Source organism: Carassius gibelio, chromosome B21 (assembly GCF_023724105.1).
Source record: "Carassius gibelio isolate Cgi1373 ecotype wild population from Czech Republic chromosome B21, carGib1.2-hapl.c, whole genome shotgun sequence".
In the NCBI taxonomy this organism is placed as follows: domain Eukaryota; kingdom Metazoa; phylum Chordata; class Actinopteri; order Cypriniformes; family Cyprinidae; genus Carassius; species Carassius gibelio.
This window is the reverse complement of record NC_068416.1, coordinates 5,319,709-5,391,797: the sequence shown is the minus strand read 5'-3', so window position 1 is coordinate 5,391,797 and position 72,089 is coordinate 5,319,709. Positions and strand designations below refer to the sequence as shown.

Genomic DNA, 72,089 nt, shown 5'->3' with positions numbered 1-72,089 from the left:
TGAGCAACCTACAGTGTTTCTCAGTTCTGTCTCAGTTCTAAGGTGAAAGTGTTATTCCTGTGAAAAGAGATGTGAAAGAGAACTTAATATAGTGTAAAAAAAAAATGCAGTGAGAGTTCTAACAAATGACTTGCTTTAGAGAGTAGAACTGAATAGACAGAGCCACTCACTGTCCATATTCATTGTGGTTGTTTCTTCCACTAAAAGCTGAAATAACCCAGAGCATCAGGTTCAGAGATGGAACTGACTGAGGTTAATTTGGACGAACCTTTTGCCCTTAAAAGCATGTTTTTACCCCTAGGAGTTGTGTTTACTTTATACATTTCCATTCATGCTCAGGATCTGTAAACATGTTCTCTTGTAAATAGGATCTGTCTACAAACCCAAATCCAAAAAAGTTGGGACACTTTACAAATTGTGAATAAAAACAGAATGCAATGATATGGAAGTTTAAAATTTCAATAATTTCTTTTTCAGAATACAACATAAATGACATATCAAATGTTTAAACTGAGAAAATGTATAATTTTAAGGGAAAAATAAGTTGATTTTAAATTTCATGGCATCAACACATCTCAAAAAAGTTGGGACAAGGCCATGTTTACCACTGTGTGGCATCCCCTCTTCTTTTTATAACAGTCTGCAAACGTCTGGGGACTGAGGAGACAAGCTGCTCAAGTTTAGGAATAGGAATGTTGTCCCATTCTTGTCTAATACAGGCGTCTAGATGCTCCTAGCTCCTAGTTCTCTTTAGTCCGGATGACATGGCATCCCAGTTTTCCAAAAAAAACCTTCAAATTTGATTAATCTGACCACAGAACAGTTTTCCACTTTGCCATAGTCCATTTTAAATGAGCCTTGGCCCAGAGAAAACGCCAGCTCTTCTGAATCATGTTTAGATGTGGCTTCTTTTTTGACCTATAGAGATTTAGCCAGCAATGGCGAATGGAACGGTTGATTGTGTTCACCGACAGTGTTTTCTGGAAGTATTCCTGAGCCCATGCTGTGATTTCCATTACAGTATCATTCCTGTATGTGTTGCAGTGCCGTCTAAGGGCTCAAGATCACAGGCATACAGTATGGTTTGGAACAGAAATTGTTCCAGATTCTCTGAATGATGACATTATGCACTGTAGATGATGATTACTTCAAACTATTTGCACATTTTCTCTGAGAAACTCCTTTCTGATATTGCTCCACTATTTTTCGCAACAGCATTGGTGGAAATTGGTGATCCTCTGCCCATCTTGACTTCTGAGAGACACTGCCACTCTGAGAGGCTCTTTTTATACCCAAGCATGTTGCCAATTCACCTAATAAGTTGTAAATTGGTCCTCCAACTGTTCCTTATATGTACATTTAACTTTTCTGGCCTCTTATTGCTACCTGTCCCAACTTTTTTGGAATGTGTAGCTCTCATGAAATCTAAAATGAGCCAATATTTGGCATGCCATTTCAAAATGTCTCAGTTTCAACATTTGATATCTTATCTATATTCTATTGTGAATAAAATATAATTTTATGATATTTGTAAATTATACAGTGTCCAAACTTTTTTGGAATCGGGTTTGTAGGTATTAACATTTGATTTAAAGCTGAAGTTGAATATTCAGTGATTTTTTTTTGTAATTAGATTGTGGAGATGAAAACTCAAGTTATATTTATCTGTGAAAGACATCAATTTGAGGTTGAAAAGAGTGAATGAGCTATGCAGATATTTATATGAGTGTCAGTTATGAGATTAGAGTCAGTCCATTGACCTATTCAAGAGCATTTTAGACATAAAAATGTTTTTATGTCGCATCTGTAAGGAATTATACTTTCCTGCATTTCCCAAAAGCATTGCATTGTCATTGGTGCAGGTTTTTTTTTTTTTTTTTTTTTTTTTTTTTTTTTTCGATCTGCTTAGGCTAATGATGCTTTTGGGAATCACAGCTCTGTGTTTTGGACATCAATCAGATTCTACTGAACACCTGAGAAAAGAGCTGTTCGAAAAAGATAGTTCAGAATAATATAACAGGACAATTTATCTGTATGAAAAGAGTAATAATGATCTGGTTCAATTCATTTGACCATATTTATATACCATGGTATTGTGGCATTGCATAAAAGTACTTTTACTCAAGCCTTTATATTCCAAGTCTTCAGCAGTCTTATGGTCACTCTAAGGAAATAGCAATTCTCTAATGTTTTAATTCAATGATGACGATGAGGCTGAGAACATCATCATGCTCCCAAAAAAAGGTGATCTCTCCAAGTGTGATAACTGGTGGGGTATTCTCTCGGTACCAGGAAAGGTATTTTCTATTGTCCTTATAAATTGCCTCCAACAAGCTGTCAATGCCTGCCTTAGAGATCAACAAGCAGGCTTCTGAAGGGGCATATCCTGCATAGAGCAGATTTTTGCTCTACAAGAAGTGATCAAACAATCGCTGGAATACCAACAACAAATCTCACTGAACTTTATCGAATTTGTCAAGGACTTTGACTCAGTGCAAACTGAGAAATGCTTTGTAAGATAGCCAAGGCTTATGGATTTCCATTTCCTTTCGCAACTTTACCAAGTCTTTTGATGTTGTGTACGGATGGAAGAAGGAATAACATATTGAAATTGCAATTGAAACTGGCATACGACAAGGGTATGTGCTATCACCGATGCTCCTTGTCATCGACTTCGTCACCCGCCACTCCATTGACCGCCTACACATCGGCATACCCTGGAGTGTTGGTAATCTCTTGCTTGCAGGTCTTGACTTGATGATTTTGTCATTCTCAGCCTTACTCAAACAGCCCTGAGAGACCTCACTTCTGCCCTAGAAAATTAAGCAGCCAGCACTGGACTCTGAATTAATGGACTGAAGACTAAACTCTTTTGCATCGGTTATGTATACTTGAGAGTACCAATTACAATTGATGGGAAAAAAGTAGAGGAAGTTCCAAACATCACTTATTTTGGCAGTGTGGCTTAATGGCTAGAGAGACAGACTTGTGACCTGAAGGTTGTGGGATCAAGTCTCAGGTCAGCGCTCTCTTCCACCTTCACTACCACAACTGAAGTGAGGCCCTTGAGTAAGGCACTGCTCCCCGGGCTCTGCATGACTGGCTGCCCACTGCTCTGGGTGTGTGTTCATGGTGTGTGTGTGTTCACTACTGTATGTGTGCACTTGGATTGGTTAAATGCAGAGCACAAATTCCAAGTATGGGTATATACTTGGTAACATGTCACTTCACTTTCAATGTTGTCTCCTCAAATGGAGATGCAGAACGAGATGTCATCTGCTGCTTCTGCGATGTATTTGCCGTGTTCCAGCGACTTCGTCCAATCTGGAACTTGCCTACCCTCTCTCTGCAGATTAAACTTTGACTCCTGGCTATGATTGTTGTGTCGATGGCAACCTATGCGTGTGAGACGTGGAAGATGACTGAAACCATTGCTCGAAAGTTGGATGTTTTCCACCTCCGTTAAATGCAATGCATCCTTAAGATCACTTACCAGGACCATGTCACAAACATGGAAGTATACAGTCGTGCCTTCACACAGCCCCTCTCTGTGACAGTCACGAACACTGTTTTCAATTCTCCGGACACTTCTTATGCCTTCCTGACCATCAGATAGTCAAGGTGGCAAGATACTGGTGGCCTGGAAAAGGGACGCCCAAAAATCACCTCGAAAATAACTTTTATGGAAGATCTGTGATCATTGAAAATTACTATGGAGAATACTTGTTGTCCTATGCACCAAACAGTGATGAGATCTATGGCAAAGGAAATGATTATCAGTGCCACTGTGACATGTTATAATGTAACACATTGTCTTTCCCTCACAAAAAGCTTTTGTATGGCATCAAAAGTGCCAAAAGAGTTTGTGCTCTATGAACCATTATTCTTTTATAGCACTGTAACAAAGTTCAGTCTTATAAAGAGGAAGGAGACCGGGGTTGGCGTACGGGGCTCGTGGGATACTTTATTTAGCACAAATAAAACAAATAAAGAATCGCGCTGGATGTGCATGCACTTCACGGTCTGTTTCTACATTGCACTACTACAGTCTTCGTGTCTCTGGGTCGGTAGCTCTCCAGCTCCTTACTCCCACGAGTCCCCAGCTCTCTCACTCCTCGTCGGTCTGCGCTCCATTTCTTAATGAGGTTGAGGTGGTAGATTTGCCGTGAGTCACCTCTATCTGTTCGTACTACCTCACAATTGAGATCCCCTATCCGCCGTGTGACCTCAAAGGGTCCTTGCCACTTTGCCAGTAATTTGGAGCTAGAGGTTGGCAGTAATACGAGCACTTTATGGACCCACTTTATATTAAGTGGCCTTAACTACTATATTATTACATTTTAATTAATAATTTAGTACAATGTACTTATTCTGTACATACATGTTTTTACATTGTAATTATATTAAAAAAATCTACATGTAATTAGATCTGTATTTAATTTCTGTAATTATATTTATAATTACACTGTTGACCCATACTTTACAACTTAGCCATACCTCCAACCCTCTCCCTAACCTTACCCCTATCCCACCTCAATAGCAGCAAAAGTGTTTTACAATATAATATGAACACAATAAGTACATTGTACTTATTTTTTATGTAAGTACATAGTAGTTAATGCCACCTAATATAAAGTGGGACCCACTTTATCTCCCGGTGCAAATTCTCCTAGCTTAGCCCCCCGGTTATACAGCTGGCTTTGTCTGTCCTGGGCCTGAAGCAAATTCTCCATAGAGAGCCGCCCCAGTGTATGGAGTTTAGCTCTCAGGTCCAGGACATATTGAATTTCATTCTTGCTATCCGAGCGTCCGTCCTCCCAAGTTTCTTTTAGGACGTCTAACACCCCCTGGGGCTGGCATCCATAAGGAAGCTCGAAGGGGGAAAACCCCATGGAGGCTTGGGGGACCTGGCGCACAGCGAATAAGAGGGGTTCTAGCCAACGGTCCCAATTTTTCTTGTCTTCTTGTATGAATTTTCGCTGGCCAATTAGTTCCCAAGATTAGCGGATGCCGGAGGCGCAGACTAACGGCCACCTCCACATTATGCTTTTGGCCACTAAATTTGATGGCTATGGCTTTTACGGGGTATTCCACTATATCCCCATGCACACACCTCACCTTAACCATGCGGACTGTATCCAATGCCCCAGATTGTATCAGGCTTTGATGGATGGAGGTCTGATTACAACCTGAATCCACCAAAGCCTGATAGGTACCCCCCTTAATACTCTTGAGTATTTGGTAACAATTTGGCCAGTTGGATGGTCAGATCCAGCGACACCGGGAGGTTGCACTGGACCCACTGGGTGCTCCTCTGTGGAGGATGAATTGCTCCAGTACCACCGTGTTGATGATGGTCTCGGCGTCGCTTCCTCTGGCCAACAGCCATTTGCGGCACGAGTCCTGGAGCTGCTGCGCCAAGAGAAAGTGTTGTCGTCAGTTCCAGTGACCGGAAGCGCTGACGGTGTTGCTCAGGACTGAGGCTGACCCTCTGGAGGATGGCTCTTCTTAGGTTGGCAGAGACCAGGAGGTTCGGGACGGGCAGTTGTTCCCCAGCTCTCTAACTCCTCGTCGGTCCTCTGCCGGCTTAAATACCGGTTCCCCACGCCAATCACTGTAACGAGACCCAGATGTTAATCGTCTTTCACTTGATCCACTTACCAGCGCTCGTCTCCTCACTCTCCCTACTGTTGCAGACCTCGCTGAACCACGCCTCCCCCGCCACAGGCACCTTTTGTCAATTAGAGCTTGACAACTGTTGTTCATCATTCAGACAGTCACACAGGTTTGGAATACATGAAAGTTAATAAATGATGATTACTCTGAAATATTCCTTTAGGGCATAGTGTTTATTTAGGTTTATTTAGCTCTGTCTATAGTGAATTGTATTACTGTGTGATACAAACAAACCTGATCCCTGACAGCTCAGCTTCCCATAATGTCCATTTATAATGGACTCCTGTTGTGTCTCTATAGGGCTCAGTTATCTAGAATCAAGCTTTGTGCTTGCCATAAAATGTTGATGTCTCTATTAAGGCCCAAACATGTTTCATCATTACTGTCCTCTTGGCAGATACTCTCTCTCTCTTGAATGTAGTATCTTCTTGGGTGAGAAAATGTATCTAATATCTGCTCGACCCATTGACCATAAGCTGCCCTATAGATCACCCACAGCAGGACAACGTGAACACAGTAGGCCAGTCCTGATGTGGAGAGCTCGGCAGATTAGATCAGCAACACCTTTGCCCTTAAAGTAACAGGTTTTGAGAAGGTGATGCAGAAAGGGTGTAAAACACAAGAGATACCAGATTTGTTTTACTTGTGTGTGTGTGTGTGTGTGTGTGTGTGTATATATATATATATATATATATATATATATATATATATATATATATATATATATATATATATATATAAATTAAAGTGACAGCATATGACTTGCTATGTCATAGAGTTTGCTCTCAACAGAATATAATGGGAGCAGGAACCCAGGCCATTTTTGTCTTCTAATCGTACCCAAATATCAGGTCATTTTGGTGTTTGTACTCCTTTGAGTTAGCTAAACAGCAGTCATTTTGTACATCAGGCTTCACATCTCATGGAAATTTTTTCTTGCCCATCTGATATAGAATTCCAGTTTACTTGAAATTGGAAGGCTTTTCTGAAAGGCAATGATTTAAATCAATGAATGAATGAATATTCTTTGGAATGTATGTTTTATCTCATGAATAATGATTATGTATTATCCAGAAGCCCTTGTGGTACTTAACTAATTTATTAATTAATTGCAATGAAATGAATGGCATTGAAAGAAATCAGTAATATAGACAGCTATCACATGATACATTTTGATGTGTTACATAATGACAATAAAGTACTTGACTTGACTATGAGGATGCAATGTGAAATCACATTATATTTTTTATTATTGGTTTTGTATGTATAATTTGTATACATACACCATTATAATGCAAATTGTATACATTTATTTATGTGGGCGCATTCCAACTGAATTAAATATAAAAAAGCCATTCTTATCTCATAAAATAAAAACCCCTTGCCTTTGGATGACTATTCTATACATCTATGTTATTAGATGAATCAACACTTGACAAAAAGCTGTGTTGCTTTAGATGTAAAATAAATGATCACAAAGCTAATTTAATAATGTTTTCTGATATATTTTTGGGAAAATCCCTTTGAATCTCAAAGGCTTTTAAGCCCTTACCATACTAATGCCTAATATTTATCCTGAAGCTATTCCACGAGAGTTCATGCAGAGCTTTGAGTAAATGACCTATTCAATAGAGCCAAGATGCACCAGCAGCCCATCGGTCTCTATGATCCATTATAAAATGACTGTAATGACATCCACAACAAGAGTACAGAAAAGAGGCCAACCAAGAGACAGAACTGAGTCTACCAACATGACATCCATATATGAACAAGGCCAGAGCAGAAATACAAGAAACACAAAACACAATACAAATTGGGGTAATAGATTAATATAGAACATGTGCAAACCATCAGGGGAAAAAAATAAACAGATAGCAAAACTACAAATTAAGAGTACAAAGACACAGAACCACAACACGTCTCTTGTTGGACTTGAGATGTAATACAGCATCTAGAAAGATATAGGTTTCAAACTGTTTCATCTATTTTATAGCCCTGCATTTTCTTTTTATTATTTATTTATTTATTTATCCAGTTATTTTCATTATCATTATATTGTATCTAGATTCTGTGTTTTAGATTTCTATTATCTTGAACCCTATTGGGGTGGCATAGGTTTGGGTTGGTTTTTAGGTTTGTATAAATACAAATTTTAAATATATAAAACATATTTAAAAATGTTAAATAAGAATTCATCATCATTCAAAAGGCTTTTATCCATTTTGGGTGTCAGTTGTGAATAATAACAATAACAGAATTTTCATTGTGTTGAACTGAGGTAAAGTTTAACCTAATCCACTGAGAAGTGAACAGAATTTTTTTACCAAGACTTTCTAAAATCAGTCAAGCTAACTGGATTTTGTGTTCATGTGTCCCTGACAGGCATCACCACAGTACTAACCATGACCACGCTGAGCATTAGCGCCCGTCACTCGTTACCCAAGGTCTCCTATGCAACCGCCATGGACTGGTTCATCGCCGTCTGCTTCGCATTTGTCTTCTCAGCCCTTATCGAGTTCGCCGCTGTCAACTATTTCTCCACTTTGCAGGCCAATAAGGAGCTCCGGCGGGCAAGCATGGCTTGTGCTGCAGTCAGAAGTGATGGAGAACTTGTTACGGTAATTCTTTGTACCTCCATTCACTCCAGCCTCTCTTCTCTCTCCCTTTCATGGTTCGCTCTCATTTTAGCTGATAACAGGCACACTAGACGAAAGGAGACAGCCAGTGGCCTCCCTAGCCATTTTACTGCTGCAGATTATATAATCAGTTCAATGTAACAAAACATCCAAGCAAAAGCATGCCAGGCTCAAAGCGAGGAGATCTATCCTCTGTGTCTCTCATGATTGCTGGAGGCGGTAGACGCAATGCCATCGTACACTTGCCCGGAGCGAGTAAATTACTGTGTGAAGTCACAGTTCCATCATGTGTAAAGTCGCAGGCATAATGACAGAGACTGTGGCTCGGATTTGTTCAGAATTTTAGGAGTTTGGAAGTGGTTTGCTCAGCTCAACCTTGACTTCATTAAGACTTCCACTGGCTTCTTGGTGGTGTAAAAACAAATCTACAGTAATTGGCTCATGACATGATCGTCCCATAGTGCTTTGTACACCAGTGTTATTTGCACTATTACCAGATAATACATTTTCCTGCAGGTTTCCTGAATACTCCACTATTAATAGGACAAACCAATAGGCTTGTCCCAAACTCACCCCACTGGTTGAGAAATGTTGTATTGGCTGGGATCCTTAAATGTTTTGAGTGGCATTTTACATTCATTTGCGCTCAGCATTTAATTTGGGTATCAATTGTCACTATTAACCGACTATTAACCCCAGCTTTTGTTTCAGTAAGCTCTTAATTTGCTCCGTATTAATAGTCAGTAAGATAGTTGTTAAAGGGTTAGTTCACCCAAAAATGAAAATTAGCTTGTGTTTTACTCGCCCTCAAAGCATCTTAGGTGTATATATATTTTTTGACTTTCTTCTTTCAGACAAATCCAATCAGAGTTATATTGAAAATGATCCTGGCTATTCCAAGCTATATCGCTGTAGTCACTGGGTAATGCAGTGGAACAGTCCACATTCATCAAATGAAGCTCACACATTCATAATAAAACGTGCCTCAGTTGGCCCCCTGTAGCGAATCCATGTGTTTTTGTAAGAAAAATATCCATATTTCAAAATAATAAATACTTTTCTCTCACTTCTGTTATCTGTCCATTCTGGTTGATGATGTAGTAAATAATATGTGCAGCGTGCAAACCTCTGAGGTATGCTTGTCTCGCGAGTTTCTTTATAGGAGCAAAATAAGCAAATCTTCCTTACTTTAGCAATGGAAAACCATTTTTTTTGCTCATGTTAATTTATTTAATCCCAGGTGTTTCCTATGTGTTTCATTGATCCCAGGTGTGTCTAGTCTGTCTATAAATAGTGTTTCCTGCTTTGAGTTTGCTGTCGGCTGTTAAACGTCTTCTTAAATGTCTTCTTGGGATCCTGTGTTTCCCCACCGTGATTATATAAAAAGTATTGTTGAAGAAATCTCCAGCATCTCCTGCGTCTCCTTGCTCCTCGATCCCCATATAACTTCACAGGACAACCGACCTATAAAGTAAGCAACACCTTTTTTTGTGTTTTTTTTTTTTTGTTTTAAAAGTCTTATGTTATTCTTTTTGCGTCATAAAAGTGGATGAACGAGCGATGCTTATCGCCGTGGCTCAACAAAGCCCCGACCTGATCTGTTATGCAAGGGCAAAAGTTTGTGCCGCTCACTCTTGCCAGCTCCCTCGAGGGGGAAACCCTGGTGACGCTTTTCCAGATTGGGATGACATACCATTGCCCCGCGGAGCTCCCAGACACCACCAACTTCGGCTGGAAGGAGGCAACCATCCCTTGTCTAGAGAGCCTCTGATCCCAATCCGGGACCCATCTGACAGCATTTTACTAGTCTAGTCAGCCTGCAGTTCCTGTGTCAAGCCCACCGTCCACGGCCCACCCAACGGACATTAATATGGCAAGCCCAACGAACATAAATGCGCCAAGCCAGCCATTCCCAAAGCTCACTCTAGAGTCCGCTCCTCGAAAGCACCTTCAAGAGCACCCTCAAGTGTCCTTAAGTGCCCGATCCTCCAATGCTCCCTCCAGTGTCTGCTCCAGCCCCAAAACTCACTCCAGTGCCCGCTCCTCATAAAATCCTTTCAAAGTGCCCTCCAGTGCCCGCTCCTTGAAAGCGCCTTCCAGAGCACCTTCAAGTGCCCACTCCTCCAAGGCTCGCTCCAGTGTCTGCTCCAACCATATAACTCACTCTAGTGCCCACTCCTCATAAGCACCTTCCAAAGCACCCTCCAGTGCCCTCTCCTTGATATCGCCTTCCAGAGCGTCCTCCAGTGTCCACTCCTCGTAAGCACCTTCCAGAGCGTCCTCCAGTGGCCTGCTCCCCGTATGCACCTTCCAGAGTGCCCTCAAGTGCCCACACCTCCAAGGCTCGCTCCAGCATCTGCTCCAACCCCAAAACTCACTCCAGTGCCCACTCCTCATAAGCAGCTTCCAGAGCGTCCTCCAGTGCCCTCTCCTTGATATCGCCTTCCAGAGCGTCCTCCAGTGTCCACTCCTCGTAAGCACCTTCCAGAGCGTCCTCCAGTGGCCTGCTCCCCGTATGCACCTTCCAGAGTGCCCTCAAGTGCCCACACCTCCAAGGCTCGCTCCAGCATCTGCTCCAACCCCAAAACTCACTCCAGTGCCCACTCCTCATAAGCAGCTTCCAGAGCGTCCTCCAGTGCCTGCTCCTCGAAAGCGCTTTCCAGAGCACCCTCCAATGCCCACTCCTCCAGAGCTAGCTCCAGTGTTGTCCCCAGAGCTCACTCCAATGTCTGCCCAGGCCAGTGTTGGCCCAGACCATGCCTTTTCCCCCCGATCCAGAAAAGAAAACTAGGGGTGAGGAGAAGGGTGTCTGTCCAGGCCCCAGAGTTTTCTCCTGTGACGGCCCAGTCCCAGAGCATAGCCCATGATGGGCTCCTGTTCCTGTGTTAAGCCCAGGATGGCCACTGTTCCAGAGTTAGTATTAGGATGGGGTCCTTTTCCCGAGTTTAGCCCAGGATGCACTCCTGTTCCCAAGTTAAGCCCAGGGAAGGCTCCTGATTCCCCATCAACCACAGGGAGGACTCATAATTCCCAGGCCCTGAGTACAGTGCTGTAAATTTCCACAAGTATTTTGGGTGGCGGGGGGGGGTGTTAAGGCTCCAGCTGTAGAGGCCGAGGTGTGGGCTGTGGCTGTGGCCTTGACGGCTGTTCCGCCATGGCCTCCCAAGTCCCCTGCTCTGCCATGGCCCCCCGAATGTGTAATGCTCTGGAGGCCCACTGTCCGTGTCTGTCCTGAAGGACAAGTCAGACTCTGTCTCGTGTTTTGTGTGTGTTTTTGCTTATGCTAACTGATTTCATCCCAGGTGTTTCCTATGTGTTTCATTGATCCCAGGTGTGTCTAGTCTGTTCTCCCATTTGTCTGTGTATAAATAATGTTTCCTGCTTTGAGTTCGTAGTCAGCTGTTAAAAGTCTTCTTAAATGTCTTCTTGAGATCCTGTGTTTCCCCATCTTTATTATATTACAATCTAATTAAATCTCCAGCGTCTCCTGCATCTCCTTACTACTCGATTCCCGTGTAACATGACAAAATCGAAATCCTCCACATTTTTCTTTACAAATCCTTGGTTTGTAAAATTTACATTTAGCAGATGCTTTTATCCAAAACAACTTAAAGTGCATTCAGGCTATACATTTTTTTTTAACAGTATGTGGGTTCCCTGGGAATTGAACCCACAACCTTTTGCACTGCTAAAGCAATGATCTACCACTGAGTCACAGGAATACTTCTACTTCTTTTATACTTCTAATTTGTGATTGCCATTTTGTTTTGTTCTCACATTCTTTATTTGTCAAAAATAACCTTATGAAAGGTTTTGTGGTCCAGGGTCACATATGATGGCTCTTTCTGAGAACAGTGCAATGGTGCACATTGATCCCAGAGATGGGGAAACAAGTGTTTGAACATCCCATTGCCTTGGGTATTTAGTCTGAGTTAGGTGCTGCCTGTTGCAGTGTCAAAAATAGCTGTGTGCGTATGGCAGCGTGAACCAGGTGCTCCCTGGGTTACACAGTGATCTGCAGCTGACACTCACAGCTTGGAAACCTGCTCAATGATGGAACCGAGTCAAAGCTGCTGCTCCATGCCAAAACTTTCCTCAGCCGGAAAAGGGCTGAGGCGCTGTGAATGAAATCCATAAATAGCCTTGTTCACTTAGAGAGAAAAACTAATTTAAAGTTCATTTCACAGATCTTGTTGCCCAAATGCTCTGAATATCATGTTTTGCGGTTATGACCTCTTAATAATAAAAAAATAAAATAATAATTGCTTTGTTGCATACAACAGTTCAGTAACACTTTGGTTTAGGGACTAATTCTCACTGTTAACTAGTTGTTTATTAGCATGCATATTACACACATGTTAGATGTTTATTAGCACTTATAAAGCACAAATGAATGCCTTATTCTGCATGAGAATATTTTGGATCCCATATTCTACGCCATACCTAAACTTTACAACTATCTTACTAACTAATAATAAGCAGCGAATAAGGAGTTTATTGAGACAAAAGTCATAGAAAATAGTTTGTTAATAGTGAGCTTTGGAACTTAATATAAAGTGAGACCAACAATTATTTACAGAGACATGAACTGGTCGTACTGTAGATGTTGAGTTAGCCTCCAGGATAACATAACATAACATCATAAAATAAAATAAGCTTTAGATCACGGTGTTAGAAGATACATCGGATCCTTGAAATAAATAAATATGTGTCCAAGTAATAGCAAGGTGCATCAATTAACAATGTATATACAATTGGAAAATGCATATTTTAATGGATCCCTTTTTTTTATTATCAAGTTTGCTTTAATGCAGCAGTTTAAATCAACACTAGTACATATTGCTAATACATCACAAAATAACTCTCCCTAGTGTCTTTAAAGTGTTTTACAACAAATTTATCTTTGCAACAAAATCAAAAGAAATGCTATCAGGGTGAATATTATTATTTTGGTGTTGTATTCGTTTGTTTGTGTCACTGGAACAAAAAGGATCACTGTAAAAACATTTTCTGTGGTCTGTCATTAAACCAGCTGCACTGTTTCCTTTCTAGTCTGTGTTCCAGGCTTAAATGTGAAAAGTGTCACTTTGATAACTGTTTGCTTGTCCTCACAAATGAATCTGTCTGTGTGTAGAATCCTCTGGACCCTGGAGGTGTGCTGAAGAAAAGGCTGAACTCTCAAAGAGATGCTCCTGAGAGGTTCTCCAGAGCTCCACAGCCTGATCTCCATCAGCAAGGCTCCACTGTCCCTGCCATCAACACGCTCACAACTAGTATTATTGACAAGTACTCTCGCATACTTTTCCCGCTGTCCTTCGGGGCCTTCAACCTGGTCTACTGGATTGTCTATCTCACCAAAGACACTATGGAATCCAGGTAGGAATCTGCTCTGTTGGTTCAGTAGAGCTTGATTTTCATTCTTTTTAAGAATGTGTGGGTCAAAAATATTTTTTTTGTTTTTCTTTTGACATGGATGCTCTATGCTTAAAAACTGGCTGTGTACCACTTGTATTAATCAGAGTAAAATTGCAGTGGATGTGTATCTGCACACACTCACATCCCGAACGTTCTTATCTAGTTACTTATTAAAAACATACATTTTCAAAAATGAACATAACTGCTTCAAATGTATTTCTTTTTTGGTTATCAATGTGTGTAATTCACATTGTAGAACAAAACGTTGAAGTATCGTCAAGTTATGTTTACCACAGACTTTATTTTACTCATAAATAAAAACATTGTACAGTAGTTTAAATATCTCAAATATGCTAATAAACTGAAATGATTAAGCGTTGCTGTACTAAAACATTCTTGACAACTGAGTCATTGTTTTCGTAATATTCCAGACATAGATAGTGCAATAGTCCAATTTGGACAAAGACTTTTGTTCCAAGAAGTTCATTTACATTTATCTTTTCATTCACAAAATGAACGTGGGTCAGATTTTCTCTGTCCTCATGTCACCTTTCTCTTCTCAAATCCAGAGGGAAAAAGAATGAAAGAAAAAGGCCTCCAAGCCTCCACAAAAGTGCTGTCACAGGACAAAGGGAACATATAAGATATCTCCTCTCTCTCAGTTCGTCTGACACAGAAAGTGAAGTGGGCACTGCCAGCCTGCCGGTGGCTGTTTAATGAATAGTTCATTCAGGAGCAGACATTAAGGCAGGCTGGTGTGTACGCACACATACTGTATGCAGCAGTTTCACAGAAGCTACCTGCGGGTGATAAGCTCTTCGCTTCAGTGGAGGGCCTGACGCTTTTCTCATAAATCAAAGGCAATAAATGTCAGCGCAGCCCAAAATCCCCCATTTTCCCATCTTTACGCAGGCCTTTGCCATAACTTTGGTGTAATGATCATTCAATTACTGCCCATCTATGATATGTCAGGAAATGTTGGATGTGAGAACCAGAGATGCAGATTTATCGTATCTCTATGGGTCCTCACTCACATAGCACAGTCTGAGGTACTGTAATAGAGGTTTATATGTTTCTGAATACAGTTATTACATATGTCTTTCCAGGTCAACCAATTATTTGATTGATTTACTGATCGATCGTATATACTGATATAATTTAAGTTCTGTGGGTACCTACTCTTGTATTTGTTTATTGATTTATTCATTTTCAGCGCCATTCTAACATTATTTACCTGTAATAAAGAATTGATTATGCCATGGCTGGATCTTTCATTAGGACAATGATACAAACAAAGCATCAACATAGATATATATATTTTTATTTATTTATTTTGATATAGATGATGACATACCTTTAATTACAAAGGTCAAAAGAAAATGCCACTGTGAATCAATTTGAGTCAAATATGACCTCATATTAGGAAGGCAATTTTTTTTTTTTTTTTTATCAGAATTGTTTCATAATTGTCCAGCAGGTGGAAAGAAACATTTCCAGTCCAAATATATATATATATATATATTTTTTTTTTTTTTTTTTTTTTGCTTTAACCCCTGGGAGAAGCACCAACATGCACCTTCGAATGATCTGGAAAATTTGGTCTCCGATATCTTGTTAGGTGTTCTCCAACCTCATTATAGGAGAAGACTCAGAGTTGTTATCTTGGCAAATGGCGGTTGCCAAAAAGTATTGAATAAACATGTATTGGAAAAAAATATCAGGTCTGTCCATGCTGGTGTCCCTCAGCATTTGATTTTGGGTTTGTTACTTTTTTGTATTTACATATACGTATCTATAAGTGCAACTTTTTAATAAATTAACAAGATAAAGACACCAAACAACATAGTAAAAATACAATCCCAATTAAACAACATCTTAACATAGATAAATCAAGATCTATCCATCCATTCATCCACCCAGAATTCTCCCATTTTCACTCTGACTGCAAAAACCAGGCCTGCTGCAAATCGAATAGAGTCTGTATCCAAAACCTGTCAACGCAAATAAGCAAATCTATGGCTGTATTGGAACATAAAAAAGAAACATTCTCAGTCATTTGTACTGGATAGGCCTTTTGCTTTGTTGATGAACTCTAAACAGTGTGATGTAAAATCAATATTATGTGGCGAATACAAGCTGACATTCAGTTACATTTGCTAATAGCGGTCAACACAGTCGTCTTCAAGCCATGTCAAATGTGGTTAAAAACTGTTTTAAACTGTTAAACCTGTTATCTGAGTTAAAATGTTATGTTTATGCATCTATGATGTGTTATTTGTTACCCATAGCTTCATACAAGTGAATCTTTTTTCTTTACACTTGGTGCTTAAGGTCCCTTCCTTTTCCCCTTTTTTCTTATCTTCTCTCTCTCTCTCTCTCTCTCTCTCTCTCTCTCTCTCTCTCTCTCTCTCAGGGAAGTGTGAGCCCTGTTAGAAATCACGGAGAAGGGGGACTGAAGACATGGCCATCTATTAAACTGGCGAATGCATAGATGAATGGATGGATGAGAGACACATCCAGGATCTGCTGCTGAAGATATAACTGTGATTGTGCTGAGAGGGGACAGTGTTGACTCTTCTTCACCTTTGCCCCCTTCCTCTCTTCCAGCCCGATAGCATGTATTGACCTCTCATCGCATGAAACTCTCCGACTGCAGAATGATTTTCCTCCTCCCCAAAGACAGTCAAGGTGCAATGGCAGTTATGGCACACTTGTTTTGACACTGTCACACGATTAAAAAAAAAAAAAAAAAAAGATTTCTGCAGACACTCACAATAATGTGCCGGTGAGGCTTTCTGGCAAATGCAAGCTTTACAGCAGCCATAGGGGCATTCGCAATGGAGCAACCTTCTCATAGTTCCTATTGGTGGAAGTAGTGTTGTCACACAGTGCGTGAACACAATGACCAATCAGCACTGTCTAAGAATCTGCTCAACAGCTCAACATTTCATTACTTTTGACAACACTAGGTGGAAGTTCCCACTTTTCCTATTTTAGAGTAGGGTTTAAAACAGTTCTATAGGGACTATCAATGACATTAGTATACGCTGATTGGCCAAACGCATACAAAACACTGGCTACCTGCCATTTTTTAAAAGCCATGTAAAGATATTTACCTCACGAACATGTAAACCAGCAATAACGAAGTTTACCTGTTGTTGGCAGTATTGTGTTCTTTTCTCTGTCTCAGTTATATGCAGCACTGCAAGAGATTTAGTCATCTTTTAATTCTCTTTCAATCGCATAAATTGTGCATTTACATTCCATTTCCATTATAACGAAACCCACGACACACAACAAAAACAGCTCCGATCACGGCGTCCTCCATTCACCGGTTGTTGATGTTTGTAAATGCAGCTCTTAAAGACATCGCAGTCGGCCGCAAATGCAACCAGGAAAATGGCCAAAGTGGGAAATTGGTTCTCTAGTAAGATATCATAGAACTGAGTTCCTTGAACTATGCGGTGCGAAAGCCCCTAATATTACTTTAACCCTGAAAAGAAGCACCAAGCAATGCAAAACTGTATTAAGGCCAGTCTTTGCTATAACAACTCTAGTTGATTTGTCATAAGTAACAGGGACAGTGTAACATTCTACAATTACAAAAAAATAAAATAAAATAAAAATGTATCTGTTGGATAAGAATTCAATGACAAGTGATTTAATTGATGCATTGTTATCAATGAAACATGGATGCATTGCATTATTATTATTATTATTATTATTATTATTATTATTATTATTATTATTATTATTATTATTATTATTATTATTTTCATAAGTATCACCTATGGTGGTGCAGGTCTTGTAAATGGCTCATATTCTTTGGCTCTTGTGACTCTGCAGACAATCATTAAACAGTGTTTGGCCAAACCATTACAGCTCCTCCAGTGTGCTGAGACATGTATGATGGTTATAAGGTACACAATGGATTTTAGTTTCCAACATGGTACTTTTTGGAATTTAGCCACTACTCGGGCAGCTGTCCATTTTGTCCATCCGTGCCTAGGGGAATTTTCATTTGCACTATATTTTAAAGTACATGCACTTAGTGTAAAATTTACTTACACAGAAAAGTAGTGAATAAAATAAGGTTACCATAAGTTTAGGTTTAGTTTACAGTTGGTACCTAGTTATTACATGGTTATTAAAATCACTATAATAATTGGGTCACACTTTGTTTTAAGGTGTCCTTGAAAACTCAGTGAATACTCAACAAAGAGACATGAGAGAGATATCTATAGAAAGCTTGACATGTCTATTTTTACACTAAGCAAATGCTACCAAAAACGACCTTTCATGTCTTCTGTTATTATATCTAATTTGACCACTCCCCGCGCTGAACGCACTTTTGAGATTATAATGTTCCACGTGAAGTGTGCGGCATGTAAACACTGTACCACAGAAACAAAGCAGCGAGACTGTTCAGAGTTTTTATTTTATTTATTTTTATTTTTTTACTGTTTGCTTCGAGCTGAGAGGAATAAGACACAATTCACCCCAAGAAGATGTGATGAGGATTACCTCAGGATTTGAGTTTTGGATTTCCTCAATAAAAAGAATGAAGCACTTGATCCAGCAGAGATCATTAACATGAGTAAGTCTTATATATATTTATAATATATGACTTGTATTAGGTTTCACATAACGTGTACATATTTTACTAGTTAGACTTTTTCCAAACTATAATTCCTGACTAAATGTATAATCAAGTGAAACATTATGAAGTTTAATTCACATCATCTAAATCTTCTACTGTACTACTATTATCAGTGACCATCACAATAATGATAATAATGTAGGGTTAGGTACAGAGGAATATTAATTAACTACATGTGCTTACTATGTGGTCATGTGATTACAGTTTGACTTAGGGTTACTTGCATTATGCATAATTTAACTTTATTATAATAGTATGTGTATGTACATGCATAACAGGACTGTAAAATAAATGCTGTATTTTCCTCTTGGCACATTGAATAATTGTGCACCTGCAATTTGTTTACGCAGACAATTATCTTGATTGTTTACAAATCCTGCTAATTGAGAGTCAACCTGATGTGATTTATCTTTGTACACGGACATATATAGTTGTGGTTTATTTTCAGAGATAAGATGCTTTATTTATTGTGGCGATTCCTTTATTTGGTCCACTTCCTCCACACAACTGCAAACCGTTCTAGTCTTCCCAGACACTGGAGTCCACCTGGGGCAAAGAATGCGTGCTATCTTCAGACAGTAGCTGTTTTCTTGAATCATTTTGTTCCGCTCTTTTCGCTTCATTGAACTGATGGGGGTCTTTCAGGAGAGAGTTATTTTAGAACTCTCTCCCTTTTTGGACAAAAGCAGCCCTCCTGGGGAAAACTGAGTATGTACAGTATGCACTGACTTATTTACACACAGACACACTCTCTGTCCTACAGATATGCCCTTTCCAAGAGTGCATCAGCAGATTCAGTGCTACTGTGCTCTTTGCCATTGATTAATTGTTCTTTTTATATAAGGTGCTATTATAATTGAAGATGATGTATTTGTTGGGCTCGGTTAAAGTATATTATAAAATGCATATTTAAATACTTCACCATCCAAGCCTCTTTTGGTTGAAAACCTTCCTGGCAACAGTCCACCTGCTGTGAAACATGTTAAAGTATGTTGCATTTTGATTTTGATTTAGAAATGGGCTTGAAAAGATGCTTATTATCAGGTATATTGACCGCTTTCTTTGCAATTTAATACTTAAGTACAGTACATTATCACTTAATAATAAAGAACAAACAAATCCAGTTCACAAACAGTTATGAAATGTCCAGTATAGTCAATGCAAAAATATGAAGGCTTATCATCTGGGGGTAACTGGGTCGTGCGACAACGAGGATCCACCCATTAAAACTGTCTCTGGCCAAATGCATGCAATTTAATGTGCTAAACATACATGTGCACCTATGAGTTATTTATAATCCGTTATTTATAATAATATACTGTTTGATTGTTTTCTGTTTTAGTTTTCCTCTCATGCACACATACTGTACACTTATTGACAGGTTCTGTGACCTGCTAATCTTCGACATTATGCAGTTTTATCAGAAAAGTGTGTGTGTGTGTGTGTGTGTGTGTGTGTGTGTGTGTGTGTGTGTGTGAGAGAGAGAGAGAGCAGCATGAAGCAGATTCAGAGATAATGTCAAAAGCACAATATCATATATACACTAATATCTCCATAACATATAATGACACAAATGTCTCCATATGATGTTTGACTTTTATGTCAGTTATTATTGATTTGTATGCCCTTTAATGTTTAATATGATTTTTTTTTTCTACTTTTCGAAGTGTCATTGTAAAGTTTTTTTTCTTTTTCTTTTTTTGTTGTTGTTGTTGTTTTGTTGTTTTTTGGGGAGGGGGTGCTCACAATAAAATAAATGTTTGTATGTCTATGTAACGTTGTCAAATGTGAATTATATTAAAGACTGTAGACTGTTTCTGTATATGCTGCTGCAGTGTATAAAGATTGAAAAAAAATTCCATAATATAGTTTTTTTTTTTTTTTTTTTTTTTTATAACTTACTTGCAATTATATTATATTAAGCAATTTACATTACATAATAAAGCAAAGTTGTCTTTAAAGATACTGTTGTAATTTATGATTGTGTCTTCTTTTTAAGGCCATTTTATTGATATTGAAATTGTAACATTAATTTCTGAAGTTTAAATGCACACTCAAAACTATACGTGCAATATGTGCGTTTTCTGAAAGTTGTCTGATAATCATCGGGGTCGTGTCTCAGAATGAATGACTCATGTACTGACATGGAGTAAGTAGATATTGGAGATTTCTGTCTTACATGAGATTATGCTCATAAACATCAACCATCCAATTACAGCTCCACACACAGCCCACACTGGGTTTTTTTCAAGGCTTGCCTGTGTGAATAAACAGCACAAGTGTGCCAGAATCCATCCAGTCCCTCCACCCTCCCCATGCCAAAATGCTCAAGGTTGCCCTTTCTAGTCAAAAAGGGTAGAGTGCCACCTATTGGTACACAGTTTGGAACCTGCCCTGTGCACTTACTCCTCCCGTCCACCTCCACCCGTCTAGTGCCAGACTCATGATTATACACTCACAAGCAGGCACACAACTAACTTTTGTCCCATGCTCAGTTTGTGGTGTTTGGGATGGCGAGCAGTGTGTTTGGTTGAAGAGTTGCAGAACTGGTTTGATTCAGAAGCTTCTGCGTTTAAAACACTGCATTACCATAAAAACAGAACATTGTTCTCTGTTCTTCAAGAACCCCTATTGTGGCTTTCATAATCAACCTAATCAAGTCAGTACCACATCAGACTCCTCGCATATGCTTTATGATTTAGAGAGTTAGCCTTTTTTCTTCTTCTCCTTCTTGTGATGACAACCAGGATATTTTTTATTTATTTATTTTTTTCAAAACAATGCCAAAATTAGCTCAGCCCTGCTCCAACAGCAGACTGTCACATGCCATGTGATTCACTCTGCGTTCTGACGTCGCAAAAGCAGAGAAAATGACTAGAGGGAGAGAGAGAGAGAGAAAGGGGTGAATAAATAGAAAATCACACATGCAGAATCACGGCAGCCTCAAATGCCAAGTTATCGTTCAATAAACATGTCAGTGGAATCCAGCTCAGACTAGATTCACGCTAGACTACAGCTAAACATACTCATCCATTAGCCTCCAACAATCTGCCATGGTTCAATCAGATTGTGAAAGCATGTGTGTGTATTCATGTGGACATATGTGCGTCGATGGGAAATTATTGCAAGTGCATTGAAATATTAACCAGACTAGGGCTACATGCACCTCAAGGGGATATTATTTCCCATTCCAGGGATACTTGGAAATTTTGCATTTTTTTTGTTGAAAATACATGTTTTCGTTGCCTGTAAGACTGCAAAATCTCAGGTGTCTCATTAAAGAGAGATTTGTTTTACAGTTCATTTTTAACCACATTATTATATTAAAGCCCTTTTGATAATATTGATGATCCTTCATCCATTCGAATGTGTTTAGTTTGTATTGATTAAAGGGGCACTCACCACCATCAGTGTGAAAATGGTCTGGAATAACCAATCTAGACAAATCTAGGACAGTCTTATGAAAATGTTTCACCGTTGAAGGCTTCTCATTTGATGTGCCATCATGCATATTGATTTTGAAGATGATATGCAGAATCAATTCAATACATGGCTTAGCCAAACTGTGCCCATCAACACTGTGAATGCTCATGGATACAATTCTTTCCAATCTGCCTTAAGCTTCTTATGACAATCTTCCATTTCTAGGCATCAAAGGAGTAACACACAATGTGATCGCGAGCTGTGAGCAGCCACACAGCCTCATGTGTCCTGCTGACCTATATTGAAGATGCATGACTGAACTGTCGTAGTCAGCACCATACAATGGCCATACACTAGCCCTCCATACATTTTCAAAAACTGCTTTATTCCAGTGTCTCGGACCACAGACAGAAGTTACATTGAAAGTAGGGCCAGGTGTCTATACACCATTAATGTATTATATATATATATATATATATATATATATATATATATATATATATATATATATATATATATATATATATATATATATATATATATATATATATATATATATAGTGTAGTTTGATTTCAATCATCTGTGAAATCTAATTTTGAGATATCAAGCATTAAAGTGTATTTTCGTTCATTTCACTATGATTTGCTCTGGGTGTGTGCTCACAGTGTGTGTGTGTTCACTGCTCTGTGTGTGTGCACTTTGGGTGGGTTAAATGCAGAGCACGAATTCTTAGTATGGGTCACCATACTTGGCTGAATGTCACGTCACTAATTTCACTAGGATTTCAATCTTTGAGATGGCCTTACTCAGTCAATAAAAAGAAAATAAATAAATAAATAAATAAATAAATAAATAAATAAATAAATAAAATTGAATATAAATAAAACCTTAAATGAGAAAACGTGTATTATTTGTAAACGGAACTTGGGGAAAAAAATCAATGGAAAGATTAGTAAATGAAAACAGAATATTCCTTTATTTTTTATTACATTAAAAAACAACCTCCCTTGTAGTTAAAATATAAATTATAATAATATTCTGGTTCTGGTTTTGATTTATTTTGTTATTTTATAAATTTATTAATATATTTATTTATTTATTTTTAATTTTATTTTATTATATTTTATTATTTTTCGCCTAAATTAATACATGTATTTGCCTTTTTTATAAATAAATCACTGCTTTCTAATATAAAGTAACTACCCACCTCTATGTCTTTACATTCTCATTTGATTCATTTTAGATGGAAAGCCATGTTCTAGTTAAAATCCTCTTGAGTTCCAGCTAAAAATATTACTAAGATCACTTAAAAATGACCTTGTTTGATTGGCGTTCTCATTTTAGCTTCACTGTTTTAAACTGCAGATCTCTCTCTCTCTCTCTCTCTCTCTCTCTCTCTCTATATATATATATATATATATATTGGTTGTTCATTTGTTAGGTCTGTCTGTCTATCTATCTATCTATCAATCTATCTATCTATCTATCTATCTATCTATCTATCTATCTATCTATCTATCTATCTATCTATCTATCTATCTATCTATCTATCTATCTATCTATCTATCTATCTGTCTGTCTGTCTGTGTGTCTGATTAGAATTGTGGCACACAGACATCATAATTCCAATATACAGTCATGGCCAAAAATATTGGCACCCTTGGTAAATAGAATCAAAGAAGGCTTTGAAAATTAGTCTGCATTGTTAATCTTTTTTTTTTTTTTTTTTTTTTTTATGAATTAACAAAACAAAACAAAAAATCACAAAAATCTTAAATCTTAAATAATAATTTAAAATGGGGAGAAATATTATTATTAAATAAATGTTTTTCTCTAATACGCTTTGGCCAAAATTAACGGGACCCTTTTATTCAGTACTTTTTGAAACCTTCATTTGACAGTTTAATATCCAATGGAAGTGTAGATTTTTGTAATTGCTTTCTTTTTTTTTTTCAAATAAAAGATTAACAATGCAGATTAATTTTCACAGCCTCCTTTGACCATATTTACCAAAGGTGCTGATATTTGTGGCCATGACTGTAAGGTATGTACAAAATTATAACACCATTAGCAACAAATGAATCAGGAAATGTAATGGGATCTCCATACAAGACGATGCAATGCACAGCCGTGTCTATAAAGGTGAAAGTATGGCATCATCCATTCAGAATTTTCTGTCTTCGGGGTGGTGTGTACTACAGCCTGCTCTGCAAACTGTAAAAGGGTATTCTTTCACAAACTCATAAAAGATTGGTTTATACCTGCACACTTTCTCCAGAGTGATCAGTTACCTCCCTGCTTGTGAGATGGTGGGCTTGATCATCATATCCATGCTGTGAGATCTTGAATACATGGACATATCACTCCACTGTGGCGTTTTTCAATCCCAAACCCAGTGTGAGATTGTGGAAGCTCACTTGTGCCTCAAATCCTCACATGTATGGGCCATTACTTCCCTCTAAGGCTTGGAGGATGACAACAACAACAAAAAAAGAATAGATCAGACCTCATGTCCGTCCATCTGAGAGGTTTTATCTGTAGACCCTGAATAACACATACTTTCAAATACAAATAACGCCTTGTGACAGACTTTTCTGAGGCTTGCCTGCTTTGAGGGCTACATCTATTGGTTAAAGGTCCTACTCTCTGTCTTTGTCTCCACTTTCACCAAGTCTACTCATTCTGCAATGGCTCTGGTGAAGGCTACTGGTGTTTGCATACTCAGCCGAAAAAGAGAGACAAATTAAGTTGGTTTATAACATGGGTGCTTCGTTGATTAAGGTAGTCCATTATTACCCAAAAGCTGGCATTTGTTAGCCAACTATGGTCACAACTTCCAACTTGTTACCAACATAGTTCAATGAATCTGTTTTGTGTAAACATACTTTAAACAAACATTCCCAAACAGCATCGCAGACTCACGCTATTGGAACTACAGCTCCTGACCTGTGTTTAAAACCATAGGGTCTTGTTATTAAGACGTGGACTTAAACTACTGTATGTCTTTAAGCACAATAACCAAGCTAGCATGCAGTATTTCCTATATCTTCCATTCCATTCAAATATATATCCATTTCAATCTATATATTTTAGCGTGGCCTCAGTAAATGGCATTTTTGTAGAGTGCACATGTGAAGAAATGCGTAAGGGAATCCTGGAGTATGACGTAAGATGCAACCCATGATGAATAATCAACGATGAATACATCAAAAAAAGCAAAATTACAAAAAATGAAGTAGTCCTCAGCTGCCATGGATGTTACTGCAGCATCTTGGAAATCCCGAATCAATGAATTATAAGTTATTAGTCCACCACCTGTGTGTGACATTATTAATCACGTCCTATACTGTTGATCCAACATTGCTCTAAACAAAGCTGATTTGACCATGTTCCTGAAAACAGTCGTGACTAGTTAGTAAGTTTCTACAGCAATGCAATGCATTAAGCAGTGAGTTACATCATTGTACGAGAAACACATCCCTGTTTGACAAAGCTGTCACTGGGGGGAACAGATAGTTGCAGTTTATACTTGTGAGGTAATAATCAGGCATTTCCTTAAGTAGGGTCTTTATACATACATGTACTTCTCTTCTTCTCGCCCCCTGCAGACTGGCGAACAGATGAAGTTGTCCACACAGGACTTGCTATGGCAGGTGATCTTGAGGCATCCTGATAGAATGCCCAAGCCAGCCCAGACATCGATTATTAAATGTGGCCTCCATGCTCCATGTTTGTTCTAGAAAATACTTGGGAATGGGGTACATGATCATTCCATGCGATCCCAGGGATTTCACTGCAAGCATCTTATATGAATGCATTATATGGAGCTTGCCAAAGCCTTTATAAGTCATAGGTGTTATCTGGTTATGGATTTCATGAATGAAATTGCAGTCTTGTGACAGGATGGTTTATAATAAAAAAATAAGTAATGCAAGTGATTAATTTTCTAGTGGGTAGGAGACTGTACCTCCATTGGCATCTCATTTCAGTAGAGTTGACTGACAGGCCTAGTTTGTTGCAGGCCTTCACAGCAGCAAAGATGGTTTGCAACTTTAGGACCTGCACTGTTGAGACATAAGTTGTTACCTGAAGAAAATAAAACAGTTCCTTGGAATGCACTTTCGATTTAAATTTTCGAAGACACTTTTTGTTTCTAAAGGGCATATGCGAGTATGCATGATTGACCATGAATATTAGTGTGATTTACACCTGAGAAGACAAAGGCCCAAATAATGAGCTGAATAACAAGTCTTTCAGTCAGGTTTGTGACTGAGAAGGTTGGTAAATAGTAAAAATATTGAACAATATTACAGCTTTAGCAAACTGTTATTGACTGGTATTGTGTCATGTTGAAATTTATAAATGAACGTCACATAACTAGCATTTCCAAAGTGTATATTGTTCATGTGCTCTCAAATAAACTAAATGATAAGTTTATTTATATAAAAGACTTATGTTTATGGTCTCTGCTGGATTAAGTGCTTCATTATTTTTTCAGAGGTAATCCTCGGCGCATCTTCTGGGGGTGAATTATGTCTTATTCCTCTCAAAGCGAATGAAACAGTAAAATAAAATAAAATAACTTGATGTACAGTCAGGCTGTGTTGTCTTCTGTTGTTTGGGTGTATTCAAGCCGCGTGCTTCAGTGAAACATTAGAATCTGAATAGAGCGTTCAGCGCGGGGATGTGGTCATATTAGAAGATAATGAAGGGAGACGTGAAAAACGGACATTGCATTGTTTCCATATGGATTACTTTATCACAGAATATCTGTTTTTGGCAGCACTTGTTTAGTTTACATACTTAGACATGTCAGGCTTTCTATAGATATCTCTCTCATGTCTCTTCGTTGAGTATTCACGGAGTTACAGTTCATTTTAATGACGTGTTTGTAAATGAAGATCGCCGCAGACAAAGGCTACAGACAGCACACCTTGTTTGTTATCTTTATTTTATAAATGCACAAAGTTTTGTTGTTATTATGTGTGGATACAAATAAAAGCAGACCCTTTACAGATTTGATTGATGTATTGCTCTTATCTGTACGATCAAAACTGAAAGTGTAATTTAAGTTATTGTTTCGGGGTTTTCAGGAGAAAATGCCTCATAATGCGTATCCGCGTTAATCGACTCCAGAGGGTTAATGACAAAATGTTCATTTTAGGGTTGGAGCACCCCTTTAATACCAGCTTTGAGTATTCAGTTTGTAGCAACCCTGTTTGTTCTTAATGTGAAGTGAAAACTTTCAAGCTTATTTTTGAAAACAGATAGTGGTCATTCCCTTGCCATGTTTGTCTTTCCTATAAGTAATAATGTTTTGTGACTGTCTCTCATTTAATGATGCAGTCCATCTAGTCAGTCTAGCCATGATGAGAAGCACTAGACGATGCACTGGCTATGGTAGATTAGTGCTTGGGGCCGGTGTTCACACAGCACAAATTGCACTGCACTAAATTAACTCTTCAGTTTCTGGACCCAGCCGCTTTGGTCACTATGCTCCCTTCCTTCTAGTCGTCCGGCTTCTCAGTAGACCCTAAGGACCAGATTTACTAACAGTTTGCACAAACCCTCTTTTTGCTTTACTGAAGACATGCAGTGAAAAATTTTCTATGGAAGGGCATGAACACAGTCTTTTTTTGCAGCTGACATTATTGCATATGCATTTGGAGAATATTTAAATGAATAGCACTACACAATTTAATAAGGTTTGCAGTTTTTTTGGTATTTGCACCATTATTTACTGCCCAAAAGCATAGCATGTTTAACCCATTTTGTGTTTGACATTGTTACGGTTGTTGCTGCAAGGAGGAGACACCACAGTGAACAAAGCAAGCATAGTTGACCGGAGATCATTTTTCCCACTCTTATCAATTTATTTGTACTGCCAGAGGAAGACATTATCCAAACATATCCTTATGGTAGATTGCAGTGATCATTATGGAAATAAGTTGTTGCATCTGTGATCTGTGTTCTTTAAGTTGAACATTGTCAGTACATCACCTGCAGAACTTTCCACTTTCCCATTGACACTTTTCTGGAATTGCATTTTTGTGCTTATTTGTCCTATTTAGTAAATCTGGACTTAACTATATTAAAACCTGACCTGACATGTCATCATTCTATCAAAACACTAGCAAGTTTTCTATTAAATGGGAACATATTCTAACAAAAATACTAGCAGTTGATGGTATTACAAAAACGGCATTAATTGTCATGTTTCAATTCTACCTGCATACAACAGACCAAATAAAAATTTTGTTTTGTTTTGCTTCATGTCTTTTCATTCTATACTATAAACCAGCCTCCTTTTTTTCTTTCTTTTTTTTCATGACATGATTGCTGCAGTAAAAGCTTTATTTCCTCTACCTTGCACAATTTTCTCAGGGTATTTATTTATAAAAAAAAAAAAAAAAAATTCTATCCTCACCCTTATTGAGGAATCTTGTGTTTGATCACTGGCCACATGACCAATTGTTCCTCCTAGATGCAATGGATGGCAGCTGCAGAGAATCTCTTCTGAAGAGTAGGATAAGGCCTGCTGAGTGTTTCTGACAAATAAATACATTTATTTATTTATTTATTTATTTATGTATTTATTTATTTATTTATGTGTTTATGTGTTTATGTGTTTATATTTGTGTGTGTGTGTGCATTTATTTATCATTTTGTCACAAACATAGCAAAGGGACACCCTAATAACTGACTAATTAATGTAGCAAGGACATTCTAATGATCTCTGATGGTGAAGAAAAGACTCTTATTTACCAGCTGGGTCAGAGTCTATAGAGACTTGAGCCTGTCTGGACGAGCATGTGATCGCTGGAGTGACAGCAGTTAGCATCGACACCTCTTGCCTGTGTGTGGGAGGTGACTGTAAATACACAGTGGGAGAAGTTTCCAATAATCATGCTAGGATGTCTGCACAGGAACGACTACCTGCTTATTCTACTGGTCTTGATTGGGGGGGGGGGGGGGGGGGGGGCTATCCTTGGGTATCTGGCAGAGAAACTGTTTGCAGATGTGTGGGTGTCCTAACAAACGCAGCTCAGCTAATGGGCTGAACTGAGCTCGTGGATCCAGAGGCAGATAATGGGTTCAGCACATGGGCTGCTGGGATTGTTAGTTGGGGAAAGTCGAAACTGAGAGGAAACAGTCAAAATCTTCAATTATCGGAGGTCTTGACCTTCAGACAAGGTTGTATTGGCAGGAGGCCATGTGTTAATCTAGAATGTGTAGGACCTGAAAGAGACTTTTAAACAAAAAAGCTTGGAAAGCAAATCATTTAATTAGAAGCATTCATAGAATTCAAATAGAAATTAACAAAATGTGTTTTGTTGAGGATTGATGTCTGGGTCATAACAGATTGCTCTCATAGAAATGTAACTGAAAATTTGATCCACACACAGTTATATTTATTCAAATTTAATTTCACAAATCTTCTTCTTAAAGACATTCTTTTAATTCAAGACAATTACTAATATTTACTTAATTGTTTTGTTTCAAAACTAAAATGAACTCCCCTGGTGTAAAAAAAAAAAAAGGTTTTGGGGTTGGTTGGCATGATATGATAATATTTCGATTTATATTTATGCATTTGGCAAATGCATTCTTCTGAAGCCAAAAACTTTTTTAAAGGTTTTAAAATGTGACCTTTATCAGACATTGGTCTGAACAGCCAGTGCCGTTAAACTAACCAGCATCATTGCATCATACTTAAAGAATTTAACATTATACGTATAGTTTATGACATTTGTAGTGGTTTTGCACTTTAAAGGGACAGTTCACCCACAGTGATTTGCGGCATAGTATCATGTTGAATATTTAATGGATTTTTTAAAGAAAAAATCTAAACAGAAAAAAAAAAAATGCTTTGGGTAATATGCCTTAAACAGAATAAATCCAGGGCTGCACACAACCAAAATACCTTGTATTTCTTTGCCAAAACAGCAAGGGAAGAAGGATTTTATAACATAAGCACAGCAGTTATAGTAGATCTCGAGTATCTCTTATCTCTGCATATCTGTCTAAAGTGATGGATAAAATGGACATAATAAAGAATTGCACTTTTTGACTATGCCAAATGGTTTAAGATTTAACACTGACAGCAAACACTTTGCTGTTATAATCTGGAGGAGCATTACATTATTTATGTATCTTGGAATAGCCATGGCTCAAAGGGAGCCCCTGCCTCCGATGCTGCTTATTTTCCCTCTACATAACACTTGCATATTTCTGAGCGATGATTGAAGGCACCTTGAGTTCGCTGGACAGAAGCTATGCTAATGTAGATGAAAATGCCCTTGGGTTATTTGTGTAAGTGTGACACATTTAGCTCAAGTGTGTGAGTGTGAGTGCGATTTGTATGTGTTGAGAGGGAAATGAGAAATGCTACACGAAAATAAGGTTAACTTCACATTACCATGGAAACACAGTGGTGCCGAGCTGGTTCCATCTGCTCAAATAACTTTCTGTAAAACTTCTAGCGGCTGTCAGCAGCTGTTATCTTTCCATGAACCTATGCGAGTAGAGCCACAGGGAAAATGAGGTATGGTCAAATGTTTATTAGTGTAGTGCTCTTGTTTAATTAATTTAAGCATTAGTGCATGTATCATGGAATGTGGAATGCTTATTATGCAAAATCCGAGTCTTGACACAGCATCCAGTCGTTTGCTATAATGCTGATGATGCTAATGACCTAGATAAATAATCCCGTGGCTGATTGTCAATTGGCAGAAGAAACTTTAATTAATTAAATAAAATCCTTATATTTGTGAAACCATAATAGGGTATAATTAAATAATTAAATGTTCGCATTGCATCTTCTCCGTTTTTACACAACTTGGAGAGTTGACTGTATTCTTCATATCCAACCATGGTTTCTTTCATTTGTGGGAATACACTCTAATCCATCAATTAAAGGTGTCATATGATGTTTTTTTTTAAGATCTTTATTTGGTGTATTTGGTGTAACAGAATATGTTGACATGATTTAATGTTCAAAAACACATTATTTTTCAAATACTGTTCATTATTGTAGGTCCTCTCTGCCCCGCCTCTCTCAAACATGTCGAAAATGAAAATGTAACACCCCTTTCCATAATAGTAAGGTGCTTCTTATAAAATAAATGTAAATACAGTTAATAATGTCCTTAGTTTTACCATCAGTTCAAGCCTGAAAGAGTTACAGACTCAGTGATGAAGCTCGTATGTGTTTGCAGTACACAAGCCACAGATGGTTAAGACAGCTGACTCCACACGACGCGCAAAACTATGCATTTGAACAGTCAATAGGAAATAAACTAATAATAAAACATACTTCCAGAAGCTGATTCAGAAGTGCCAGATTGTCGTAGCAAAGTCAGAATCACCTCCTCTCCTTGGTTCACGAAACGGTCATCCATAAAATGCATTGCTGTTCTGTCAGAAGTAATCTTAAAGACTTCTAAATGCATCTACATTCAGAAGGCCAAATAAAGTGTTTTTGCTTTCTCCTAGATACACACACATCTCCCTGACATGACTGCTTCAACACTAACTGTGTTACTGAAACCACGCCTTCTTTCTTTGTGTGAACTAGAGTGGTGTGGATTACTTGTGGATTATTGTGATGTTTTTATTAGCAGTTTGGACTTTCATTCTGATGGCACCCATTCACTGCAGTGCATCCATTGCTCAGACAGTAATGAAATGACACATTTCTCCAAATCTGATTAAGAAACAAACTCATCTTAATCTTGGATGGCCTAAGGGTGAGCACATTTTCAGAAAATGTTCATTTTTGGGTGAGCTACTCCTATAAAGTTTGAATAGTTTTAGGCCCTATTATATACCTGTGAAAAGTGCTTATGATGCTATCATCTTACGGTAGAGTTTGGTCAATTAGTGATTATAGGTTTAGGAAATGATGCTCTAATGCTTTAACAGTCTCTTTGGATGATGACTTTGGGCTCCTTACGAGTAACGCAGTATGAATAAGCCTTTGTCTTACCCCATAAACTCTTGACCTTCATTTGTTTCCTCACTCTGAAGATTTACCATCGTGACAGAGGAGGCTTAAACGTGATTACAGTTCCTGTGTGAGAGGGTAGTAATTACTGTCTTTAAAGCATCTTTTCCACTAGAAAGCAGGAATGTTTATTTTCCCTTTCCTCCATTGTGTTCTTATATTAATGCTATTTTGTTTTTATTTTTAATATCTTCACCAGTGACATCTCTTTGTATTTATAAATCTCTATTATAAATCTAAAAGTGACTCATGACATAATGCAAAAATATCCAATAAATTAAATAAGCTCAAGTGTAGCTTTAAATATATTTATATAGCCCATGACTCTTTTATTAAGTCAAAACAATTTAATGTTTAAACCGACCAGCTATGTAAACAGTTTTGACCATAACTTGCACCAAATTGAGCCAAGCTCTAATCTCTGACAGGCTGGTATTTAATGCACACTAGGGGGCATTTCACCCTGTGCCATTTAAGTGTGGAGAAAATGCAATGAGAAATTTAGAAAAGGAAATGCCTCACCAGAAGAAAATATAATTATTCTATGTTCCCATGTTAAACTGGTTATATTTGGGATGAGCAATGTTCAGTGCTTTCACCTAGAGATAAATAATACAAAAATATATAAAAAAAATAAATTTTTGAGCTGATTGCAATGCTTTGCTGAGAAGGCAAAATATGTGCAAATGGAAGCAGTTCATAAGTTTAATGTGAAAAAATGTCTATATATATTGTTAAAATCCTAATTTATGACAGGACATGACGAACATATGTTTCCTTCTTTGTTATCTACTGCATGATAGCTGTCTTTAAGCCTGACCTGACAGTGGCCAGCCCTCAGACTAGACTGAAATAGCTCTCAAATTGTCTGTCTCTTGTACAAGCTTGGCTTTGCAGTGCAATGACGTGTGTAGAGGTACTCTCCGAGCTGCTGGAGGTTGATGAGACAGGCCCATGCTGAGATGAGCCAGTCTAGTGTGACAGCTCGCTGTAGACCCTGTCATCCTCTGAACCAACAGAAAGCGACAGTCATACGGTTGAGGACAGCGTATACAGTCCTCAGCATTCAGGACCACGGAGAGCTCCACACCACCATTTATCTTTGAAGTAAAGATTGCAAAATATTTCAGCACTGAAATTCCTCACATTTTCCACCATTTCTTTAGAGAATATCCGTAATAATGGTTATAGGGTTTCATCACAATTATAGAATCACTTTCAGTGCCAAATATATATATATTTTTTTTTATATATAATTTTTTATATTTGTATATATGTATATTTCAAACCTTCTAAACAATAGATATGGACAATGAAATTAAACTGAAAGGCTGACAGGCCCTATATGACACGGTCAAACCAAGCGCTTACATTGTCAGGGGGTCAGGGGGTAAAGTGTCTGCTAAATGTAAACTTCATAATGACACTAATACACACTCTCTCTTCACTCTCAGAGATGGATGTTTCCAAACGTATCCTTTCCAATCATCCTACTACTTCTCCACTTGATCCTATCCCCACTCACCTCCTTCAGATCATTTATTCTTCAGTCATAACTTCACTTACTCACATTATCAACACCTTTCTTCACACTGGTACATTTTCATCAGCATTTAAGCGGGCTCGGGTAAGCCCACTGCTTAAGAAACCATCTCTAAATCTAGCACTTTAGGAAAACTACAGACTGGTGTCACTTCTTCCATTCATTGCATAGACACTTGAGCGAGTTGTGTTCAACCCTCTGTTTCTTGTACAGAACAACCTCCTGGATAGCAACAAATCTGGCTTCAAATGTGGCCACTCAACTACAATACAAATCATTACAAAGCAACTTTACAGAAAATTATGTTTCTACAATATTTAGTAGTAGCTTTCTCTTGTGGTTTAAGTCCTACCTCTCAGGTAGATCATTCAGGGTGTCTTGGAGGGGTGAGGTTACTAAGTCACAATTTCTTGCTTCTGGGGTTCCTCAAGGCTCAGTACTCGGACCACTTCTCTTCTCCATATACATGATGTCATTAGGATCTGTCATTCAGAAGCATGGCTTTTCTTATCACTACTACGCTGATGACACCCAACTCTTCTCATTTTTTACCTAACACGTTCCCTGGTAATCAAACCCACAACCTTTTGCATTGTTAATGCATGCTTTACCACTGAGCCACAGGAACACTATGGGAACACTATAGGAACACACTAGTTATCATCAGTCTGGTAGTTCACTATATGAAGAATTTTTCATTACAATGTCACAGTTCATTTTATTTAGCTATTTTGAAAAAATGAATTATAGTGTCCAGCACCCACTAGTAAAATAATAATAATAATAATAAAAATAAAAATACAAAATAATAATAATAATATATGAGGTTTGACTGTGTCATATAGGGGCTGTCAGCCTTTCATTTTAATTTCATTGTCCATATCTATTGTTTAGAAGGTTTGAAATATACATACTCTAATGCAGTAAATATTCTATATTTTATCATCTTTCTCGGTCTCATCTCTGAATGAATTGCATGTGTTTGTGTCCTTACTGATGACATTCACACCTGGTTCAGCAGGCAAATCTTATGAGCACCTGTTGACGCTTTCCTACCCATCATGTGATTAACCGTGCACCTGTATCTCGTGCTTCAGAAACCTGGAAGCCTGGTTGCTGCTTCTCCCAAAATAGTGACAGATCTGGCAGTCTTGAACGGTTGAAGCACATAGGTGTTGATTATATCACCAGTTTCTTCCAGGAAATCTGAGATTCGTCCTTCTCTACCTATTTCATGCGTGGGCTGACAGTTTCTGTCATAACCTCAGGCCAATACTTGTGACACATTCATAACTCAGAATTTCAGAATTTGAAATTTACTTTTCTATTGAACAAGCTGAAATATCTCGAGGCTTTGTCATACAGAGATATCTCTGAGAAAGTTTACTTTCGGCTATATAGTCAGTTGTTAAGTTTACCTACTGTATATACACAAACACTGAATACTCTTTCATGCATGCTAAAGAATGCTAAATGTTAAGGAAAGAAAGCAAGAGGCAAAACAGATGGCCTGAGAAGTATTAATGTGTGCAGCGGTTTACTAAATCCCGAGCTTGTAATCACTGTTACATAAACTGCTCACTGTCTGCTCCCCCGTAGATGCACAGCCTGACAACTAACAGTTAGCATCACCAATGCTCACTATCAAAAGATGAAGACAGTTGGTGTATTTTCTTGGCATTCTAAGCACAAAGCATTTTACACTCTTATTTGTGTCAAAGGACATTTTTTTTCCGTTGCTGGTAGGAAGGATATAAGTTAAAATATGCAGAAAAGTGTTGCTATTTATCAGATGCACAAAATGTACAGGGATGCATTAGAACAGAATGCATTAGAATGTGTCCATTGCTTTGCATATGTGAGACTTTAATTAGAAGTATTTCAAAGCATTGGCTTTGACAGTGTAACAGTTAAGAGAAAGAGTAAATGAGTAAGACTGTAACACAGTCTGTCAAAGATCAGGTACAATGATTTATCTAACTCAAGAATAGTAAACACAGAATGAAAACATTGCTTTATATCTCAACATATCGAAACAAAGGTTATCCTGAGCGGTATCGAGTACAAATAGTTGCAAAAAGTCAAAATACTAGACAAGACAAAACCAGTTTTGAAGCAAGGATATGACTACATTTTATGAACATTCCAAGAAATAGCATACATTGCATTGCATTGTTTTGTATATATATTGAAAAGTGAGATAATTACTGTCCAAAACTACTCAAATGTACTGTAATAAAGAGATAATGAGCATTTGTCAGAAACTTTTATATATTGTGATTTCAATGTAGGCTACACATTTATTTCACAATGTTACCAGTATAGCAGAATAATTGTGTCTACCATTATTACCACGTCTGTGGGACATTTATTTATTCATTTATTTATACATTTTAGAGGCTTAACCTTGCACAGGAAATTATATGCACGCAACTATGATCGGTAATTGTATGTATGTATGTATGTTTGTATTTTTGTTAACAATATGTTTTGTTACAATGCTTAATTATGCAAAGGTTTAATCGTTTGTGGGGGTCTGTGTCTTCAATAACTATCCACAACCCTACAGTGCACGTGTTTGCTGTTAGAAACCTTTATGAAAGCTGTCTGCAGTCTCGTGGCTGTCCGCGGTGCTGAAGCGAAACGGGAAAAGTTATAGCCTACGAACCATGCATTAGAACTAAAGTCACCCCATAAATGTGAATCATTTATGAGTTGCTGATTATATGAAGGGTACGCTGTGCAAAAAATGAAATAAATAAATAAATAAAAACTTTCCTGCTGCACATGACGCCGTCTGCACAGTCACGTGCAAAACGTGCAGTGATACGCGAGATCCGACTTTCTTTGCTCAGGTAGTTCCAGGATGGCAACATGGTGAATTTAAGAGACCAAGACATTGCATACTAAGGTTCTCTTTAAAATTTAAGAACTAAAAGTCGCCTATTTGTATTGAGGCTGTTGCTCGCATTGCATCAGGTTAAAGTGGAACGACTAGGTTACTCGTCGTCATCTCTTGTTAAGCATGCACACGGACGCATAAACGTCAAGACGCTGTGGAGTTTGTATGAAAGCTGTCCTAATGTTTCAGATCGCCCCAGCATCGCTCTCTAACACCCAGCAGGCGGAGATCGATGCTCGCGACGTGGCCTCTAATAAGCTGCGCTATTTTCCTCGTTAATGTCATGTTTAAAACACCCTCCGGCTTTTAGTTTGTATCCTCACTACGCAAATGATCAGAAAAGCTCCTCTGCAGATGCGCTGTAAGGACTGCGGATCTTCCCTGAGCGTTTGATTTAAGAAGAAAAAAAATCATATTGTGCGATATTCCAGGCGCTGGGTGAGACACTGCTACAAGGTGATTTTGGGAAAGATTCGAGCCATCGGGATTTTTCGGTGAGAAATGCATGCATTTGACTTTATTTGGGGTTGTGTGCGTGTGCATGCACCGCGGATTGCCGTGCATATTATTGCATGCATGCCTGGCATGCCTTTAACGTGGCAGCGCTCAACAATGTTGGTGTAATAATTAATAGCATGTTAATTGTGACGGAGACGATGCGCCGTGTATTGTTGTTCTACCGCAACACAACACAGCACGAAAGAGGCGAGATCTGGGCAAAGAGAAAAAAAATGTAAGCGGATTTGATGTTCCAACCCCTGAAAGAGATTAAGTCGACAGCAGCGCAAGTGAAATTGTGCTGAATATAAAAATGGTACGGATTGTACTTTCGATGTGAGATTGGTACCACCGCTAACACAATCGCCATGCACTCAAGCGATCTCGTTTCAGCGACATAGCACCAGTGTGCTGCTGTAGTAAAGCTTTATTCTTGTGGATTTGGGCTTGGTAGATGACTAATTTGCTGTAAACCGGGAAGAGTTTCGATGAAGAGTGCGCGAGAGCTGCGCGCGCTCGGCAGCATCATCATCAGCAGCAGCAGCCTCGAGCTCAAATTCAGCACAGCTCACATCTCACAGCATCATCTCAGAGCATCCAGACAGAAAAGACGTGTGCAAAAGTTTGATGATAAGGCGCAATCGATTTAACGTAAGTGCTTGTGTCTTGCATATTGTAAAACCGGGGGTTGAGGGATCGCAACTGCATAAAGGTAGTGCCGTATTCATGGAAACCTAAAATGGATTATGAGGTACTTTTGTCTCTGCATGATGTTTGTAGTACGCATGATTGCTGTGAACTTGGCGATGTGCGCACTGTTTGCTTCATTTCTCCAGTTGAATTACTACACGTTTAGGAGCAAGCCTGAGGCGCACGCCCGATTCTAATTCAGAGATACCTTAAGACGTGCTTTTGATGATGCACTCTCGCGACAGAACTCAAAAGTGTGAACGGTAGGGATTGTGTAAGCGTTATAATCCCTGGGAAATCGGGGAATTTTGCCTAAATATATCCTGTGCGATCTGAATGTGGGCATCACGGAGAGAGCTTCGCCATATGATCAAGGTTTTACATGAAGCTGTAAATCATTTTGTATGATGTCAATGCAGGATTAACGCACCGATTGTGTATGTAATGTTAATGCGTAGTGCTAACCGGCGGAATGAAAGCTCCCTGTGTTTTATGTGTATAGAACTCTTATGCAAATTCATATGTTTATGAGCACATATTAATATTCTAAAATGGCTAAGTGCGATTAAACATTGAGGATTTGCATAGTGGGTCTTGTGGCATACGTAATGACTGTCTTACGGTGTCATGCAAATCTGTGATATTTGTTTACTCTCAGTGCTGATCATGTATATAATTGCTGTAGTATTAATCTACACTAAATGTAAGATGACTACATCAGAGCACAGTATTCCTCCAGTAAATATGCACAGGCTTTGAATTATATCTCAAAGGTTAAAAGGGGGAAATATGAACATTTTGTTCAGCACTTGTTAAACTGGCATAGGGTACTGTGCCTTTATGGGATTTGTGTTTTGATGACTAAATGCATTGCATGAAGTGTCTCGCATTACTCTACTGCGGATCAACCAATCACACAACAGATATAAAATTACAGGTATCCCATAGACAGCCGTTTATTGGTGTAGTTGCGTGTGAGCCGACTCTAAAGACTTACTTCTTTTGAGCTTGTCCTTCTAAAAGCATATTTTTAATTATATATTAATGCAAATGCCCCCTATAATCACAATGCTATGGTATGGGTATTGACATCCACTTACCTCGCTTCTTATCTTCGCTCCAGTAAGGGTTTATTGAATTCATGTTTTTTTTTTCTTTTCTTTAGTGTGGATTCATCCTTTGGAGAATGATGTGGGGTGGAAGAGGAGCAGCTTGGCTTTGGATTTGGGCCTGTTTACTGGTGTCCAGCGTTCTGGCTGGGAAAAGGTATGTTTACGCACCTGAGGTTGGTGCATATTTCTCTCACATCTCGAAATGATTAACACATTCTCTGCTTCTGATAAAGAACACTCTCTGTGCTGTAGTTACAGTAATGTTGAGTTTAATATGTGAGGACTTTGATCTAAATGTAAGTCTTTGATCTAAACCTACAACGTTAACTTGAATCAGAAGCTCAGACTTCAAAAAGGATGTCATGCTAATGAAGCTTTCATTAAGCTTTTCATTCTGCAGTCTTTTACTGCTATACTGCTTCGTGAAGTGCTGTTCATTTACGGGTGAATATTGCTGACATACATTGTGAACTAAGAAAAAAAAAAACTGTGTGCGTGTCTGTAATCCATAAGCAACATGAATTAGTTTCTTTAGACAGAAACATTTAGTAAGATATAGATATGCATATATACATATAAAAAATGCAGCCCAATTACTATTTTAAATGTAAGAACAAATGCAAAGGTTTGTAAATAAACATAAATATTTATTTGGGTGGATTTGGCTTGAAAGCGCTCTTAAGTTTTAATTTAAAAGTGTAATATTAACAAGTTTATATTTCGATGAATGCAGCTTGGATTCATGTGTACTTTTAGCAGAGAATCGTGCCGCAGATTTACTTTTAAATGATTGTTTATAATAATACATAAAGATGAGTTTTAATCATGCACAATATTACATTATTTTACACATATCATAGTTACTATGATTGCAAAATGCAATGCAGCATTTGTATTGCTTTAGACATATTTTATACGTTTAAACAGGTGATCGTCACAGTGATGTTGACACTCCCATGACAAGTTTATAACAATCCTTTAAAAATGCCACAGGCATACAGGGTGTTATGTGTGAGAGCACCATGTCTCTGGACAGCATGCATTCACACTGTTGATGTTCAGATGACCTGTAGATGGGGTTGCTGCACAATATTTAATGGAGATCTGTATGCTGCTCATAAGCACATGGATTTTTGTGTTATTCGTGTCTGTATGGTTCCTAAATCTGCCAAAATATCTAAAAATGCCCTGAGCTCTAAATTCTTGTGCAGTTATGAGAGGTAAGAGTGGATGTAATTTTGGGTCAGGCTGACATTACAAGCACGCTGTGAGTGTTACTGGCATGCATGCGTAATATATGAGACTGCGTTTTCCTCTCATGACCCCTTTTCCGTGTGGCTCATGGGGTCTGTGTGCATGTGTGTGTGTGTGTGTGTGTGTGTCTCTCTGCGCAGAAGGGGGAGGGTGGAAGTCTTCTCATTTCATTTTTATTCTCATTGTAAATTTGAGGTCCAAAGGTGTGCGAGACTACTTGTGAAAAAAGCCTCTATTTTGCTTTTTAATTTTTATTTTGCTTTTTTTATTATAGAACAGAAATTGAGCGCAAGTCTGCAAGGTTTTTTGAGTTTCTTTTTCTTTCTTTCTTTTTTTTTTCTTTTTTTTAATCAATATGATGTGAAAATGTTTGTATTAATTAAAGCAAATAAATCTGACCTTTGTAGAACAGAATGGTCCACATCATAATTTGCTTACATTTAATTTTGGTGACCTAGAAATAGTAAATATTTTCTTTATTAAAATCACCAAAGTGCTCTCAGACTTTTGGACTCCACAAAGGAAAATCTGCTGGGAGACATTAAGACTGATTGAAATGAGTAGAAAAAGCACACGCTGTTCTTCTCGGCGACAGCGGACATATATCATCTGACAATTGAGCTTAAATTTTATTTAACTGCTTTGAATCAATAGTTGTCCATGTTGGTTTAGGGGAAGATTTATAGTGGAATTACTGGCAATAATACCAAACCACAGGACACAAGTTGCATTTCTCTCTCTTTTGGGCTCTGTTGCATCTCTCCCTCTCTCTATTCTCTGTTTGGAAACACGCCCATGCTTCCTAATCATGATGACCTCATCCTCTCCTTCAAATCTGTTTCCATGCCAAGCTTATTTCTGAAACACCAAACAGTGATTATTGAGTATGCAGTCGCATTTGTGCTCCGGTACCTGCCAGCGGGAAAAGAATGTCAATGATTACCAAAAAAAAAAGCAAGCAATAATGTATGAACGACCAGCCGGGGATTGTTTTAGAGGCACACACATTGGCCACCGTCCTCACAGGCTCTTATTCATGAAGTCACTATATGATTAAACTGCATTTTGCTCCTAAGCATTGTCTGAAATATTAATGAGCGACTGAGTTCACTCATGCTTATTTGCATCTAAAAGAGTATTTAGGTAATTAATAATGCATTGTTCCTGTGTATATTCCTCTTCGCTCCTAAGACGGAAGGAGGTTTGTTGTTTGCAAACTCTCTTTAAACCGGCTGGATGTTTGAGAGTGACCCCGAGGAGGGTGTTGCAGTGATTTTACACATCAGGGTGTTATAGGCACTGTTTGCTGGTGACTTTGGGTTTTGAATCAAACGTCTGTTTTGCATTGTCAGTTCCAGTCAAAGCGCAGATGAGCAGAAAGACAACACCACAGTTTTCACCAGGATCCTGGACAGCCTCCTCGATGGCTACGACAACCGCCTCAGGCCTGGGCTCGGAGGTACGTGCACAAGTTTCTCTGAGGATTTCTCACCTCATGCATGTGTGTCCCAGTTTCCAGCCCTGTGGGAGATTTCTTCAAACGGATGCAACAGCACTTTTTCTCCTCAGGAAAATAAATCAGTAACTAATAATGTTCCAATCATTTGTTTTATTTTGTTCGGAAATAGGTTTATAAATTACTTATTTAGCAATTTTATGTAATTTTATTGCTAATATTTTTATTTTGGTGGTAGGATGCAACATGAAATTCTGTATAAAAAAACTAATAATCCTTCTCAGATGTAAATGCAATGTTCTGCAAAGAAAAGAGTTTCCAGAAACACATATGTAATACCTTATCAGGTTGTTATATTAAGTGGTTGTGTATAATATTTAAAATACATTTATTTAAACTAAGTATAGTTTATATATATATTAACATATTTGCTGACATATAACTCGAGACTTACTGATTCAAACTTTATTTGGAGGGCTACTTGTACACAATGCACATTTCTTAATATTAAGACTAAAATGTTTTAAAGGGATACTCCTTCCCAAAATGAAAATGTTGTCATTAATCACTTACCTCCATGTCGTTCCAATCCCGTAAAAACTCTGTTCTTCTTCAGAACACAATTTAAGATATTTTGGATGAAAACCGGGAGGCTTGTGCCTATCCCATAGACTGCTAAGTAAATTACACTGTCAAGGTCCAGAAAAGTATGAAAAGCATCATCAGAATAGTCAATCTTCCTTCAGTGGTTCAACCTTAACGTTATAAAGCAACAGAGAGAACGCTCTTCTGTGTCAGCCACATCACAAGGATACGCTGTTTTCTTTCAAATCACAGCGAAAATACACATAGATACATATCCTTGGAACTGGTGGAAGATTGACTATTCTGATGAAGCTTTTCATACTTTTCTGGACCTTGACAGTGTAATTTACTTAGCAGTCTATGGGACAGTCACAAGCCTCCTGGGTTTCATCCAAAATATCTTAAATTGTGTTCTGAAGATGAACGAAGCTTTCACGGGTTTGGAACAACATGAAGGTAAGTGATTAGTGACTAAAAATTATTTTGGGGTGGAGCATCGCTTTAAAATGTGCACAATTTGCTAAACATGTTCCAACAATCTAGTGTTATGAAACGATCATGCAATGTAGAAAGTAATTATGTATTACTGTAATGAAAGCAGGAGATCAGACATTGAAAGTATGGTCATTGAAAGATGGTGGAGAGCAGTTTCATTCTGAACAAACCACATCTACTGAACACTGTTTTCCACATAAATGCAGATCATTTAACACCTGACATAAATTAGCTTTGAACGTAACTGAATGATTCATTGAGTTGGCAAGGAACTCCTCACACATGCGGCATATCATTTTTAATTTTCGGTGCATCTGTTTGACCTTCCTCGCATTAACTTAGCGCCCACAAAGTGACAACTTGTCATAAATAACAAGTGATGTTGACTAACAACTTCTGTCAACATCAGTCATCGTTCTGTGGCACAAAAAGACATGATGCTTTTCTTTGAGGCACGAAAGTAAGGTGCATTTCCACATAAACGGCACCAAAGTATTTATAGGTTATAGTGAGGTGTGAATAGTATAATGACCAACACTGATTGACACTCAAACTCCTAATTTCTTGCTTCAACAGAGCGTGTAACCGAAGTCAAGACTGACATCTTCGTGACGAGTATTGGGCCGGTCTCAGACCATGACATGGTAAAACTTTTCACTTTCTATATTTTCTATATTTTACTGTTCAGAAGAGTCATTTACATACTTAAATGTTGTTGTTGTTTTGTTTGTTTGTTTGTTTGTTTACCTGAAAAGCTTGAAATGTCCACCTGGACAATGTAAAAATGACTGGAAAAGTAAAGTTGTTTCTGATTAAAGCTCTAGCATTATTTGTTGTCAGATGCCGCCTGGTGTGATAAATAGTGTTGTCATTCAGATATTATTCAGTATATCTTTCATGATCAATCTGGAGCCACTGTATATACTTGATTAGGGAAATGCACTCTTTTAATATTTTAATAACATAACAGCGTATCCTGCAGAATATCAGATACTGATCGAATCACGTTTCTCGTGCCAAACATAAGTCAAGAAGCAACTCTACATATTATCCAAGCATGCTAGTAAAAATCAAGTCCACTGATTTCAAAAAGCCAGCTAAAAATGGTGTATGTGTTTTTTTTCTTTCTTTATATCTGATTCGCTCAGTTATGTGACTCTACGTGGAACATCCGGCTGTATCTCTGTCATAATGCATGATCATGCCAAAATGAATAAATGCTGGCAGCTATGATGATCAGTAGTTGTTAGAATGATTCATGCCACTAATTATGACCACCAGTGCTTCAGAAAACTCATTGCTCCTCTTGACGACTGCAGTTTTACTGAAATAACGGCACAAAAGCTAAAGTCTCAGCTAGAGTCCTCAAAGCATTTGAGGATGAATGAAAAAGGAACGTATTTTGTTCTTTTAGGAGCTTGACAGCAGCTGGTATCTATGACCCATAATCACAAGAGTGTAACGTATTCTTTTAAATATACTGTAACACCTGTAGCTGAAACTACAGAATCTGACCATCATTTGTAGCCTTTCTTCATGTATGGGATGAGAAAAGCTGTGTTATGTTGCAGGAGTACACCATCGATGTGTTCTTCAGGCAGAGCTGGAAGGACGAGAGGCTGAAGTTCAAAGGTCCCATGGCAGTGCTCCGTCTCAACAATCTCATGGCCAGCAAAATCTGGACGCCCGACACGTTTTTCCACAACGGAAAGAAGTCAGTCGCCCATAACATGACCATGCCTAACAAACTTCTGCGGATCAAAGAGGAAGGAACGCTGCTGTACACCATGAGGTGAAGCTGCTGCTTATTTTCCTCTGCTTAGCAACAACAGATGCTGTATCTGATCACCTTTTCGTGTCATTTCCTTATAATGTAAGTGATATGGGTCTCACTCAGTATAGAAATATATTCAACATATAAAATAAATAAATGCACTAGTCTATAAATGTATATTTTGGATTGCTAGTGTAATTTTGTCATGACATGGCCCTCAGCCTCTCAGGGGACGAACGCACACATCAGGACGACACGTTATAAAGCACCCTTTAGTCGGCCTAATTAGTAGCTTATGATGGAAGTTTATATTTGTGTCAACAAAATAAAAATTGGGTGGAACGTATCATACAGGAACAACATTTACTGATGTATTATGCTGTCAGTTTGTGAGAACAAAGCAGAACATTTAGCAGACGCTTTTATACAAAGCAACTTACAGTGCATTCAGAATATATATTTTTTTTACCAGTATGTGTGTTCCCTGGGAATCAAACCCACAACCTTTTGCGCTGTTAATGCAACGCTCAACCACTGAGCCACAGCATTAGTGATTCCTGTGTAAAATGTGGGTTGGATAGGGCCCCCATATTCAGGGCTTCGAACAGTAATGTGTGATAATAAAAGGTTTGATCAAGTTTGGTTATGTCAGTCATGGTGCATAGAAGAGGAAAATATGTTGTTATTGGTTCTATTCTAAATTCATGAGAGCTCTGAAGATGCTTTATTATATATTGTTGATAATTTTCAATAAAGTGACAATAATAACAATTCATAGCAAGAGAACACAGATGCCAAAGCTGATGCTCAATCCCTATGGAACTGTCTCAGATTTGGTGAAAATTGCAAATGTTTAGCAAATAAATAATTTATAGACAGCAACATATACATTCCCAACATTTTAATTATGCAATCTCAAATTGAAACCTTAAATGACAAGGGAATGTTGATATAATATTTAGATCATATTTCAAATTAAATGCTGTAATAAACACAGATGAGACCACAAAATATATTTGTATATTTGTACAATACATTATATCAGTCAAAATATTTTTTTTTTTTTCTTTTATGCCAAAAATCTTTAGGATATTAAGTAAAGATCATGTTCCATGAATATATTTTGTACATTTCCTACCGTAAATATATCAAAACTTAATTTTTGATTAGTAATATGCATTGCTAAGAACTTCATTATTATTTTATTTTTTTGTTGCATCCTCTTGGCCACCCCTGATGTACAGTATCAATCCCAATAAAAAAAATACATAAAAAAACGGACCCTTATGACTGGTTTGCGTTCCACAAGTGTATGGTTACATCTTTAAATTCACAATGGGCGAGCAGCAACAGCACATCAGTGGATTTCCTTATTAATGCATTGCTTTACACTGCTACATAACAATTATATACACATCCATCTATCCTCATACTGTCCAAATGTATCAGTGTGGGGGGGGGGGTTAATTAACTGACTATAATATTGTATCCCGCTTTCTCTCTATCTGTCTCAGGCTTACAGTCAGAGCTGAATGTCCAATGCATTTGGAGGACTTCCCAATGGATGCCCATGCTTGCCCTCTCAAATTCGGCAGCTGTAAGTACTGCATCATTATACACGCTTCCGTTGAAAGTTCACATATTACTCTGCGTCTCCAGGCTTAGAAGTGTGAGCAGATGGGGACTCTCTCTTAGGCCCACAGAGCGTAGAGATCATCTCTGCACAACACGTCCACTCAGCCAGTCGAACTGATTTAGCGAGCTCTACCTCGACCCAACTAATCCTCGCAGAGAAAGAACAGATGCATCTGCACTGGAGGAAGAGTGGGGGGGGGGGGCACATGAATAAAAAACAAGCTTGTGACTCAAAGCCATGAGGCTCTAAATATTTCAGCGTCTGCTGCGTCTCCGCTGTGCTTGAGAATCGGCTGCAGTATACGGCTGACGAGTGAGGCTTGATTCTGTGTTGTTTGTGTTTGTCAGATGCCTACACGAGGGCTGAGGTGGTGTACGTTTGGACACGAGGGGCGGCTCAGTCTGTGGTCGTGGCTGACGATGGCTCTAGGCTCAACCAGTATGACTTGATGGGACAGACGGTGGACTCAGGTGTGGTGCAGTCCAGCACAGGTGCGTGCTTCCACCCTCTGATGCTTACAAATTAAGCCTATGGTTATGTTTTATGGTTAAGTTTAGCCAAAGTAGAATGCTCCAATATACTATATATAACAATTTGAATAATAGAATAAAATAAATTGCCCTTTAATTGGTAACTATTAAATAAATAGTATTTTGATGCCATACTTGTAAAAAGAGTTTTCAGTGAAGTTTCGAAATTCTTTGCTTGAGGAAACATGACGATATACAGTTACAATGTTTCACGTTTTTGTGCTTGGGTGAGCAGTTTGTGAACTGACTTCCTGAATACACATGAAATCACCAACATTAAAACAAACCAATGAGAACACAGAACAATAATGACGATTCAGACGCCGAAGCTGATGTGGATCCACTCACCTGAATCCCTCTGGAACTGTCTCAGATTTGCTGAAAATTACAGTTGCTTGGCAAATAAATAAGTTACAGACAGTTACATATGCATTCCAAACATGTTAATAATGCAATCTAATTGTTGCACCTTAAGCGACAAGTTTTTCATTTGACTGGATGTTGATTTGACTTGACTTCATTTTTTAATAAGTTTAGCCAAAGTAGCATGTTCCAGATTTGATAATTTCCCTTGTGGATGTGCAAATTATTATTGTGCTCCCTCTTTTACTGGCCAACTGATACAGATAAAAAAGAATCCAAATTGGGTGACTTTGTTCATTGGACTACCTCCCTTTTCAGCAATATAATCTGGTGGATTAAGTTAAAAACAATAAACACCTTGTCATTATCAGTCAGTAAACTCAGTCAATAAAAAATATTTTATTATTTATTCTTTTTCTCTTAATTTCACTTGTGGTTTCTGGACCCACATTATGCAAAATATTTATTTATTTTTTTTTTTTTTTACCGAAAGCTAATTCAGACTACAACAAACAACAACTACAACAAAAATTCTACTGTGCTTTTCAATAAACACAATACAGAAATATGAAAAGAGCATCATAGAATATGTTCTATTTTAAGCACCATATTTGCATATAAACAATCTGATAAATATATGCATTCTAAATCATGAGCGTCTCCTGAATTGCTCTTATGTTAATAACTAAGAATGATTTTGTAGCATTTGCACATGCTCTAAATATCACATCTTCCAGATGAAAACACACATGAGCACTATATGGTACTATATGTGTTCCCATGTGGGAAATGCAGGTGCAGATTAGCGGCATCAGACATAACGCGCTTAAACTCCATGATGTTTTCCATACACATGAATATGGACAATCCACGGAAAAACATTAAACAAAAAATGTGCAGTGATTAATGAATAATGCATGATCTGCCATAATAACACACGCATACTGTATAAGCAGTATTCTATAATATAGAGTAAAGAAATAGTAAATTAAATAACTACATGATATCTGTTTGTGTTTTAAAGTTCATCATGCATAAATTAGGAAACTTCAACTATACTTGTTAACGAAGTAATCTTTGCTCAGAGAAAGTAGTTTTAGGAAACAGGTTTGTCTCTGTGAAGTAGTCTCATGCTGTGCCTCTGCTGTTGTACGTACGGATTAGGGAACATGATTAATTGCATTCATTTTGTTTTAATTTCTTTATAATGAACCATGGTAAATTAACATGTTTAACTGACCATCCTAATATACGCATTAATGAATGTATCTTAAAAATGTTTCCTTCTCTTTCACTTCCAGGAGAGTATGTTGTCATGAAAACACATTTCCACCTCAAGAGGAAGATCGGTTACTTTGTCATCCAGACATATTTGCCGTGCATCATGACCGTGATCCTGTCCCAGGTGTCCTTCTGGCTCAACCGGGAATCTGTCCCCGCCAGAACTGTGTTTGGTGAGTGTCCTTTGAGTTATAATCAATTAAATAAATAGTTAATCGTGGGAACTGGTCCCCAAACTAAGGTGTGACCAAATATATGAGCTGGAATATCAAGCATAAATGTTCAGGATGTGAAGCAAAGCCACTTTTAGTTTTGGGGTCTGAATCTGTAACAATGGCAAAATTATTTAAAAATGATTTATTTATTTGTTTATAAGTCATCATCCAAGCCTTTCTGATTAAAGTATTCAGCTTCAGGCACATCCTGAAAATCCTTTGAACGATATCTAGGTCAGCAGGATTTGGGACAGAAACGGATTCAAGGATCTTGCTCAAATTTAGCAAACTTGCTCAAATGTATTTGGTCTTAAAGAATTATCCATTTCCAGTTACAGCTTAATGAAATCCTCATGTTTTCTTCAATACTTTATAAAAAGGCTGCATGCACTGATTGCTAGTGCTTTTTAGGAGAAGCATGCAAACTGCAAAATCATAAATCCTTAATTTGACAGTGAGCACAACAGTTTTCAAAGTTTTAAACTGTGCCAGGAGGATTCTGTGTGATGTATTATGTAACACATATCAGAGAGGAGAGATTTCTGTCCGCTTGTCGGGTTACCCTTGATTTAAGTCTCCTGACTGGGCACTTTGGATTCCCAAGCGTTTGCATCTCAGACAAATGTTAAAAGTTGCCTCTGAGAGCTGTCTGTGCCTTAGTTCTTGCTGGGTAGCTTGACTGTAGCCTTGCAAAACTATATTCACATTCTCAATTCTGTTAACTTGTATTTCACAAATGCACTCTGATTGAAACATATGCAAGGACCCAAGGATTTTTTTCTTTTTCTTGGGAAATATAATAAAAGAAGAGTGCCTTGTTGGCAAAGGCTATTTACAATAACTTTGTGCACCATTGTCTGGTTGATTGGCCCAAGTTTGAATGAACGCTTTTCTGGTCCTGTTTTCTCTCTCTCTTTTCACATCACATTATTCTGTTTGAAATATTCACAACCACCAACTGATTTTGCACTACTGACAGAAATTAAGATTTTTTCCATAAAATCCATAATTATTCTATAAACGTCACTTTAACGGCTGAGAGAAATAGCCTAACAGGTTTCATAGTCCATATAGTTTCACTGTGTCTTTTCTTTTTTCTACCCACCACTGAAACAGTTCTGCATTATGAGTTAGGTCAGCTCTGAATCAATTCATACAAAGGCTAAATACGACTGGACTCAGTCACTAGACAGCTATGTTTCCATCACCCTGTTTTTATGTGCATTTTGAAGTACTACATCTGAAACGAATGATAAAAATAGCTAAATTTCTGATAAAAATCCCTTAATCTGCAAAACATTTTTTACAGTCGCTTGAAGTGGTTTTTGACTTGTGTGAAAAGGGTTAATGCGAATAATGGGAGATGGAAACGCATTTACCAAGTAAATTTCTCCATGTGCATCAAAAAAGTCATGTGACTTTACACTATGGGACGGCAAAACCTGACTAACCAGGGGACCGATCTCGTTCCACAGCGTCTGAAATGTTTTGCTCATTCTGAAATGCTGGCGCGAAGTCTTTCATCAAAGTATTTCTGTACAACTGCCTCCCTGAACTGTTCCATTACTGCATTCCCAAACAGCAGTATCCACCTCTGAAAGCATTGACTGCATTTATTGCGTTTCGTCTGCTCGTTCTGAGGTGCAAGTCATTTATTAAATATGAAAATGACTATATTCATTGGCTAAAATTCTCAGACTGGGCTAAAATAAGCTAGTCCTCGAGGTAATTACAAACACACGTGCTCTTGAGCCTGAATGGAGCCAGAGCAGTGTCCATGTTCTCTGTGAAGAAACAAGGTGATAAGGCCAGGCCTAATTGAAACACTGGAACTAGTGAACTCCATCCCCTAATGCAAATCTCAGTATCATGTGCAAACCACCATAGAGCAGACAGAGCAGAATCAACCATGGAGCAATTAACTTCACGAGCCAAGTTTTGATAGCCTAAAGAAACAAATCGGTCCATGCATCCCGAACACTCGTGGAGGTAGAGCATCCTCAGATTACAAAACGAACGTAGTCAGACAGAACCATTGTGACGGGCCTAGCTTTCTCCATTCTCAAAAAGAAACAGCATTGTGTTCCACTTTAAAGGAACATAAACTCCACTTAAAATGAGCTGCTGAAACACAATTAAACTCTGAAGATTGCATGGCTAGATAATTGTTTTCCTGAAGGAAAGAGATCTGAGAAGTAATGGCGAGGGTGCGTTCTTTTAAGGCAATTAATGCCATCAGCTAATGAACTAGGATGAGTCTATCTCATCACACCTGAAGGGTATCCCATAATGTACGCTTTTTAGTGCATCATCTTGAGGAAAGTTTTCTCTCATTTGCCTGCAGAAGAAACAACATCTTGATTCATGAAACTGAACTACATTAACAACATCTCGAATGAGAAACCTTAACAAGTGTTAGGACACAAGCACTTAACAACTGAATAAATACAGGGAGCATAAATAGTGGGGACGCACGATGTTATCTGAATGTTGAAGAATTGGTTGAGAAAGGCCTAAAATGGAAACATCAAATTGTACATGCTTGATTGATGGGAAAACTTACCCTGGAGGGTACAGTTCCATCAACATTTGCTGAACCTTAGGTATTACTTTCTTTTGGATAGAACGCAAAAGATATATAGAAGAACGTCCAAGAAGCTAATTTTCTTTCTAAATAATGACCACAGCTGTCTTGTCCACTTCCAGTAGCTTGGAACTTTCTGCCAAATAATTCATCATGTGTTCTATGCAAAGTCAGTTTTGGGACAGCATGAGGGTGAGCAGATAATGAGTATGGTTTAATTTTTGGGGAGTGGATTATCCCTTTAACAAAAGACAATGGAGTAAATATCTATGATAGCACAACACGCTGATAAACTACCCTGCTGGTTCATCATTTGATTTATAACAAAGCATAAAGCCGATAGTTTGGTTTATGTTGGTGTGAAGAAGTCAGTAAAGTCACAAGACTATGATGTTAAAGGAAAATGATGAGCAGTATTATGGGTCCATGGGGGATCTACCTGTATATCACAGAAGCAGCAGCACAAGACTGAACATATTGTGCTGAAGATATTACTCTGGAGACCTGGGGTTTTGGAAGCTAACCAGAGAGACGGTTCATATTGCTTCTGGATAGGTCTCAAGACCAGGATAACATTGTTGAGACGTAGAACTGTAAGCTTAATATTATCAGTGTAGAGAGAGAGAGAGATATGACTAAATAACTCAAGACAGCCGAGACTCAAATTACACCCAAACAAAGCTGCTGAAAAGGCCTTTTAAGAAGTAATCTTCAACACCAAAGAACATCTTTACCATGAAATTCTGAGAGTAATATGAAAATCATCTCCATCAAACCGATCGGTGTGTGACATCATCATCACCATCAGACCGATTGGTGTGTGACATCATCATCACCATCAGATCGATCGGTGTGCAACATCATCATCTCCATCAGATCGATCGGTGTGCGACATCATCATCTCCATCAGATCGATCGGTGTGCAACATCATCATCTCCATCAGATCGATCGGTGTGCAACATCATCATCTCCATCAGATCGATCGGTGTGCGACATCATCATCAGACCAATCGGTGTGTGACATCATCATCAGACCAATCGGTGTGCGACATCATCATCACCATCAGTCCGATCGGTGTGTGACATCATCATCAGACCGATCGGTGTGTGCGACATCATCATCACCATCAGACCGATCGGTGTGTGACATCATCATCAGACCTATCGGTGTGTGACATCATCATCAACATCAGACCGATCGGTGTGTGACATCATCATCAGACCGATCGGTGTGTGACATCATCATCACCATCAGACCGATCGGTGTGTGACATCATCATCACCATCAGACCGATCGGTGTGTGACATCATCATCAGACCGATCGGTGTGTGACATCATCATCACCATCAGACCGATCGGTGTGTGACATCATCATCACCATCAGACCGATCGGTGTGTGACATCATCATCTCCATCAGATCGATCGGTGTGCAACATCATCATCTCCATCAGATCGATCGGTGTGCGACATCATCATCAGACCAATCGGTGTGTGACATCATCATCAGACCAATCGGTGTGCGACATCATCATCTCCATCAGATCGATCGGTGTGCGACATCATCATCAGACCAATCGGTGTGTGACATCATCATCAGACCAATCGGTGTGCGACATCATCATCACCATCAGTCCGATCGGTGTGTGACATCATCATCAGACCGATCGGTGTGTGCGACATCATCATCACCATCAGAGATGGTGTGTGACATCAAAGAACTGCAAGAGCTTTAGAGAGCAGACGAATCCTTTGCTTCTGAATCTCTCTCATGGTACTTTGATGTCATCACCGACCGGTCTGTGCAGCGCCTCTTCAAAGCCAACGCATATGCCAGTGTTTCAACACGACAAATGGTTCACCAAATTCGTTCAAAACATGTATTAAGAAATTAAATGCTGCTGTGGGTTGCTTGGGGATGAACAGGGCTGAGTTTCCCAAAAGCTTCGTAAGCCTAAGAAGTTCGTAAAAATGTACAACTGTTCTTAATATTATGGTCTGTTTCCCAAAAGCATCGTAATTTAAGTAGAACTTGAAAATCCTTGTAGATCTATGAGTGCTCTGGAGTAATCGTAAAGCCCTAAGTGCATCGTAAGAAGACAGATTTATGTGATCACCTGCAGGACAATCGGCAGATTAAACCTTTAACTGGATTCAAGTGCAATGTGATTATAATATAAGGATTTGATTGTGCTTTATTATTATTTTATTAATTTATAAATAAAATAATTAAAAAGGGCAGGGACAATTTAAATACACATTTAAATTAAATTACTGAGAAAAAAAAAGAATAAAAGAAGTAGTTTTATTTTTTTTTATTAATTTATATATGAAATAATTAAAAAGGGCACAATGATTTAAATACACATATAAACCCAAATAGTGTGATATTGCACTTAGCCTACAGCTCGTGTGATATTTCTTAACTACGTGATGAAATATGAGACAAAATTTCAAAAAGGGACATTTTGCCCCATGCTCTGCTTCATATTAGTCATCAGTCGACTGAATGAACTGGCAGATGATGCACAGAGGTCTGGGGAAGGGAAAGTGTGTCAAATGCATTAATAATTATAATGCGTTATTTTCCCCCATAATTAATTAATCTAATTAACATGTTAAATAACCGGCCCTAATAGTTATATATACTAATACTATATATTTATAGTCATATATAAAAAGAAAAAGCATCTAGAATCTTCTCCAGGTTTTAATTTTATTTAATTTTATTTTATTTTATTTTATTTCAGACATGTTTCTTGAACACTCCCCCATCTCCCCCTTTGTGGATCAACAACAAAAAATAAATAAATAAAGAAAATAAAAGAAAGAACAATTTATAATTTTATCGACATTTTATTGCTATATTACATGCTTGCCAAAAAGAAAATTAGCTCTTTTTTTTCTCCATCATTTATAGTCTCCACAGGCTTTCTTTCCCCAACAACATTACTGAACACCTTTGAGAGTTAATTTCATTTTTGTTGCAATATCATTATTCATTGTTCCTTAATTTGGCTCTTATCCTGTTGTGTGTCATGGACAATTTTGTGAAAGGATACAGATCATCTTAACAAATGTTCTGTATTTAAACAAGATGAGTGGAATTTTTTCAGAACCATGCCGAATAAACTAATTAAAGCTTTACCTTTGGGTGTATCTTTACAGCATCGTTTCCCATGGACACTTTCGGCAAAATCTGCCCTAAATATTTAGCTATTTTTATTATGAATAGTACTGAAGTACCAAATATACCTTATTGACATGTTTGTCACGTGAAAGCAAACAGCAAATGTGGGGTTGTTTTTCTCTGGTATTACTTTTGTAGCTTAAGAACAGATAAACATTGTTAATGAAGCGATGAGAATCAGTGTTTGCCAAGAGGATCAGCCTGATTTCAGGATGAAGGCACATATTGAGCAGAAGAGATAGCAGTAATAAATATGCACTACAATTTCAGTTTAATTACATTCAACAGGACACATAATTCATTATAATGAATGTTTGCCAGCCAACACAGTTCACATTGAAAATGTGTTCTAAAATTTATAGAAACACTGTAGAGAACTGAGTGCATTGTCTACTGGAGATCTTGCCTCATTACAGGATCTCTTTGAGGAACCATGGTCACAAAACATTAAAAGCTCTCAGCAGTTCTTTGTACTTCATGTAGGTCAGTATATATTATCTCTGAACTGAATTAGTGACAGAGTATGCTAATGTTATTAGAACATCTACGAAACAGCAGAAACCACGAGCATGTTTTTATTTTCAATACTTCTTTTGGAAGGCTTTTATTGATGCGGTAAGATTCACCAAAAATTTTTAATACAGGCTAGTGTTCATCTGAAATACATGCTTGTGCAAATAAGTAATTGTTGAATTTGTGTAGCATTCTAATACAACATTTACAGTCATTTTACATAGCTTTGAATGAATCTTAAATGTAGATACGTGCTGTGAGCTACATAAATTAGATTATTTTCAACATATGGATAGATTAAGGACTGAGCAATCAAAGAGTAGCTACATGAAACAATGTTTTATCATACTAATATCCATTTTTGACAGTGCATACCATAAATATTCTTAAACATCAGGAGATATTAACTATGGCCAAGAATGGCCAAACTTTGAGTTTATAGAAAGGCAATGGCATCACAAATAACCACTCGTTACAACAGAGATGCTGTCATATAAACAACAAAGACTCATTGAAAATAAGTGCCTCTACCTACATTTCTGAAAGAAAAAAAAAACTATACACACAAATCGCTGAAGTTTCCAGTTGAAATGAACACTTGCGGCCGTAAAACTCAGACAACTCTTATTCCTTTTCACACAAAGTATGATTTACAGGTTTAAAGTTTCAATCAATAAAGCCTATTTTTTGCAGAATATTATGTTATGACTTCAAAACGATTATAACATGCTGCGAGATTTGAAAACTCATACTTTTGAACATTGTCGTCACATATACAGCTCCAGTACGAATGCTGAGAAATAACAGTTCAACCAAACAGATCAAATCCATTAAAATAAAAAGGAAGATAAAATAGCACGATTGCCTCACGGTAACAGTTTTGCATTTGTTAACATTGCATTTGTGTAGGGGATATTTTCAACATGATAGGGCGTTAACTTTTAGAGACGTTATGAACCACCACAATGCATGCCTGTAGCAACGTAATAAAAACACCGAAAAAAACACGTCAAAAAGTGCCAGTGTTCACGTATTGAACCTGCTTAGTAATGCCACTCAATGGACATTTCAGTTTGAGACTGCCATAAAACATGCGATGACGGTGTTGCAGAAATTTATTTAGAGCATCAACTTTATAAAAGTTGAAAGTTGTGTCCGTGACGTTACCCATAGGTTTCTGAAAAATGTTTTTGAAGCTAAAAATGGGCGGAGCCATCCATCGCCAACTTGGCAGCGCATCACTCCCAGATAATCAAAAATGGGCAAAGATGTGAGTGGAGCTGGTGGAGCTGGTCCCCCACCCAGTTCGATGGTGGGGACAGCAGGGCAATCCACCTGTCAATCAAGTGGCCACACCCTTTATTATGCAGAACTTTAATGGTGCATTCACAACACATGTAAATTAAGCATTACACGTGAGTGATTTACATGTTAAGTTAATGCAAAGGCTCAAATAGACAACCTGCTACGCGATTCGCGCGAATGAGGTTCCGAAATCGGCAAAACACGTTTCTAAATAGGCTCTGTCTTTAGAAATAACCAGCAGATTTGAGTTTTAAACATCTACATTCTCAGCTGAAATACCTTTAAAACTACATTTCATGACATGATAACAGTAATAATTTGAAAATTATCCAAAAAAACGGTGGTTGAAATCACAATGTTGCGTGAACTCAACTGGCTGAAACCCCCCATGATGCAAATTTTTTCTGTTGTGAAGTTAATTTCACGTTCGAATGAAGCAAATAAACTCAAAATGTTCAAGCGTCCAACTATGTGCAAATAGCTTCAATAGATTTATTCGCGCAAGTCTGGTGTGAACGCATAGTAAGGTTTAATATAATTTAAGCGGATAATTAGCAAAAAATTAAAAATAAACCCCCTCACAGTTGTAATGGGGGCAAAATTTGATATATAGACCACAATCGCTTTTTGTACTAGTCTGTAAAAAAAAGGAAATAAATAAATAAAAAATGTTCTAAAAATGGGCATTTTAACATGGGGACGATTAACTGCAGTTTCAGTCATTTCCGTGTTGATTTCAAGAGGCACGTTTGAGTCTGTGTTGCATGTAAATATATCTCTGAGGAATGTTTTCGTAACCTTGTTGATTACCTTAAAATAGGAGTTAAGACAGTTCTGAACACCAAAGGGGCCCATCACTATTAAACACAATTTTGTTTTCTGGCAGACTGATTAAAACCTGACATATAGTTGTTAAATGCACGCGCTTTTCTCATGCTTTGTCCGCTGCAGGAGTGACCACTGTCCTTACCATGACCACCCTGAGTATCAGCGCCAGAAACTCTCTGCCCAAGGTGGCCTACGCCACAGCCATGGACTGGTTCATCGCCGTCTGCTACGCCTTTGTCTTCTCGGCTCTCATTGAGTTTGCCACTGTAAACTACTTCACCAAGAGGGGGTACGCCTGGGACGGGAAAAGTGTGGTGCCGGAAAAGGTAAAACCATTTCAGTTTTCAAACAAACGAGGGGGAAAAATGTTTTAGTCGTACTTCAATAAAGGACTTGTTTTGTAATTTGTAATTTTTTCACACTCTCGTGATATTTTGAAGTTACTGTTTTCCATACACTGACAGTGTATCGTGCTTACATTTACTGTATAATATTATATTAGGAAAATTACTTATAATATGGTAATACTTTACAATAAGGTTCCGTTAGTTAATGTTAGTTAATGTATTAATTAACATGACCGAACAATGAACAATACATTTATTACAGTATATATTATTCTTTTTTAAAGTTAGTTAATGAGAATACAGTTGTTGACTGTTAATTCGTGTTAATTCAGAGTACATTAACTATTTACAAACACAACATTTTAATAATGCATTAGTAAATGGGGAAATTAACATGAACTAAGATTAATAAATGCTGAAGAACTATTGGTCATTCTTAATTTGTTAACTAAAGTAGTTAACTAATGTTAACTAATGAACCTTATTGTAAAGTGTTACCAAAATAACCTAAAACAGTTTAATAATAGGAAACTTTTGCATGATTACAATTAAATTTTGTGAAATTTAGAGACAGTTATTATGATCTAGCATCTCAACAAAAGGACTATGCATTGTCTTGACTTACTATATGGTAATAATTATAGTATCTTGTAAAAAAATTAAGTTTTTGCATAATTATACAATTTCTTATTTCATAATAATTTCGTTTTTCACAATAATATGACATTTTCTTCTAATAATTAATAATTACACTAGTGACATCCACCCGTCAAATCTGCATAAATTCGAAAAGATCATGCACAGTAATTGTTTTCATTCAAATATGATCTATAGTTTAATTATAGCATCAATTAACATATTATTCCTTTGTAGCGCATTTTATGAAGAAACGATACTCAATGACGCTATAGTTAGGTATCAACAATACCAGCAATAGTAAGAGCCGATGACATACTTCCTGTTGACCTCCTTTACAGCAAAAGAAGAAGAAGGAGTCATTGCTGAAAAAGAACAACACCTACACCGCTGCGACGGCGACGACGTTTGCTCCGAACATTGCCAGAGACCCTGGTTTGGCAACTATTGCTAAAAGTGCCCCCCCTCCACCAACCGAGCCCAAGGAAGAGCCGAAACCCAAAGCCCCCGAGGCCAAGAAGACCTTCAACAGCGTGAGCAAGATCGACAGGATCGCCAGAATAGCTTTCCCGCTGCTCTTCGGAACCTTTAACTTGGTGTATTGGGCAACTTACTTAAATAAAAAACCCAAATTACAGGGCGCCGTGCAGCCACACTAATTCTATCGCCCCGGTTTTTCTCTCTTTTCTTTCTTATGTTTCTAAACAATGACAAAAAATGTGAAGCGAAGCGATTTGTTTCAATGATAGTCAAGCTCCCACTTTGTGTCGACATATTTAACATTACTGTATCTTCCTATATTATAACGAGAGGGACTGTATTATGTACAAACCACTGCACTGGAAGAAAACTCATACTATATATACAAACAGACACAGTATATCAGACCTGAGAGAATGCTATTCTGCAAATGCACATAGATTTATAGTTTAAAACTCTTTCCTTAGAGAATAGTTAACCCAAAAAAAATGTCATTAAATACGCTCCCTTGTGTTGTTCCAATCCTGTATGCTCTTGCTGAACACAAAAGGTGACACTTTTTGCTCTTTCTGTTATAATGGCAGTTTTAGTGAAAAACAACAACACGCAGCGTAAAATTAAACGTAGTCTTTGCAAATCGCGCACTTTATTCCAAGTCTTCTGATGTGCTCCTCACCCCTTAGAAATATATATATGTGTTGTATGCAGTTTTTTTTTTAATGTCGCTCTCATTGTCTTTTTCTTTGTTTGTTTGTTTTTGGACATATGTGCTGATGGTATTATTGTACGTGTAAACATTCGAAAGAATCTTCTACTTTTGTGTTTCAGAAGAAAAAACAGACAAAACAGGTTTTAAACAACATGAGGGAGAAAAATAATAATAATAAAAAAACGGGGTGAACTGTTCTTTTAAGATTCTTTTAACATAAAATATGTTTTTGCATTACATTAGCAATGTCCATGGAATACGTTTGCATGGGTGATGCAGAAAACCCAGTTTGAACCAGTCCTGTGTTCCTCTGTTTCTTCTCTTTAGCCTGTGTTCTGTTGTTTGACCTTATATTCGACTAGGATTCCATTAACAGCAATAAAACATGTCTCAGTGGGGAAAAAAACAATCATTAACTCAAGTGTAGAGAAAAGGTTCATGTGTATATCATAAAGCATACTATTTATTTTGTTTTCATGTAAATATTATAAAATCTTAGAGATGTCAATATTAATTTTGAGCTTTGCTAAATGTAACTACAAGGTACAAACTCAGTGCTTGACAGAGAGAGAGAGAGAGTGCATTGTGTTTTGGATATTCGGGTATATGAATATTGATTTTATTTTTATTTATGTTTTTTGTTTTCTAGATCCTGGTTTTGATTTACCTTTTAATGATTATGCGTGTGCCGATATAAGTAAAATCTAGTATTTTAAGGAGGGACTAAAGTAGATGCTTAGAAAGAATGTAAACGTCTGTCTTGGTGTCGGAATGCAATTTTATATTTAGCATTTAAATACTCTTTATTGATTTTAGTAGTTGCTTTTTTAAAAGAGAAATTGTGGCGGGTGCTTATGTGATATATAAATGATGGCACTAGGGTTACTCGCTAGCATCACTTAAAGTGAACGAGTCCGAGCGGATCAAGAGTAGTGCCTTGTATATATTTGCAAGTTAAGAGCGTACTTTCTTAGAAGGTGCTCTCCTTGTTTCTTTGAATTAGATATAGTCAACCTTTCTAAAACATCAGTGAAGAACGTATCAGCCACACTGCCTTCGTCTCACAGCCCATAGTGAACATATATTCCATTCCAGACATGTTTGTCTCTGCTCGTTAATGAAAACTAAAAGAAGACATGTCTAGCGATTAGCCATGTATGTGAATACACTGTTCTACATATAAATATGTCTTGTAGTGCTATAACAATGCCAGTTTTATTTCTTTCTTTATGTTTGTGGCATGTCAGTCGCTCTTCTTGAAAAGAAACCAAACTTATAAAGAGCACGCTCTCTACTTTTGGACTGAGAGTAAAAAAAAAAGAAAAGAAGTTCTCTTTAATGAGGAACTTTGACATTATCATACTTTACTTTGATGTAGCAATATAGGTTAGTAAGGGCTTTTCTGTGACGGAAAGTGATAAAAGGCACAACATTCGGATCAAATTCAGTTGCTCTTCTTTGGTATGTTTATGAATGCCTGAAAAAAGAAGCTCTTATAAGTTGGCATTACTCCTCTTCTTCTTGTTTTTTTTTTTTTTTTTTTGTCGATTTGTTATTTTTATTTTATTTAATTTTTTTAAATAATGTGCACACACAAAATTTGTAACTGATGTTTTTTGGGGTACAGCACTCTCACATTTTCTGTGATGCAGATAAATGTTGTGTTATCCCTCTTTATTTTATTCTCTGATCTTCACAAAGAGCTTTTTGACAGAATCTAGAGTTTGCTGAGTTTGTGCCAGATTGAGCAAAGATGGAAAGTTTATTCTGGGATATGTGTGAAACAGTATGGAAATGCACAGTCGTTGGAGCCAGACGTTTGTGAATGCGGTAAAATTATGAGTTCACTGATGCTACACACACACACACACATTCCATGATGATACTTGTTCTAAAGATGCAACATTTTATTTGTACCAACCTCTTGCATTTTGCACATTATAGGCATATTTAATATTTATGTAGTCAGCTTTGTGCTATGCAAGGGTAGCTTTAAACCGTATTAATTAGCTTCACACCCTCCCCACTGTTGTTTCCAGTATATATTGTAAAAAGTCATTTACGAACTGTTCACCCTATTTAGCTGTTTATGACTCTTTGTCATTCTGGAAGCATGTAAAGACGGGTGTTTCAGATCTAGTATAATCCATTTTAATGACAGGGTAATGTGGCAATAAAAAAATAAATAAAAAAAGATAGTTTGAAAAGAACATTTCAGTTATATGTATTATATTATTTACACAACGGATAATAGATATATTTAGATTGTTTTGTTGCATCTAATAATATATATTTTTGATGACCTGTGCTATGGATTAAGAACTTGTAATTTTACTTTATTTGTCTTATGGGAGATTATAGCATTTCATATGCACACCAGATTGTAAAAGTGGTAACATTTTTGATTTTGCTCTGTACTGAAGAAATCCAACACTGCATTTGTGCTTGGCAAAAGTTGAACATGTGCATAAACGGTCAGCAATGTGCACACGTCCAGAGGCGAAGTATGATGTATTCTGTACTGTACACTGGGAAATCGTCTTTGTAAAAGTTTGCTTTCTTAAATGTTATGGCCCTGTAGAATTTGATTATCTTCATTAGTCATTCAATAAAATAAAAAAGAAATCGATCCATTTTGGTCGTTTTTGTTGCTTTAATTTGTTTGATGCATATTTTTGCATCAGGTTTTCTAATGGGTATCCCTGACACTTGTTCAAACAGGAGGAAAACAGAAGACAAATCCATGTGCAGATTATAAAATCTGACAAAAGTGAATCAAATCAGACAGCTGTCCTCCAAAGATGCACCCTTAGTTAAAGCCTGAGAAGAAGCAACACACCGAGTAGTGAGCGATAGAAATAACAACCTTTGTTTGACAGCTGAAAACTGACTGGCCTTGCTGCAGTCTCATGCATGTGTCCCAAAACTTACTCTGATGTCATGCTGATGCCAAAAACCTTAGCAATGACGAGACATCCATGCCAGACTGCAGAGTCAGGTGCATTTGGGATATGTGTTTGTTATATTTCTATAAATATATAAAGAGTGTATTTGCAAAAACAGATACCATTTGACCATTTTCAAAAATCAAGTTTTTTCACTGTGCATTTCAATTAATCTCAATCAAACTGCAGTTGGGTTATTGGGTTAAAAAAAGAACAAAAAAATACAGCACGACAACACGAAAACATGATAACAATAAATAAATAAATAAAAAGAAAACAGAGTTATATGCTTAAAAGGAAATTCTTCATTTGTGCTTATTTTCACATTATTCTTGTATTAGTAAAAAGAAGTGTTCAGATGCACAGATGAAATTTTCTTATAAAATTAGCTTTTTTATCAGGCTCCTATGTGTAGGTTGTAGAAGTGTTACCAGAAATGCATCGTGTCAAGTCAAATTTAATGTAAGTACATAGAAGTTAAGGCCGCTTAATATAAAAAATGAATTAAATTTATTTTTGCAGTTCACTTAGTATTTTTTCTTCCAGTTCTCTTCCAGTCATCTCCAGGGCACAGGCGATCGTACTGTGCTCTGTGAATCAGTTCATCTTATGGTAATGGAGTGTTAATTGTTTGAGAGCCATCCTCCTCAGGTGAAGCACTGCTTGTTCTTCCTCCGGAGCAGCTGAGGTGTGCTTCAGGACGCTTACATAAGCATGCTGCTCCTTCAGTGGAGCGTTCCTGTGCTCACCTCGTCTTCCCAAACCCTCACACACGTCCTTCTCCATGATGCAAGACAAATCAGAAGAAAGCAGAGAGTCCGAGAGACTGTGTTATTGCACACTATTACATCAGTTACAGACAGTGCACACAGTGTAATAATCTGAATGTGCTTGTTAGTTAATGATAAGAAAATGATATTATTTAGGATGCTGATCAGAGGAGGTTATGTTCTCTTTAAATCATGATCTGTCTCCTGCCTAACTGTTTGGGGATTGATTCAATTCTATTTGACTTAATCATCTACTTTGTGCATGTTTACTCCACAAACTATCACATGAAATCAGTGCACTTAGTAGTGCACATTTGCAGACGTAAAATATATTTGAATATGTTAGTTTTGGTACGCACTTTGCTAATGAAATGCTTTGTTCTTTTATCCCTGAATCTTTTTTCAGGATATATGCTGGTGATTTCTGTTTGTTTGTGTCATGTTCAAAGGAGATAAAGGTAAACATCCTTCCTTCACGGCAGAAGCTGTTGTTGCTTGCATCTCCCCTCGGGACGATATGACAGGAGGAGGTGTGTGAAGACAGAAACTATCTCACCATCCTTGTGTCATCCCTTTATCAACACTACCTAATGTCATTTCCTCATTTTAGTTGGTGAATACCTATGTTTGTGAGGCAGGCTTACATAACCCAACTTATGTAATGCAATTAAAAACGACACTCTGTTTTATTCACACTGTTGTGTGCAAGCTCTTTTTTCCCAAAGGAAGTGCCAAAACATTCGATGTAGGATACTGATTCTGCTGGTTTGCCCAGCAACTGCACAGAATTGCACAGTATATAAATAGCCATACAGCCCTGACATTGTGTTATGAGCTTTGTGGTATGATGGTATATATATCATGTGTTTTCTAAAGATGCGTCAACCACAATCCTACTTTAGGGTTTATAAAGTGGTGTATCGGTGAAGTTCGTCACCAAGCAGAAAGCTATAACAAATGCTGTAAACTGTGACACTTTAAAATATATTTAACGTGAGTTGTCATGGTCAATTACAGGCAGTTTATTAATTTTCCCTCTTCCTATAGATGCTTACCATACGCTTGTCAAAATAATGATTAGTTAATGTTAGTCCCACGCACTATATTAACGACATTAGGACTCACGTAATTGAAAATAGTGTTACATTTAAAAAGTTACATTTGAAAATAGTGAAACAAACCTCATTCAGTATTTAAAAAATATATATTTGAATTCCAAAATGAAATGTAAGTCTTAGCACTGAATCCGGATCACCTTAATGTTTGGCATTAAGGGTGCTTTCACATCTCTAGTTCGATACATTTGGTCCGAATCAAGGGCAAACAATTTTACACCACAATGATTGCTTTGGTCCGTACCAGTTGAAACAGACCAAAATGCAGTCACATGACAACATCTACATCACTCATTGGCCACGACGTAATTCCTAAACTGCTTTTCGATTGGTCAGAATTTACGTGTGGGAAAATTCCAACAAAAGAGGAAAAGCCAGCAAACCACACGGAAACAAAACAACTACACGACTGCGCGGGCTGGTTTTGTACCTGGCCATAATCTATTACATTGTTTGTAATAGACCACCTCTTCAAGCAGGTCTCGGTACGCTTGTTTGGTCCGCTTTTGGTGCTCGCCGAATGCGATTGCTGCTTTCTCACCTGTCCAATCGAACCGCACCAAAGGGGGAAACGAACTCTGGTACGATTCAACCGAACTAAATGAGGCAGGTGTGAAAGCACCCTAAGTCGTAACTAACATTGAAACATTGAAAATGCAAAATACATTTGGTACAGTATTAATTTATTTTTGTTGACTAATAAGATTTCAACTTTTAGATATAGTTAACAGATAAAACTTTCATTTTAGTAATGTATTAGTAAATGATGAAATTAACATTAAAGTATTCAATGCTTTAGGTGATTTGTGTATTGAATCATCTGTCATGCACATAATTTTCTGTTTGGTAATTTGATATGTAGTCTTCATCCACCCAGTCCTATTATCTATTAATTTTTCTCAAATAATGTGAAGCAGCTGATGCAAATATCTAAAAGTTATTGACTCATTGAATTAACTGATTTGCTATAAATGCTACAAGTGTTTCCATCCATCACATCACCACAAAACTAGATTACTTTCTCCCCATCAGGGTTATGTCATATTTTGCCTGTTCTGTGCTCTTGTTTGGTAAATGTGGACTAGTTGTAGTTTTGTTCCTAAATCCTGTTTCTCTTTGTCTTGTTATTCAGTTAGCTTCCCTGTGTATGTACAGTAGTTCTATTGTTTTCTGATTTTCTATTATAGTTCCATCACAGATGTTGTGTTGGTGTACTCGGGTAGTGTTTTGTGTCCCAGTTGCTGAATTAATTGTATTTTTGATATTACGTTTGTCTCTGAGATCTCACAGTGGAGATGTGCTCAGACTCCAATGACAGATTTCTGTGCTCCGTGGTTCTTCGCACCAGACTTTACAATAATAATTCACAACAGGGGTTGCTGGACTGAGGCATAGTTGGAGGCCAAACAACATTCAGAAAACAAAAGCGAGTCATAAGAGCTGCCACCCTGCATAAATTTCTGCCTCGTGCTGGCGAGATGACATGTGAGGAGAGCCAAAGCAAACCAGCCACTTAAAGAGACGCAAACACACTGCTTCTGACTCACTCCAGACTGATGCATGCATTCCTCTCCTCGTTATTTTCTATAAGATATAGTTTTATACTGTGCATCTTTCACTGTGTTAATGATATCACTATCAACAAAATCCATTTACACTGCGATTACAATTGCATAAATGATGTTGTGAGATTAATGTTTTAATTATAACTAAAACCGAAACTAAAACTGCTTGTGAGTTGTAGCAAATGTGGGTAACACTTTATAATAACTGCATGCTATTAATCATTAGTTAAGCATTAGGAAACAGTTAATTCATCATTTATAAAGCAGTAATAGACATTTATAAGCAGTTTATAAATACAGATATAAATGCTTTATACCTGATTTAAGAGCATATCTATAATGTATTTAATAATTGTTTTTTCATACTTTATTAATGATAAATTTATAATTTCTAATTTAAGTATAGCATTATTGACACACCAGTTATTAAGGAGTTGTCAGTGGTTCATAAGATCACTTAGAAATTGTAAGTAAACGATTAATAAACTATTTAAATGTTCATTCATACATCTTTTTATTCAGACATATAGTAATAGTTAATTATAGTGTTAATAAATGGTTTATTAACATGTATTTCTACTGTAATTCAGGGTTAATTCAGGTATTATAAAACATATGTAGTTGTTAGTTAACTATTTTTGTGAGCTCATCTAAAGTGAGGACTATTTATGCCTTGTAAAGCTTTTACAAATGAGATTTAAAGGCTGTTAATATTTCTATGTTCTGTATCACTGTGTTGTGTTTGTTTCTGTTTTATGTTTAGAAGATAACTGAGCCTTTAAATATCCTTTATAAATGCTTTACAAGACATAACTAGTCCTCACTTTAGATGAGCTCACATAAATAGTTAACTGACCACTACTAAATGCTTTATAACTACCTGAATTTACTACATTTCTTGTGATCTTATTAATCACTGGCAACTCCTAAATAACTGGTTTGTAAATAATGCTATACTTCATTGAGAAATGATAAATTGATCATGAATAAAGTATGAAAATACACATTATAGATATGCTTTTAAATCAAGAATAAAGCATTTATATCTGTATTTATAAACTGCTTATTACTGTCTATTAATGCTTTATAAATTATGAATTATCTGTTTACTAATTCTTAATTAATGATTAATAGTGTGCAGTTAATATAAATTGTTACCCAAATGTGTGCTGATATTTGGGAAAATTCCAAGTTTGTCCAAACACTTTAACCAGATAAGAAACGCTTATGGTCATTTATCATGTTTCTTTTTTACAGTCCTTGTTCTATAAGATAATTGAAGATGTAAATGCAACATTGTGGCAATGTTAATGGGGTAAAGTGATTAGTGAAAATATGTGCACAACTGAGAAAATAATATTAATGGAGATAAAATGTGTGTCTTACGGAACATACCCGTACTGTATGTGTGAATGTTTTGAAGTGCAAAAATAATTATAAGGGTATAAGTTACCCTTGCATAGGTAGAATAATTAAAAAGATATTCCATGCTAGTTCACTTAATTATTCGTACACAGTCATGAAATGGGAATATTTGGGGGAAATGGGTAAGAATGCATAGTTAAATGAAGGGTTTGTGTATTTGCATAGCTTGTTTTAATGCATGCAATGTTTTGCATGATAGTTGACTTACATTGTTTTGTTTTTTGTTTGTTGTAGGGGGAACAGAACAGCGTGTATATGTAATCACCATGAGACGAGTGCCTTTGTGGATGAACAGCATGCACTGGTCCAACTAGACCAACAAAGTCTATGCTGGTTTCCTAAGCAGGTCTTCTTAATAGTTCTGTTGGGCAGATCCTCTTTCCTAACCTTCAGGTCAAAACCCTAGTAAGCCAGTGTGTCTCTACACAGCTTCTTGATTCAGTCACTTCACATCTTCTGCATCTCGACACTCAGCCAACAGCGAATGAGAGGCAACCGATCAGAATCTTTATCACGTTAGCACAATTGAATTTCGTTCCATTTGTACCTTTGACTTTGCTTTGAAAGTGCGTGCTACAGTCGGCAGGTTTGCAGGAAGAATGCAGATGACTGACTGAGAGGAGTGAGACAGATTTCTGGTTCCCTCACAAATTTTTGAAGCAGTCTGTAATCAGAAATATGCAAATTCTGAGTGCCCTTTGTGGAAAGAAAGAAAAAAAAAAGCTGTGGGATATGAGCAGCGGGCAGTGCTGACAAACAACAGCCCAGCATCCTGATTGCATTTGATACTGCGCCGTCCAAACAGCAATATCTCTGTTTGCACATGGAGAGCATATCGAACAACCTGTATGAGAAGAGAGAGAGAGAGAGAGAGAGAGAGAGAGAGAGAGAGAGAGAGAGAGAGAGAGACTTGGTTGGCTTTTTTTGTTTGTCAATGCAGAGCCTCCAGCAGGGGGAGGCGTTTCAACGGCCGAACGCTGTCCAATAAGACAACAGAGACAAAAGACACCGAGCGAGAAGGACGCTCATCTCAATCAGCCCTGCTCCTCTGTCTATGGTCTCCTGGGACAGATCATTTTAACCAAGTCCTTAATGTCAGCTCTCGGGACAGAGTCATTGCGAGAATCAAACACAGAGAACAGCTTAGGCTGAGCCTGAATATCAGCATTTCTCAAGCTGTGTCATTTCACTGGAGATAGCAATGCCCATAAACTGTCAAGTCTCATCATTTAAAATGGGAGTTCATCTGTCAGAACAAAATGGTTACACTTATTTTTATGGTCCTCTTTAGAAATTATGCTGATTTTAAGTAACTTTGCAAATGTATGTCAAGTAGTAAGGCTAGGGCCAGTAGAATAATGCTCAGTATCTGCAAACGTATATAGTAAGATGAATGGATGTTGGGGGACCATTAAAATGAAGAGTGAGCAGGTACTAAGCAGACAGTCCCATTGCAAAGCAGGGTTATTCTGAAAACTGACAATTACGTTTTATTTCACAATGCAGTTGTGGCTCCAATACATAACTAAACTGTGTGTGAGCATAACTGACACTATGTTGCTTTTTTTGCATTAATGTAAAAAATAAATAAATACACCACTCTGATGCATGTATATATTTACATATACATACGAAAAATATGAAAATATATACATGCAAAAAAAAAAAAATCTCTAACATTCTGTCCAATAATATGGTCACCACATTATTATATATTCTTATTTCCCACCTCTACGTGGAATCAGTTTACATTACATTGCTATCATTCTCTATAGATAATGGCAGGGTGTTGAGTTTGATATCAGTCACTCTGCCAGTGTTTGAAGAACAGACTTCGTTCAACACAGAAACATTGCTACATTATGACACAAGCTTTCTGTTTCTGATGCTAATTCACGCATTCATGACCTCCAGACTGCATTACTGTCAGCAAGTGCACAGATTGACCCCAAGTGGCAACCGACTAAATACATGCCATGGCCATTGAATTTAATTTTATCTTAATTAATCAACTTCCCGACTGCTGCATTTAAGTTGTAATTATTTAGAACTGCATCTATGTTCTGATTGTAATTTAGTGCTTCTCTGTATAATCTCTTCTTCTTTTTTCCATGCAGTGCATCATTCTCTCTCAGTTTTTAAAATATGGAAGTGCTTTCCCGTCAAGACTTTCCAGAAAGCGCTGGGGCTTTTTGTTTTAAGCTTCGCCCATAGTCCCATTTCTATTCTCATGGAAAGGTCAGGTCACGTACTATATAGATTATCTTGTCTCTTTGAATTTTAAATTTGAAATATAGAGACTCATACATACACATTGCACAATGAAAACCTTGGGTGGGTTGTGGGAGGCAATTCATATTTTATTAAAAGTGTATTCGGAGCCATTTACTTACTTTAAATGAGAAAGTTTGCAGTCTTGTTCCTCTCTGTTGAGTAATCTATAAATGTGTGATGATAGCGTAGCCAGCTCACAATGAGACTGGACATTAACATTTAGCTCTCTGTAAGCTTCTGTTAACTAAAACTTAAGATAAAGAATCGCCTTTAGGTTTTGATGTAATCTACAACACTATTGCTTGAATTAAACAATTAAACAGTAATCTTTAATATATTTATAGAAACATAATTTATTAGTTTTATTATTATATACAGTACATATTACTCATTAAGTAGATGCATTAATGCAAAGTTAGGTATACATTAAAGGATTTGTTTTTTCTTAAGCAGACAAAAACATGAATGGCACAAAGATTCGAAACGATAAATGTTGTTGATGTTGTTGATAAAGTTTCAACTGTTGTCTGTATTTGTACAGGCTAAAGCAGGGAAGGATTTAAAGAATAGAAAAGTAAGTATATATATTTAAAGAGTCATAGTTTTCATCACATTCAAGCTGAAGGCTGGAGCTGCATGAGTTCTCAGGCGTTGTTCTGGTGGTTTGTCAGTGCTAACGTTTCAGAAGCCGAGTAGTTGTTTATCGTATTAAAAAAGATAGAAAAACATGTTGATGTGTACATGCTGGCCTTTATAACACTAGACAAGCCTCTCTCTTTCCACATTAAATGCTTTCAGTCTAATTGATCCAGAACTCTAAGAGCCTCTCGACAACATCCAGGAAAGAGAAGCTCAGTTTTCTTAAAGCCGGAGGGCAATTACTCGGTCTTGTGATCCGATTTAGACACAGGTAACTGCCTCACTGAAGCATTATGGATTTAGTTAAGAACTTTTTAATGTTTTCTCTGGAACGTGTTCAAACCTTAGATGGATTATTTAACTATTCAGGTTCATGGATCCTCTCACCTCTTCCTCAGGAGCTGGAAAGCTGAGTATTTTCGAGCGGAAGCTCTCTGGACTTTGCTGAGATATGGATGCCCTCGGCCGCCCTGTTAGTGTGATATCTGATTCTCTGTCAGCCGACTGAAGCCAGGCCTGGAGGTGCTTGACTGGTGCTCACAAATCAGCAATGATGCTCTGCTTTCTGTCAACTTGTCGACGAGACTGACCCGGTACATTCACGAAAAAAGAACCAGCTTTTAATTGAATAAAGGCTCTATTGAAATGCACAAATTCATTCGTTTTGGATTTACAGTGTAATCAATACACACTAAATGAAGAAACAACTAGACTGAGGTTTTGTGAATCGGTTTTGTACTCTGCTTCAAAAAATGTAGAGAAAATTGCTTTTGCAGTCACTTTTGATACTGATTTTTATTCAGAAACGTAACTGGTCTGATCTGTTATCACACTTGAATGATGTTTGTAATGCTGAATTGTATAAAATCTCACATAATGCAAGCATATTCGGTGACTGTTGAAGGACTTAGACGTTTATCGGCATCACTGGGGAAAATCCTCTTCATAGTTTTACACCAAGTATATAAATTAAATTAGACAGAGCTTCTGAACTCAGAACACAAACGTCATGCTGGAGCTCAATCGCTGTGTGAATCCAAATCTCAATTCAAAATGAACTGTTTTACCATTGCCTAACACCGTCAGTAACTACTAAACTTCACTCTTATTCACATGCATATTTTACTTTATTTTTAACTCTGGCCATGCAGTGTTTTTACTTTTCCCACTTTGTTCATGTTAATGAATGTTCGTTCATGAGGCATTTATAGCACGGACAGTTCTTCCTCGTTGTCGTACATATGAATGAAATGTAAAAAAAATGCACGCAAGACCTCAATTCATCAGTTGTTAAATTGATTGGAGGTCGATCTGAAAGTCGTTTAAGCTATTTGTTAATTGTTCTCACCTGTTTACCTTCCTATTTATTGTGGTTCCTGTGCTCTTGTTTGTTTCGTGCTTCGTTCACGTCTGCTCTTCAGACATGTCTGCTCTCATCTTGCTCTGTATCTCTCAGTTTAGTCCAGTTTGCTAATGCAGCTCTAGGTGCTTCCTGCTGCTCTCTCTTCCACTGCACACGGCTCAACCTGACACTAAATATGCCCTGCGTGGCTTTCCTGAGAGCTCAGTGCCTTCTACACAACACTCAGTGACAGTCATCATGAGTTTGCACATCTTTAATACGTCAAGAATGACGAGGACATGAGAAAGCACTCATCCTTGGAGACATCCGTTCAGAGTGAGAGAAGCACCACTCTCACAAAAAGCTGTCTGAAAGAAAATAATAATTCATGTATATACTGTATATAGTATGTGTGATGCTTATTTAAATTTGGAGCTTAGATTCTGCCATGGCTGAAACTTTTCAGCTCTATTCTCTATTCAAATTCTATTTCCATATTACATTCTTATTATTACATATTTGTTTACTTAAAATATTTGAGTATATGAAGAATTATAGAGTAGAAAATTACTTAAACATTGATTTCTCACACAATCACAAAACAAATAATCTGATATATATTGTTTCATGTTCGTTATTGATGACATTAATTAGGATCTGCGGTTTAAAAACATTTACATTTAAATTTAAAGCATACACAAGACCTGTTTCTCATATTTTGGCTCCTTTGGGTGCGATTTCCTCAAGACTTTTAGGTAGAGGTTAAAGTGATGAGCTTTGCATTTCAATATTCAGGTTTTTTTTTCATTTTTTCAGTCTGCTCAGAGAGGTCCAGTTTGTTCAGTTATAGTTTGTGCTCTGTCCGGAGCGCTGTGGACCAGGTTTTCATCTAGGATTTCTGTGTATTTTGCTGCATTCAGCTTTCATTCGAGCCTGTGTCCCTAACGCTGAAATGAATCACCGCACAGCATGATGTTACCGCAGTGGAAACGTTTGGGAAACTCCAAGCAGGCTTTCATGTGTCTTCCTCTGTGATGAAGAAGACACTGGGGCTCACAAGGATCCAAATCCAGAAATACAGACAGGGGATCAAAAACAATCCACTCAAGCAACCAAATCCAAATCACAAATCCAGGGGTTAAGCAGAAGAGACAGCAGGGCCATGCATGGGATAATACACAAGTAAATCAACTCTCATCATTTTTTTCCCAAAAAAGACCAATTCTGTTTTTCCCAAATGCTCAGCCAAATTTGTGAAGTCCCGTGTGCTC

General features: G+C 37.5%; 2 protein-coding genes across 6 annotated transcripts in view; both read left to right on the top strand.

The window, feature by feature from the left end:
* LOC127985414 (gamma-aminobutyric acid receptor subunit alpha-6-like) overlaps positions 1 to 17,603 on the top strand; it is a 22,069-nt gene extending 4,466 nt beyond the window's left edge. Inside the window, exons 8-10 of the mRNA XM_052587420.1 lie at positions 8,059 to 8,294; positions 13,447 to 13,688; positions 16,141 to 17,603. Of these exons, the coding sequence (XP_052443380.1) occupies positions 8,059 to 8,294; positions 13,447 to 13,688; positions 16,141 to 16,150 (488 nt within the window). The 3' untranslated portion in view covers positions 16,151 to 17,603. The remainder of the gene's footprint in view (positions 1 to 8,058; positions 8,295 to 13,446; positions 13,689 to 16,140) is intronic.
* Positions 17,604 to 36,291: 18,688 nt separating this feature from the next.
* Positions 36,292 to 61,372, top strand: LOC127985358 (gamma-aminobutyric acid receptor subunit alpha-1). 5 transcript variants are annotated; one of them, XM_052587343.1, is made up of 10 exons: positions 36,292 to 36,756; positions 38,616 to 38,716; positions 41,169 to 41,275; positions 42,929 to 42,996; positions 43,924 to 44,144; positions 45,641 to 45,723; positions 46,110 to 46,253; positions 47,957 to 48,109; positions 56,695 to 56,897; positions 57,896 to 61,372. In XM_052587343.1, exons 2-10 carry the CDS (start codon positions 38,637 to 38,639, stop codon positions 58,211 to 58,213), a joined length of 1,377 nt encoding a protein of 458 aa, XP_052443303.1. In that variant the 5' UTR covers positions 36,292 to 36,756; positions 38,616 to 38,636; the 3' UTR covers positions 58,214 to 61,372. The 5 variants fall into 5 exon arrangements, with proteins under 5 accessions (XP_052443303.1, XP_052443300.1, XP_052443301.1 ...); XM_052587340.1 differs by lacking the exon at positions 36,292 to 36,756 and adding an exon at positions 37,073 to 37,411; XM_052587341.1 differs by lacking the exon at positions 36,292 to 36,756 and adding an exon at positions 37,073 to 37,511.
* Positions 61,373 to 72,089: the final 10,717 nt, after the last annotated feature.

What these genes read in the sequence shown, in the direction of transcription:
- LOC127985358 (XM_052587339.1), top strand. Translation starts at nt 37,787, where the DNA reads ATGTGGGCATCACGGAGAGAGCTTCGCCATATGATCAAG. An exon ending in AGCTTCGCCATATGATCAAG is followed by an intron (nt 37,826 to 38,615) that starts GTTTTACATGAA and finishes TCTTTTCTTTAG; the next exon opens with TGTGGATTCATCCTTTGGAG. An exon ending in AGCGTTCTGGCTGGGAAAAG is followed by an intron (nt 38,717 to 41,168) that starts GTATGTTTACGC and finishes TTGCATTGTCAG; the next exon opens with TTCCAGTCAAAGCGCAGATG.